We start from the raw sequence: 70,359 nt of genomic DNA on the forward strand, positions 1-70,359 counted from the left end.
CCTGTCCAAGACTTTCATTGAGGTCAGATGAGTATGATTCAGTGAGAATCTTGGCCTTGTGAAGGACTGAAGCATTGGACTCTGTATCCAAAGAGAAAAGGACACTGAACAAATTGTTCAGATGTTTGTAGGCCTCCAGACGGTGATTAAGGCTTGAACTCAGTTGATCAATAGAGGCAATAAATGTCTCTATTTGAAACAGTTGCCTTCCCTCAAGCACAACATCTGGGGATGCTGATTCATCAGCATACTTTTTACGTTTCTTCGTCCGTTCAGCCCTGTAAGATGGGGTGCCACCCAACATGTTTAAGGCTTTGTGCTCAGAATGATCAAATAGATCTCTTTGGGAGAGAACAAAGGTGCGCAGAGATTCCAGCAATCTAACTGCTGTACCAAGGTCCATGTCTGCTTTTTCAAGTTGCAGACTTGTGGCCTGAAATCTGGGCAGAACAGTGTCCCCAAAAGCTGCCATGAAGGCCATCTCAAGTGAATCCAGCTTCCGCACTAGACTGTCAGCTTCAGTTTGTGTCTCGTTTCTCTGTGTCATCAGTGGAAATACCCTGTAGTGCTGCTCTTATTTTACTGTAGTTCTGCCACAGTGCTTTGGTAGATTCTGCACGGCAACTCCAACGCGTGTTGGATAAAGCTTTAAGTGTGAGATCTATGTTGGAATTGCCAAATACCCTGTCCCCATCGGTGTGTGGATGCAGTTGTGAAGTTGTAAATAGACTGAATCAAGTCAAAATACCTTAGAGACTTCATTTCCACATCTGTCAATGCTGTTGACTCCCACCAAATTCAAAGAGTGAGCTGCACATGGAATATAGTGTATTAATGGATTGCTTTTCTTTAAGTGAGCCTGCAACCCATTATACCTCCCTGACATGTTGCTGGGCATTATCATAAGCCTGCCCCCTGCAATTTGACAGCTCTAACCCTAGATTTTCCAACACAGACATGACACAGTTAGCCAAACTTTCACCTGTATGGCTAGTAATGGGCTCAAAACCCACAAAGCGTTCAACAACACTGCCCTCTTTGCTAACAAACGGAATATGAATGTCAATTGGTCCACATGAGATAAATCTGGGGTTGAATCCACAATGATAGAGTAGTATTTGCTTGCTTGCAGTTCATCTGCTATAGCCTGTTTGGTTTTTGCACCCATCAATTCAATGAATTCCTCACAAATGGTGGAGGACAGATATGAGGTATTACCTCGACCCATCTGCCCAAACTTTCTGATGTGATCCTTTAGAAAGGGATCAAATTCAGCCAGGACCTCCAGAATACCAAGGTAGTTCCCATGAGAGGAGACCCTAACGATTCATTTTTACCCCTAAATGCAAGGCCCCTTTCTGCAAGGAATTTAATGACTGCAACAACTCTTTGTAACACCTGCATCCAATAGCTGCTCTCTGCCTGAAACTGTTTGAACAGGTCTGCATCAACTGTGGCACCTGTGGCGCGGTTCAAGACTGCTTGCATGCAGGTTATGTGCTCAGCACTTCGCTCATGTTCACCAAATCTGTCTGAGTGTTTCCAATCACAATAGCCTGTCACAAATGAATGCGGTTTTGGGGGACACCAGTTTGCATGCAAAGCAGTAAACATTACCAGTAGAGGGAGAGTACATCATCCACTCTCTTTGTACTCGTTGTCCATTGGGCAGGTGTGAAGTAAAATGTTCATTGTTTAGGCATCGGGTTTTGCCTCCTAGCCCACTGTTCCTCACAGAAGCTGGATAATGGCTGTGACGGTTGTGAAATGATTTTGCACCTCTTTGAATAAGAACTTCCTTCATTGACTCAGTGAGGGTATCAGCCCATTTAGCGGGATCACTAGGTAGAGTTGTCACTGTAGATGGTGTTGAAGAAAGATTCAACTCATTTCTATGCTGTCCAGAGGTGCAGTGACCTCACATTCATCCGAGCAACTGGCTACTGCTGAGTTGGTTGAATCATTAGCATCCGAAGCATTTGGTTCAGTGCGTACACTTGAGTGGTCTCAGGATCTTGGAGCTACATGCTAGCTCAGGTGCATTGCTAACCTTAGCTGAATTTGCAGTAGCATTTATAGAATTGCTTTCAGCAGATGTCTTTGTACTGAAGAAGCTGGAGATATTTGGAACACTCTCAAGTAAAACTGATTCCTTTTTTTTTCTTTTTCTTGCTGAATTTTTTTTCTAGCTCCTCCACTTAGACGTTTATGATCCATATTTCCTTCTTTCTGTGCACATTGGCTCTTTGCCTATCACAACAGCTTAACCAACTGTGTGTGTGTGTGTGTGTGTGTGTGTGTGTGTGTGTGAGTGTGTGTGTGTGTGTGTGGTGTGTGTGTGTGGTGTGTGTGTGTGTGTGTGTGTGTGAGTGATGCAATTTTCAAAACTAGCAATCTAGCATTAACAGTCAAAAGCAGAAATCAGCTGATTTCTATAAGAACTGATAACAGATTTCCAATCAATGCTAAACTCAGACAGCGAAAGTCACTAGATGACGTTTTGAGTCGCCAGTCATGTATGGCCAAAAGTCTCTAAATCGAATGCCAACGTTGCTTAATCGCCAACACACTGGACTCACTGAAGGACTGACAGTGAATAAAAAAAGATGATTAAGATAATTGTGTACTTTTCTCTTCTGATATTTTCACTAAGGACCCCAAGCTATCTGCATGCAGCAACAATGTCTGACAGACAGGAGAGCGGAGTGGTCAGTGATGAATGGGCAAGGGAACAGACTGATTTGTACTGAGGAGAAAGAGAGAGCCAATTACAGTGAAATAAATTCCAAAAGAGCCAAGTGACTAGCTGAAGGCAGGGACAAATGCCTTGGAGTGACCAACAAGAGTGCAAAGTACCAAATGGCAAAATGTGGGAAGACCAACAGGCAGATCTGCTTTTACCACTTATCTTCACAACCAAAAAGACGCTAAATTATGTTTTCAGTCGCTAGCCAGGTATGGCCAAAAGACGCGAAATCTAGCGGTAAAGTCGCTCAATCACACTGACAGTGAAACAAATAATTTTAAAAAGATAGTAATCGTACAATGTCTTGTACTTTGCCTTCTTTCTTAATATTTCTCAAAGGACACCAAAATGTCGCTATCTGCAGGCAGCTTGCTAGCTATGATGGCAGCAACAATGTACCTTAGAGTGACTGACCAACAAGAGCTCAAAGTACCTAATGGCAAAATGTGGAGAGACAGACACAATAAATTGCATTAAGATGAAGAGAACTGTTGCTATTATTAATTTTAACAACAACCAGAAAGTCGCTAAATGTCACCAGCCAGGTATGGCCAAAAGTCGCTTAATGGCCACACACAGTACAGAGAAACAAACAAACAAAAAAAAAGATCATAAAGATAATAGTTGTACAACTTTGTGTACTTTTGTCTACTTTCTAAATATTTTCACAAAGGACACCAAATGTTGCTATCTGCAGGCAGCTTGCTGGCTATGATGGCAGCAACGATGTCTGCCAGACAGGGAGAGAGTGGTCAGTGACGATCGAATCGAGAAAATGACAAAATGGTCAAAGACCAAAAAGTTATTAACCGACAGCAGTGACAAATGTCAGACTGTAAACTTTTTTGAAAGAAAAGGGACAAAATGGGAAGATGCTGATAATAACAGCAAAATGGAAAATATAAGAATTTCCAAGTAATGCTCAACTCAAGTGTGTGTGTGTCGTGTGTGTGTGCACGTTAAACTTCTTGTGGAATGATTTCAAATTATCTCTGAGTCTGAACTGAGGGAAAGGAAACCAAATTTTGAGCAGTCACTCACGAGTTCAAAGTACCAAATGAGGAGATTCTAAAAGAACAGACCGGTTTATGAAAGACTCGATGGGGGAGGGGCACAGCTAAGAATACTTGAGTGAGATTCTGTGATCCAAATTCGAGATAGAGCTTTTTGATAATGATAATTTGTCAGAGTAAGGTTGTGTAATCAAAATTTGAGAATGAGCTTTGCCAATCAATCAAGAATATTTGCATTAAGTTCTGCGATCAAAATTCAGAAACAACCTTTAATAATTGATAAAGAATATGTGAGTGAGGTTGTGTGATCCAATTTGAGAATTAGCTTTGATAATAATGATTGAGAGCCTCTGGCCCTCTGTGGATCGTGGCCGCGGGGCCAAGTTGGCCTGGCCCCTTGGGGCCTCTGACCCTCTATGGATCGGGGCCAAGTTGGCATGACCCCTCGGGGCCTCTGGCCCTCTATGGATCGTGGCCGCGGGGCCAAGTTGACCTGGCCCCTTGGGGCCTCTGGCCTTCTGTGGGTCGCAGCCGCGGGGCCAAGTTGGCCTGGCCCTTTGGGGCCTATGACCCTCTGTGGGTCGTGGCCGCGGGGCCAAGTTGACCTGGCCCCTTGGGGCCTCTGACCGTCTGTGGATCATGGCCGCGGGGCCATGTTGGCCTGGCCCTTGGGGCCTCTGGCCCTCTGTGGGTCGCGGCCGCGGGGTCAAGTTGACCTGGCCCCTTGGGGCCTCTGACCCTCTATGGATCATGGCCGCGGGGCCAAGTTGGCCTGGCCCCTTGGGGCCTAAGATTATTATTTTTGCAAAAGAAGTTTTGCATGCGTCGCGGCCGCGGGGGCCAAGTTGGCCTGGCCCCTTGGGGCCTCTGGCCCCCTGGGCCTGGGCCCGGTAGGCCCCGTTCATTAATCCACCTATGGTTACACATTGCGTATTTAGTTATAATAGTAGTGTTCCTCAAGGTGCTATTCCAGGTCCTCTCTTTTTCATCATATGGGCTCAACTGCTGCATGAGAGTTCAGTTCGAAAAACTTGTGTGAGACTCACATTTTTGCAGTGGATTCTTAAAAACTCAAGATTCACACTGATTCTGATAGAGATCATCTTTGACAATAGCTTTTTCTTGAGTTCTCCAAATAAACATAAGAAAACTATTAGAGAAGGGAGAAGTACGAACCCTCAGCGAGGAAGTGTCCTTATCTTTCTGAAAATGTGCCCAAAATATCTTTGTCATAAGTGATAGATGACAATCATTGATACATCATTACAAAAGCAAAAATCAAGGCCATCATTATATTAGATTTATGATGAGATAATTGTAATCAAAAAATAATATGTACCTTTCTGAGGTGCCACCTTATTGTGGTAGAGGAGTTTGCGTGTCCCAATGATCCTAGGAGCTATGCTGTCCGGGGGCTTCTATGCCACCTGGTAGGGTTTTCCAAGACAAACAGGTCCTAGGTGAGGGATCAGACAAAAAGCAGCTCAAAGACCTTTATGATAAAGAACAAACAAGGACTTAGATTTACCTTGCCCGGATACGGGTCACCGGGGCCCCCCCTTTGGAGCCAGGCCCGGAGGTGGGGCACCATGGCGAGCGCCTGGTGCTCGGGGCTGTGCCCGGCCGGGCCCCGTGGGCACAGGAGAGGCGACGTGGGCCCCCCCTCCAATGGGCTCACCACTCATAGGGGGGTCATAGAGGTCGGGTGCAGTGTGAGCTGGGCGGCAGCGAAGGCAGGGCACTTGGCGGTCCGGTCTTTGGCAACACAAGCTAGCTCTTGGGATGTGGAACGTCACCTCGCTGGGGGGGTAAGAAGCCACAGCTGGTGCGTGAGGTGGAGAAGTTCCGGCTAGATATAGTTGGACTCACTTCGACGCACAGCAAGGGCTCTAGAACAAGTTCTCTCGAGAGGGGCTGGACTCTCTTCCACTCTGAGAGGCGAACTTTGAACATGTCACGAGGGAGACGCTGGATATTGCGTCTGAGTATACCATGTTCCGTTCTTCTATTGCCGAGGCGGCCGATTGGAGCTGTGGCTGCAAGGTGGTTGGTGCCTGTCGTGGAGGTAATCCCAGAACCAGCAGTGAGGGATGCCGTCAAGCTGAAGAAAGAGTCCTATCAGATCCTTTCGGCTCATGGAACTCCGGAGGTAGTGGACAGGAACCGACAGGCCAAGCGGTGTGTGGCTTCGGTGGTCGCAAAAACTCGGACGTGGGAGGAGTTTGGGTAAGCAATGGAAAACGACTTCTGGACAGATACGAGGCGATTCTGGACCACCATCCGCCGCCTCAGGAAGGGGAAGCAGTGCACTGTCAACACCGTGTATGGTGAGGATGGTGTGCTGCTGACCTTCACTGCGGATGTTGTGGATTGGTGGAGGGAATACTTTGAAGACCTCCTCAATCCCACCAAAACTTTTTCCTATGAAGAAGCAGTGCCTGGGGAATCTGTGGTGGGCTCTCCTATTTCCGGGACTGAGATTGCCGAGGTAGTTAAAAAGCTCCTTGTGGCAAGGCCTCGGGGGTGGATGAGATCCGCCCGGAATTTCTTAAGGCTCTGTATGCTGTGGGGCTGTCTTGGTTGACAAGACTGCAATATTGCGTGCACATTGGGGGCGGTACCTCTGAATTGACAGACCGGGATGGTGGTTCCTCTTTTTAAGAAGGTGAACCGGAAGGGTTGTTGCAACTATTGTTACCTAAACAAATGTGTAATTCAGTTTAAAAATAATATTGTGTATTTTAGTGTGGGTTTAATTTGTTTTTGTGTACTTTTTAGTGATTTATTGCATGGGTAATGATGCCAAAGGCATCAGGAGCTGCCAGCCAGCAAATTGGTGCTGTGGGAACCAACACATGGGCATCGGTCAAGAGGACGTCCCACACTAACATACGTGGACATACTCAAGAAGGATGCAGGAGCTCAGAGTACCAAGGAACTGGCCAAATGTATGGAGAATCGGGATGACTGGAAGCAATGATGGAAGGCTCGTCTGAGGACGACCTAGAGAGATGATGACAATAACATATGGAAACCCAAACATATTCAAAATCCTTACAAAAACAAGGCATTTATTAGATTTCTGTTGAGACAATTGTAGTAATTAAAAGTTTTAAAACACATTAACTACTAAAATGGTCAGAAAATTCAATGAGCAAAAATTAATAAATTCTTAAAACTTGATATTCAATTTAAAAAAAAAAATTTTGTGTGGATTTTATCTGTTATTGTGTACTTTTTTATTGATTTTAAATGATGCTTACTTGATAAATACTGTATCATTATATCATAAATAATACACTGGGGTAGATAGAGTATGATCAAGCATTGTGTGATGCATGCCCTGGGTAACAAAACTAGAAGACAAAGGAGTCACATTGCTTGTTGTACAGTAAAGCAGCAATAAATTGCAATGACATAGCCCAACAGTTTTGATTCTAGATTCCTTAAATTCTGTATTATTTTCTGTCCAGCACTCTTAGTTTTGTTTCCACTTCCTGTTTGCCTCCGCCATTCTCGTCTGAGCGCTGGCTCCCTCATCTGTCCTTGATTGGCAATCAGGTGACACCTGTACCTCCATGCTGCCATATCTTTACCTGTGCACTTCCCTGTTGCATTTTTGTTTTTGTCTATAAATACATTTTTACTTGCACTTCGCCTGTCGCTTCTGCATTTTGGGGTCATGACCAACAGTGAGACAATAAGTAACAATAAATCACATTTAAGAACATAAGTTGGTAAAAATTCAAAGACTTCAGCGTCGAGCTCACACGTGCAATCGCAAAAATATGTTTTATTTCAAACAAACATCACATAACACAAACACACATAAAAATTATTAAATACACATTTGCCTCTCAGCTGAGGGACACACAAAACATGTTTATTGTGCCGGAAAGTTGCATTTGTCTGCTACTGTTTAGTATTTAAATGGCTGTAAAACCTATTGAAGTATTTTAGCATAAAAACATAGCACCTTGTCCCAGCCACTGTGTGTGCGTGTGTGGTGGGCATGAAGTCATACATTGATGATGATGATGATACAAGTCAGTGCAAAGTCAGACAGCATCAATAAAATGCATGTTGTCAGCCTATTTGCCGTTCATCATATTGTACATGATGTTACACACACACACCCACACAGGGACAGTATGGTGCAATAGCCGCTGTAAATAAATCCTACATGAGTCGTTAACACTAAGGCACTGCTCATAATAGCAGGAGAACACCAGCAGTGCAGCTGGTATAAAACGCACAAGCTGTGACCGCAAAAATAATGTGATGCAACCTCACCTGGTTGATGATAGAAAAAGATGATATAGCTTTCATATTTATATATATGTACAAACATGTAGAGGTTGTAGTGGTGGCTCAGGGGCAGTGTCCCTTTGAGACTCCACCCCCTTTCTGAGCTGCAAATGTGCTGTATATTATGTACATGTAAATACATATTTATATGTGTCAGTGCAAAATACTGAAATTTTAGCATTGTTGAGCATTTTTTCCTTCCACAGACACAAAGAGGTCTACATGTTCTTAATGGGTTATAATTTTAAAACAGTAATAAAATAAAAGCCATAAAGCAATATATAGTGCACAGTCCACATCAACCGGGTAATATTTATTTTATTGATCTGTATGTGTCAAGCCAGTTTGTGGCTCTAAATAAAGAGCTTATACTTAAGGATATTATATTTCCTCATTCCCTAAATCCAAAGGCCATGTATATTTGCTCATATTTCCTGGTGAGCCTCACACAGCCCAACCGACATTTCACACTACCTCCCAACCATATTTAAGAAGCACTGTACTGTTCTAACATTATTTTATTGTCTTTTGGCAAGCTACTCATGTATGTATGTATAAGTGTATATGTACTGTATGTATGTACAGTGTATGTAGGGCTGCAGCTGTCCACTATTTGAATCATCGAGTAATCTACCAGCTAGTTTGTTCGATTTGAGTAATCGGATAAAACACATTATAGCTTCAAAGTATATTTTAGGGTAAATATTTGAAATAAACACATTTTCTGCTTGCATTAACCTTCATTATTGTTCCCTAATGAATGCACATCATCGACATTGAAATTGTACTTTTACCATGTGTGCATTAATGATAAAAAAAAAAAAAAATCTCACAAATCTCTCTGATCACAGCACACACACTATTATGTGCGCTCTATTACAGTGGCCGTGCAAAAACTATGTATGCGTATTTAAAGTTCCAGGCACTCCATGCGGTCTGGATTTAATCAATTTTGATTAGTTACACTCATTAAACGAGGCAGCAGAATATAAATCAAAGCTTTTTTTAATCAAATTAATCGACCAATCGTTGCAGCCCAATGTAAATGTGTACATAGAATGTGTGTGTATATAATGTGTGTATAAACACACATTATATACACACACATCTGCATACATATACACACCTTGTAGAATTAAGTTATTTCAAATAAATAATAATCAAAACTATTAAATATCAGGGGAGGAGGTAATAAATACATCTAAAACTAACTATGCTTGAGCGGCTCCCTCTTTTCACACTCTTGTAAGGGAAAAGCGATTAAAGTATTCTGTAGAAGTTCGAGCAACTTGAATTTCTTGTAATAAAACAGAGATCCCGCACAATTGTTTGCCAATGCTTTTGACACAGAACTCTTCAAAGCAGGACCTTGCATTGAAGATATGTGTGCTTTCACACAGCAAATTAGATAATTAGATGCATGTGGTGTGTGAGAAAATATGTGTTGGACAGCGACGATTGCGTTCAACACAACAGGGGAGGTGTCAACCTCATCACCCTGACCTCAACGTTAGGGAATACTCCCTTCACACAGGTACTATTCCACTTCTGACACCACAAAGAAAGGTGGTAAGTTGTTTGGTTTGCTTTTATCTCCATACTTAGAGAGCAATGTTTTTATAGGCTGTGTGAAAGGGGCTTATAATGGTGAGTATTTAATAAAAATGAGGATGGTCGTAGGGAGTTTTTTTATTGTCGTCTATTGAAAGATTTGAATAAAGCTATAAATAAACCACGCTCCCCTAATGTTGAAAAGTGATCCAATTTCCACTTTTCCAATGAGAAGTTTCCATATATCGGACCAGAAATGCATTCCTACTTATAAACAAACCAAGCATGTTTGAAAAATATTTTCCTAATGATCAGGTCTTGGATCAGTGTTTGACTGAAGATCTACAGATTTAACAGGAAGTGAACGCTTGTTGTGTAAAAGTTGCAAGTAGTGGTGCCTCGGTTTTCATACGTCCCACTTTTCCTATGATTCGGGTTATATTTTTTACATGTAAAAAACTATTCCGTGTAATCCCAGTGTCCAAACAAAGTCTCTGCGAAGAATGACTATTGGTTCTTTTGGGGGGGCATACTTTGTGATGACTTGTCGGACTAAGTCGTCCTTTAATCAACTTTTAGTGGGTGAGTGGTTTACTTGTTCTAACAGAACACCCACAGAACGACGGGCAATTTCGTGTCTCTCTACGTTTTATCGTGACAGAGTAGTGTCCATCAAGCACTGTGCTTTGTGATATGTAATGAGGCGTTCAAGTGCGTAACTGGGTGCTAGGTGAATAGGCTTGAGGGCAGTATGTTTTTTTTCATTGCATATAACTGCTAAATAATCCACATGGGGCCAAAGAAAGTTGTGAGTGCTAGCACTTTGATAAAGAAGATAAGAAACACTATTGAATTGTTTAAAGAACTTACAAAGGTGGCCTCTGTGTGGCTCCTCTCTCCACATATCGCCCGTCCTTCCCAACTTTCTTTATTGATATGTATTTCACTATGGATGTGAATCTTACAACAACTCCTGATTTGATTCTTATTCTTGGAGTGATGACTAAATTCAGACATTATTCTGGAAACAAATCAATTCTCTCAATATATTATTTGGTTATTAACAATTATGATAAAACCTTTTTAAAGCAGGTTACGAAAGCTCCTCTTGCCTACTGTTGTCTAACATATACGCACAGAGTGAGTGTGAAGACGGCCTAAAAAATTTATTTTTGAAATAATGAATTGATTTAGAATCAACATAAATGAGAATCACTATTTGGATGTGAATAGTTTTTTTTTTACTGTAATTATTCTCTATAAAATGTGTGTTATGTATATATCCATGTGCCTGGAATGGATACATTGGGTTTACATGATATCTTATGGGAAAAAATTGTTTCAGTTTTCAGATGATTCGGTCATCATCAATTTGTTTTTTCCTGTCATAAAATGTGTACCAGGTCCTGACATATTTCTAAAAGAATCATGATACAAAAAGCTTGAGAGACAATAATACTGAAACAAATCTGTGGTGTAAACACAGGCAGCAGCATCAAAATAATCCACGGAAACACGTTATTGTGCTCGGTGATGCCTTCTATAGTCAAGCTCAGGAGACCTGTTTGTCAGATTTAGATGTAACAATGTGGACTTTTCAAGTGTCTACACTGAAAACGACCATTGTTCAAAAAGCAGTAAAGCAGTGGATAGACTCTGTGACATAGTAGACGGTCGCTGTGCTGTGCAGTGCATGGTAGCGCACAGAGCTACCAGCAGAGGTCAGCAGGAGCCTTTGGCGTTTCCATCAGTGGTCTTATTAAACACAATGACAAAAGTCACCATGTGTGATGTAAAAAAAATAAAAAATAGAAAAAAAAAGAAAATATATGCTTCCCTGATGTGCGAAGAAGAAGAGAATAGTGGGTACTTCGTGTTCCAGAGAGGCCCTTAAAAGGTCCGTGCTAGAACTCTCCATGAAGATCTTCTAAGGCCACCGTGTTCACAGGAGAAAAGTCAAATGTAAACACTGGAAAGAAACAGGAAAAAAGCATTCAAGTATATGAAAAATACATGGCTGGCTCTGCTGCTTTCCAGAAAAGAAGAGAGAAAGTCAAGAATTACATGTGCACAAAATTAAAATTTTAAGCATTTCTTATACTATTAATATCACAATGTAATATAATAAATATCCATCCATCTATCCATCTTCTTCCGCTTATCCGAGGTTGGGTCTCGGGGGCAGCAGCCTAAGCAGGGAAGCCCAGACTTCCCTCTCCCCAGCCACTTCGTCCAGCTCCTACCGGGGGATCCCGAGGCGTTCCCTGGCCAGCCGGGAGAGATAGTCTTCCCAACGTGTCCTGGGTCTTCCCTGTGGCCTCCTACCGGTCGGACGCGCCCGAAACACCTCCCTAAGGAGGTGTTCGGGTGGCATCCTGACCAGATGCCCTAACCAGCTCATCTGGCTCCTCTCGATGTGGAGGAGCAGCGGCTTTAGTTTGAGCTCCTCCCTGATGACAGAGCTTTTCACCCTATGTCTAAGGGAGAGCCCCTCTGCTGCCTCCGGTGTCCTTTGAGCCAAAAGAACCCAATAGGACTCCTTCTTCAGCTTGACGGCATCCCTGTCCACCAGCGGGTTCTAGGATTACCGCCACGTCAGGCACCAACCACCTTGCGGCCACAGCTCCAATCGACCGCCCCGACAATAGAGGTACGGAACATCGTCCACTCGGACTCAATGTCCAGCGCCTCCCTCGTGACATGTTCAAAGTTCTTCTGGAGGCGGGAATTGAAACTCTCTCTGACAGGAGACTCTGCTAGGCATTCCCAACTCACCACCAGGTGGTGATCGGTAGAAAGTTATTATAAAAATATAATAAATATTGTATTGGAAATCAGTGTGTAGATACGTCACTACAGATTCAGTCTGCATTGTGTAAAATGATAAACATTTGACAAAACACTAAAAAACTAAATTTAGAAAAATAGTTGAATTCATTAAATAATTATTTAAATGTGTTATCAATTAATTAGAATTGGAATTACATACATATACCGGTATGTGTTATTAAATGTGTCATTCATTTATACAATCTAAAATTACAATTAATTATTGATTTCACTATTGAATGATTTAATTAGGTATTTTACAATTTCTTAGTTTATCTATTCATTTAAAACTTGTCCCATTTGGGCCTTGTCAGCGTTTGATGAATTTATTTTACATGTCAAACTCAGCTGTCAAGAGAAGCTGTGTCGCACTGGTCGATATGTTGGTCGGAAAGTGCGGAAATAACTTCCACAACTTCAATCAATTCCTCTACTTTAACTGCAACACGCTCAGGGGTTCAGCAGGTGTCGTTTGTACATACACAGCAAGGTTTTAAATATCTACCACCGGCTCCTGAAAAAGTATGTGTTTATCCTCCTCAGCCGCCAAAAGACTTTCAAAGTTCCAGACTTCAGACAAAGGTAATGATTGGACTAGATTTGTGTTAGCCCCACCCACTATTTATTACAGCTGAGTTTGACAGATAAAATACATTCATGAAGTGCTGACAAGAGTCAAATGGGACAAATTTAAATAAATAAATACATCTTTAAATAATTACGGTACCTAAATGTGTTATTATTAAATCATTAAATAAATCTTAAAAATAATGACATCAATAATCAGTTACGTAATTACGTGTGATTTAATATTGAATAAAATAATGGCACATTAATGTATTTAAGTGTAATTATTATTATTGTTGACACATTTAAGTATTCATTTAAAGATGTATTTATTTTGTCCCATTTGGCTCTCCATACTAAAAACATTAGCCTCCTCTGTAATTTATTGTTTTGATCAGCCATGTTGACGCTGCACTGCCAGGCTTTGAGGTGAGATGTTTTAGATGCTAAACTTGACACTTCTTTAATGATGAACAACCTTTCTTAATGATTTTTAACACCATTAAATCATCACAGTGATCATTACGCATTAGGTTTTGCACTAAGCTACACGGTTAAAAATAGATAGCACACCTTATGTCATAAGGCACTTCAGTGAGGTGTCCCAGTGGCCTGTTTTGGAGTGGATCCGCTGTTAATCTCCTGTTCACCTACGTCCTCCTCTTCTTCTTCTTGCCAACCACCAAGTTGCACAGGGGTGGCTGAAGACGAAGTGGAATAAACATGGGCTGGGAAAACTTTGAAAAAAAAAGAAAAGAGTCTAAGTGATACAAATGCAGCACAATACAGAACATAATTACATAATTTTTGTTTACATTACATTTGTGGTACCTCCTGTGAGTTCTTAGTGTTTCCCCATACTTTAATTTACTTGTGGTGGCACACCCCAAGTAAAGTTAGGGCTGCCACAAGTAAAACAACAACAAAATGTTTCTAAATTTTGCGAAACAGGATGGTAACGCTTCACCTTCCAGGTGATACACATGAATCATGTTCCACAAATGATGGGCCTGATTTACTAAAGGTTTGCGTGCACTAAAACATGTGCAAATCTGATAGCACATGCAAAGCTGTTCCACTAAATGTGCGCAAAGTGGATTGCTAAGTGAGCAGAATCAGGTGTGTCATCCATTTTGCGTCTCTGCCTTCGTTAACATGCTAAATATATGCTAATCATCAAAACACCCACAATACTGGGAGGAGTAAATGCAAATATAATTATTTAGCACGCGCTATGCAATTTATCAACACTCATCACCGTTTTGTGACCACTATTTTACATTTTATTTAGCACGTGTCAGAAGGACGTGCAACCTGACAGTTCTACACATGGTTGCAGGATCAGTGCTCAAGCTGCACAGACGATGGACGGAGAATCCTCTGTCCTACGTGTGTGTGTCTCATAGGTGATGCAGCAGCAGCTCAGTATGTCAATAGCAGCATAAGTTACCACTCAGTCATCAATACTCATTGTTACAAAAAGTCGTTTGTTTCCGTTAGCTCTTGTAATAACAATGTCACTAATACTTGGTTAATATGAAGGTCACGGCATGTAAATGGAGTATTGTTGGCATTTAAAAAAAATGTTTTTTAGAGGTTTTTATGAGCGGAATAGATGACTCACATTAGCTACATTGTTAACTACATCTTGCTAGCATTTTTTTGCGATGAGCCATTTTTTGCAAAAGAAAGAGAAAAACACACGTGTGCTTGTCCCACATAAGGATTGCAAATTGTAGGCATTTTCTTTTTAAAAAGTGCAGTTCCACTTTAAATGTTTGTACTAAACGTCACAGTGATTTGGTGAAAGACCATTAAATTACAGTAAGTGTTTTTTTTTGTGAGTTGTGTGAAAAATTTCAAGTATAACACTATGTTGAGTGTTTGTCAGAAAACTAAAAGCCCAGGCAACATAGTAGGGAGTGCATTTTGGACGAATGTTCACCTTTTTTGTGCAACAGTTCAGAAGAGGTGTTCTAATATCCATTCCACATCACTTTTCATTTGAAATAAAAATTAGATACCAGTGCTGCATTCCTGCAACATGTGAGTGATGCTAAATTTACCTGTGTTGCTGTGGAGCTCCGTCATCGGCATCGGGTTGTGTTGCCAATGCCCGGAACTTCTCTGCGGATGAGAAGTCTGCTGGTGCAGCTGAAAAGACGGTAGGTGTGTCAAAGCAATATTTAGTCTACGTATTAAAACAAAAAAAACTTGTCTATATAATAAATTACCTCATGCATGTAAATGGCGTGAAGGCTCATCTCTGCTGAGGCAAACTCTGAGTGAAGGGTATTGCTCCGCAAGCGGCTGTCACTGATCGACATACTGGGAAAAACATAGTCAAACATATAGAATGTTAATTAAAGCTGATGAGAATTATTATTTCATTAGTCTGAGGTTTTGTTAGGACCTGTCAAAGACAGTGCGATCGCTGCAGTACATGGTGCTCTCTGGATGGGCAGAAGAGGTTTGATGGCGCAGTGGGCGGCCACGATGGCTGCCGTGTGGAAATTGGGAGGTGGACAAAGAGGCCAGGACGCTGGCGGCGGCCGACGCTGCAGTGCTTGGCGGGATAAAGCAATGATCTCTGCCTTGTAGTCCCGACGCCGTTAGTACGGGGTGCGCCAGGACGCTTGCTAACAAATTATCAGGCTGGAAACGACAAAGAAAGTGAATTTATGAGTCCCACACAGCGATGTTGCGAAGGGTTCCTTACCCCTGTTCCTGACTCGTTGGACTGCAGCGATGTGCAGAGAGGAGCCTCAGAGAGGAGAAGCTGCGTAGACGGACCACCTTGTGCGTCGTGATGCACCTTCTCCTTTAGGTGGCTGATGAACACAGAGCTCTCCAGCGGTGGCTGCCAGTGCGGGTTCTTAATGGTGAAGTGCATGAGGGACAACTCTGTCTTGCCGTTCTCAGCTTGTTGGTACACAGACGCCTCCGTCTGGCCCTCGGACATCCACTGTGATGTCATCAAACATGTTTATATATACAGTGTAATGATGTATTGTCTCATTAGGGTAACAAACTCTCAGCAAGGCGTGCTTACAGTTGGGTTTCCGTGGCGTCTGATGTCCATCTGTGCAAAGGAGCAGATGTCTCCCACTCCGACCACCTCCACCGTGAAGTTTCGGAAGAAGTCGATGATCTCCAGAGACTTGTTCCTCAGCAGGAAAATGAGAATGAAGGGCGTGACGATGGGACTCAGCAACTCTTCCAGGATGAACACCTGATAATGAGTGTTTTGAAATTGGAAAAATTACTACAATGTATCCCGCCCAGCAGCTTTTTAATTTTTTAAGTACATTACAATATGAAAGTGAATGAATGCCTGATGAGAGTGCACACTATAATTGCGATGGTAGTCTGAGTAAACAGCAACGACAGAAAATGGGAGAAGTCTGCATTGACCAGGTCATTTTACAGCTTGTAACATAGGCACAGTGTTTCCCACAAGAGTACGGTAGTATTTATCTGTGGTGTTGGGCTGTACAAAGCACATGCAACAATTCTACCAAACAACTATCAAAACAGATTTGTAAAAAGAGAAAATAATTATAATCTGAAAGAAACTGAGAATTGTAATAAATCTAGATTATAATGGAAAGAAGTATTTCAATCAGAAGTGTTAATTTATTGAACAAACTTGACAGTGGAATAAAACAATTTAAATCTCTTGCTGTATTAAAAAATTTTAAAAATCATGATGATGAAAAGATATGACTGAGTAGAATTATTTCTTCATTATTGGTTTAATCGTTGTAAAATGAAAATATGGCTTTGTAGTCGCCAACATTGAAAAACAATTGTTGTATTTGCGAAAATAGGGGGCAGATAAAAGTTTTTAACTTCTTTCTGCTCCTTTTCATTCATATTTTACTTTAATGGTATGTTTATTTTATTCCTTTGTTTGATTTTTTATAAATGAAATGAATAAATAAACTAAAATTGAACTGAATGTACACATCATTGCACAGCTGTTGTACTGATGAACAGATGTGTTATAATGTTGGACTAAAAGCTAAAATATGCTCTCACGTCACGTAGCTTGCATGCCCCTCTGACAGCATCCTTGATTTGTGTATAGCTTTTCAACGGGGCTGATGCATGACTTGCAATCCGACAACTCTTGTTGACTATCTATTAGCTTGTAGTTGTGGTTGTAAACAAAGGCGACCGACGCGACATCCACATTGTTGTTTGAGCTGAAACTAATCATTTTGAAACATTATTCTGTACATTCATTGTACATATTGCTACAAAAACCGAAGAACATGGTTGCCAAGTTGGGCTGTGCGTACCCTGAAAAAGAAAAGCCAAAGGACGGTCTGAAAGGAAAACCCAGAAATTATGTTGTAAAAAAGCCAATCTATCACCGTTCTGTGTTGCCGCTGATGCGAAGCAAGGTTTTTTTGGGGGTGCACGTAAAGGTCCGCCGTCGGCTTCGGGGGGGGAGGAGCCTCCGGCGTTAGTCACGCAAGCTATGTGATGCGCATAGACGTAATTTGGGTGGGGGGACATGTCCCCTGCACTTTGTAAGGTCCAAAAATAATGTTATGCCTATTGAATGGAGACAAGTCAAACGTTAGCGCCAGGCGGAAAACAGCTGCTCAGTTTGAAGCGTGTCTCTTTAGACCGCCCACAAGCTCATTGACTGGCTTCCTGGGACTGCCTTCTTGCAAACTTGACAATGATTGACAGCACACTGCAGCTAACCGATCAGCAGTAATATGAATCACCAACAATTAAGACAAACGGAAAATTCAAACAACAGGAGTTGAGTGCTCCACTCAACATAGTTATGTTATTGACTGCGCTGAGGGAAAAATATAGCTAATTGCAGCTGAAGTCTGTGATTACTGGTAGTGTAATAGTTTAAGTAGCAGAGTTTTCTTCCAGGGGACATGGTTGGATTCCCAGCCAGGACATACAAGGTTAACATAAACTAAATCAGAATAGAATCTTGAAAAAACTAATTAAAGTCATTTATATCATTCTGTTAATTTTAAACAAAAAATGTATTATTGAACAATTTGTTTCCCATTCATTGTACTCCAAACACGCATCTACCGGTAATCCTTTCTGCTCGTTTTAAGCCACACTCCCTGTGCGCAAGCCAGTCTCCTCCCAATTTCTGCAATCCAAATTTCATCCCTAGTGACGCGAGAGCATATTTCAGCTATAAGTCAGCTGTGGAATGTGCGTATGAAGTGCGTTGAGGAGAGTTATGATGCCATACTTACTCTAAGGAGCTAGACACAGACAGGCCTTATTATGAAGAGGTTGCGAGAGAGGAATTTCTGTGTGGGTCCAAATGTAATTGTGTCGCGCCACAACAAATAAATAAAGTATGTGGGGGAGGAGGTACTATGTCTATTTATATACTGTTAGGTAAGGCTGGACGATTATGGCAAAAATAATAATCCCGATTATTTTTATTGATATTGTAATCAAAATTAATAAGACAATTATTTATTAATTTGAAAACATGAGTATTTATTGTCACCCCAAAACACAACTTTAAATAATGTTTTCAAAAAAATAAACAGATAGAAAATAGTAACAAATAGGTCACAAGAAGTGAAATAATAGTAATAACAATAAATGTAAATAACAATAGCAATATAAAAAAAATAAAACATTTAGTTTTTCCACTTCAATTGTTTTTCATTTCATTTCTTTACCTTTTACACTTGTGTCACCACCTTGTAGTGTGTGCTTTCTGTGTCAAATACAATGTTATAAAATATTTGTTAATTAAATGCAAATAAAATCCCACACATTTATGGTGCAATACATCTTTGGACAATTTTGACCAGTATTTTAAGTCAAAGTGTAATAATTGTGTAAATGGATCAATAGGTGCTTTAAGTGCATTATGGTTGTGTAATGTACTTTTTTGAAACCTTTAATTTGATAGCACAGTCAAACCGGATGTGGCGCACCACGTTATTATTGTAAATGGAGGAGGATGTGCTCTGCTGTTCTCGGCTTGACGTGTGGAGACGACTTGAGGCTGTTTAAAAAAAAAAAAATTGAGAGCAGAGCGCCTCTGAAGTTGCAACTGCTGTTGTGTTTGTACAAACCCCGTTTCCAAATGAGTTGGGAAATTGTGTTGGATATAAATATAAACGGAATACAATGATTTGCAAATCCTTTTCAACCCATATTCAATTGAATGCACTACAAAGACAAGATATTTGATGCTCAAACTCATAAACTTTATTTTATTTTTGCAAATAATAATTAACTTAGAATTTCATGGCTGCAACACGTGCCAAAGTAGTTGGGAAAGGGAATGTTCACCACTGTGTTACATGGCCTTTCCTTTTAACAACACTCAGTAAACGTTTGGGAACTGAGGAGACACATTTTTTAAGCTTCTCAGGTGGAATTCTTTCCCATTCTTGCTTGATGTACAGCTTAAGTTGTTCAACAGTCCGGGGGTCTCCGTTGTGGTATTTTAGGCTTTATAATGCGCCACACATTTTCAATGGGAGACAGGTCTGTACTACAGGCAGGCCAGTCTAGTACCCGCACTCTTTTACTATGAAGCCCCGTTGATGTAACACGTGGCTTGGCATTGTCTTGCTGAAATTAGCAGGGGCATCCATGGTAATGTTGATTGGATGGCAACATATGTTGCTCCAAAACCTGTATGTACCTTTCAGCATTAATGGTGGCTTCACAGATGTGTAAGTTACCCATGTCTTGGGCACTAATACACCCCCATACCATCACAGATGCTGGCTTTTCAACCTTGCGCCTGTAACAATCCGGATGGTTCTTTTCCTCTTTGGTCCGGAGGACACGACGTCCACAGTTTCCAAAAACAATTTGAAATGTGGACTCGTCTTTTAAATTTTTCCTGAGGGAACTCTCCTGAAGGAATCAATAAAGTACTATCTATCTATCTATCTATCTATCTATCTATCGTCAGACCACAGAACACTTTTCCACTTTGTATCAGTCCATCTTAGATGAGCTCAGGCCCAGCGAAGCCGACAGCGTTTCTGGGTGTTGTTGATAAATGGTTTTCGCCTTGCATAGGAGAGTTTTAACTTGCACTTACAGATGTAGCGACCAACTGTAGTTACTGACAGTGGGTTTCTGAAGTGTTCCTGAGCCCATGTGGTGATATCCTTTACACACTGATGTCGCTTGTTGATGCAGTACAGCCTGAGGGATCGAAGGTCACGGGCTTAGCTGCTTATGTGCAGTGATTTCTCCAGATTCTCTGAACACTTTGATGATATTATGGACTGTAGATGGTGAAATACCTAAATTCCTTGCAATAGCTGGTTGAGAAAGGTTTTTCTTAAACTGTTCAACAATTTGCTCATGCATTTGTTGACAAAGTGGTGACCCTTGCCCCATCCTTGTTTGTGAATGACTGAGCATTTCATGGAATCTACTTTTATACCCAATCATTGCACCCACCTGTTACCAATTTGCCTTCCAAATAAGTTTTTGATGAGCATTCCTCAACTTTATCAGTATTTATTGCCACCTTTCCCAACTTCTTTGTCACGTGTTGCTGGCATCAAATTCTAAAGTTAATGATTATTTGAAAAAAATAAATAATTATCAGTTTGAACAGCAAATATGCTGTCTTTGTAGCATATTCAACTGAATATGGGTTGAAAATGATTTGCAAATCATTGTATTCCGTTTATATTTACATCTAACACAATTTCCCAACTCATATGGAAGCGGGGTTTGTACATTGATCTTCACAGCGCATTCCTTTTTATTGGCCAATTGACACTGCCCGTAGTTCCGTCAACGCGGAAATCCTTTTTTTTGTTGTTGAGTTTAGTGATTACCGATTAGGCATAAAAATCAAATAAAGAGTAGCAACCATGGTGAAATCCCACACTTTGAAGTACACATGCTCTTTTTTCACTAATTTGCTCCTCATCCCTTCCACCGTTACATCCATTCATCCATCCAGTTTCGACCGCTTATTCCCTTCGGGGTGATGGGGGGTGCAGGAACCTATCTCAGCTGCATTTGGACGGAAGGAGGGGTACACCCTGGACAAGTCGCCACCTCATTGCAGGGCCAACACAGATAGACAGACAACATTCACACTCACATTCACACACTAGGGCCAATTTAGTGTTAACAATCAACCTATTCCCAGGTGCATGTCTTTGGAGGTGGGAGGAAGCCGGAGTACCCGGAGGGAACCCACGCAGTCACGGGGAGGACATGCAAACCCTACACAGAAAGATCCCGAGCGCAGGATCGAACCCAGGACCTTCGTATTGTGAGGCAGACGCACTAACCCCTCTGCAATCTCTGAAATTTACATGCACTTTGCATGGCCCATTAATTGTTTTTCTTTTTTCATTTTATCACATTTTCATGGTCGTGAAAAGCCATAATCGAAATCAAAATGTTATTAATTGTCCAGCCCTACTGTAAAGCTCATTCCACAAAATGCTCCAGATTAAATTCTACAGTATGGCTAATCCACTTCCCAGTGTGACAAGACAAGGTTTGCACTCACCGCTTTGTACTGGAACAGCTGCGCCACCTCATCGCGGGTTTCGCTCTTGTTAGCAGTGCCCCTCCAGTGGTCTGGCATGTAGTGGATGTGGGCCAGCATGCACTGTAGCAGCTGCTCTGGACACCACACCATATGCTCGTCTGGGATAAAGGACCTGGTGTAGGACAAATAAGAAATTACGAATGCATTTGTTGTTGAAAATTTCGAGGATAGTCATTTCTGTGTTTTTATAAACTAGTTATCAAATGACGCACGTGACCCACCTGGTGATAGTGATGATCACTCCTAGCACAGTGATGACAGTCAGAATGTGCTGCACTGTCAGAACGTCTTCATCGTAGACGGTGAGTGCGATGAGCACCGCCAACACCGAGCCAGAGAAGAAGGCAATGTTTTTAGCAAGCACGGTGAACAGCGGCGATGTGAAGGAGTTCATGTATTTGGACGTGGGCTTGTAGCCTCGGCCTAAGCGTCCGTGCAGCTCGTGGTTGAGCTCGTTGAAGTGACGCAAATACAATCGACCGTAGAGGGACCAGCGGCGTGCACCCAGACTCCCGGGCTCGCGGCGAATTATTTCAGTGTAGCTGAAGAAGGCGTAGAGGATTTGCCACACCAAAATGAAGGGACAAAGCAGCAGGTTGGCCACGCCCATTAGCAGTATGACTCTGCTAAGCTGCTGCGCTAGTTCCAGGCGGTTACCACTGCGCTTGTACTTGGAGTGCAGGTTCCACTTGTTCTGGAACAGCGATCCGGGCCCCCAGAAAAGGATGAGTTCAAAGTTGTACTTTAAGCCCTGTGTGAGAAAGACCACATTTCCCAGCAGGGGGAGCTGCAGCTGCACAGGCAGCAGGGATTTGTTGATCATGGCCACCATGTAGTTCTTGAAGCGCAGGATGCGGTGATAGATGTCGAGTTCTGTCAGCTCTTTCTTGTGGATGCACATTTGCTGCTCTCGCTGCAGGCTGATGAGGCGGTCCTGGACTTCCTGCCACGTGAAGTTGCATAGTTCATCCTGAGACAATGAGACAGTAGTGAGTCACGTTCACACACTTGGATGGATACATTCATCTATATAACTCAAGCAATGTAGCATGACGCTCTGTGAAATTAACTATGCAAAGAAAAGAAATAATGGCTAAGTACTGTGTTGTAATCAATGTCTGATTTCTGACATGTACCATTCGGATCTTCAGCGCTTTGATGTAGAACTGGCGGATCTCCCAGTAGCTCAGGACATTGCAAAAGACCTTGATGAGGCGATATATCCAGAAGACGGCCGCCATGATGAGCAGGAATATGATCCAGCTGTTGTCTTGGATCCTAAAGGTGGATGGAGACATGACCCAAAACAAGCAACATTACTAATAAAGATCACAAAATGTAATTGTATCTAGAATTCTCCAAGTAGTAAGATTATTTATGAATTTAGAACAGTGGAATTTATCTTAATTTAATGGAAAAAAAACTTCGGCTCAGTGAGCATCTAAAGTATTAGCTACATAAGTGTGTGTTGCTTTTTCTTTAGCTCTTTTGCAATATCACTCACAAACGTATTAGTGAAGCAACCAGAAAAATGTGATGATAACTAGGTGTTTCCGGATCCGATATAGATATCGGTCAGATATCAGGAAAAAAACCTCATTGGATGATATCGACTTGCAACTAAGCTCTGGTACAAGAAGTCTTGCAGAGTGTTTAGGCAGAATGAGACAACATACACAAAAACATTAAAACATTAAAAAATACAAGCAATCATCAGTACAAGCACACTATCCATCCATCCATCCATCTACTACCGCTTGTCCCTTTTGGGGATGGCGGGGGGTGCTGGAGCCTATCTCGGCTGCATTCGGGCGGAAGGCGGGGTACACCCTGGACAAGTCGCCACCTCATCGCAGGGCCAACACAGATAGACAGACAACATTCACACTCACATTCACACACTAGGGCCAATTAAGTGTTGCCAATCAACCTATCCCCAGTTGCATGTTTTTGGAGGTGGGAGGAAGCCCACACAGTCACGGGGAGAACATGCAAACTCCACAAAGAAAGATCCCGAGCCCGGGATTGAACTCAGGACTAGTCAGGACCTTCATATTGTGAGGCACATGCACTAACCTAGTAACCCCTGTTTCACCGTGCTGCCCACAAGCACACTATGGAACAGTAAAATACATATTCTATTGAACCAATAAAAGAATTGTGATAAAGTGCTATGAGACAATAAATCCTCCAATAAGCACACAAAGTTGGTCCGAGGTCGGGTCGCGGGGGCAGAAGCCCAGACTTCCCTCTCCCCAGCCACTTTGTCCAGCTCCTCCCGGGGATCTCGAGACGTTCCCAGGCCAGCTGGGAGAGATAGTCTTCCCAACGTGTCCTGGGTCTTCCCCGTGGCCTCCTACCGGTCGGACGTGCCCTAAAAACCTCCCTAGAGAGGCGTTCAGGTGGCATCCTGACCAGATGCCCGAACCACCTCAAATGGCTCCTCTCGATGTGGAGGAGCAGTGGCTTTACTTTGAGCTCCTCCCGGATGACAAAGCTTCTCACCCTATCTCTAAAGGGAGAGCCCCGCCACCCGGCGGAGGTCGCTCATTTTGGCCGCTTGTACCCGGATCTTGTCCTTTCGGTCATAACCCAAAGCTCATGATCGTAGGTGAGGATGGGAACTTAGATCGACCGGTAAATTGAGAGCTTTGCCTTCCGGCTCAGCTCCTTCTTCATCACAACGGATCAATACAGCATCCGCATTACTGAAGACGCCGCACCGATCCGCCTGTCGATCTCACGATACACTCTTCCCTCACTCGTGAACAAGACTCCGAGGTACTTGAACTCCTCCACTTGGGGAAGATCTCCTCCCCAACCCGGAGATGGCACTCCACCCTTTTCCGGGCGAGAACCATGGACTCGGACTTGGAGGTGCTGATTCCCATCCCAGTCGCTTCACACTCGGCTGCGAACCGATCCAGCGAGAGCTTAAGATCTTGGCCAGATGAAGCCATCAGGACCCCATCATCTGCAAAAAGCAGAGACCTCATCCTGCAGCCACCAAACCAAGATACCCTCAACGCCCTGTCTGCGCTTAGAAATTCTGTCCATAAAAGTTATGAACAGAATCGGTGACAAAGGGCAGCCTTGGCGGAGTCCAACCCTCACCGGAAACGTGTCCGACTTACTGCCGGCAATGCGAACCAAGCTCTGACACTGATCATACAGGGAGCGGACCGCCACAATCAGACAGTCCGTTACCCCATACTCCCTGAGCACTCCCCACAGGACTTCCCGGGGTACACGGTCCAATGCCTTCTTCAAGTCCACAAAGCACATGCAGACTGGTTGGGCAAACTCCCATGCACCCTCAAGGACCCTGCCGAGAGTATAGAACTGGTCCACAGTTACACGACCAGGACGAAAATCACACTGTTCCTCCTGAATCCGAGGTTCGACTATCTCCAGTACTCCTGAATAGACCTTACCGGGAAGGCTGAGGTCTTCTCTTGTATTTAAGTGAAGTCATTTACAAAAGGTAAACATGGTAGGTCATATGTAGGCTGTAGGTCTTAGCAGCTACACAACAGCTAAAGACAACAAGTAGATGTACTGTATGTAGTAATAAGTGTCCTTAATTGAATAATATTGCAGTCTAAAATAAGTAATAAGTGTCCTTAATTGAATAATATTGCAGTCTAAAACATTTGTCAATATAAACGTCATGCATCAAAAAATATAGTAGCATATAGGAGGGTTGCAATCACGTGACCTAGAGTAGAGGAACATTCGGGCACTTCCGGGTTTCAGGCGATGGTCGGAGCCCCATTAGGCTACTGATTATTTACCTAAATCAGTGCATATTTGGGCGTAATTTGAAAGTTTTAGAGGCAAATATAAAAGCAATCATGAAAAAATATTTTAAATGGGATTGAGTGGATTTTTACACTCTTGAGAAAAATATATTTTTTAAATATTTAAACAATTTATCATGACCAAGAGGTTACTGCTACCTGACTTCACTTGACACTCACAGGTATTTAGACAAGAAAAGATTGGAGTCACACACGTCTTTACGTCTGAGGGGTCAACAAATTAAACATTAATCGGTGAAAGACAAAGTTGGATTTATTTGTACATCGCTAAGTAACGTATATATCATAACGAGTGCCGTGCTGCTGCGATCGCAATGCTAATGAGAAAAAGGATAAGTTTGTTTGCAGTTGATTTCCTGCTACTAATATTACTCTCGTATATAATTCCTGTCTGCAGTTGTTCTTATGGTGTGAAGTTCATATTTTGTCTCATTATTTAGCTGTATATGTCCCTGTTGTTCAGCAATGTTTGCTACCAATATCAGGATTCAGTATATGCTGTTGAGCCTACCATAGATGTATTCATCTACTTTATAAACACTATTAATTATATGTTCTTGATGCTAACAAATATCACCAAAGACGCTATAATGTGGTCATTCATGTCGAATAAAGCACTTGGCATTCCTGCACAACAACAACTAAGCTTTTAGTTTCTTTTATTAAATTGGAAATTGAAAATATGGTGGATTGGACAAAAAAATTACAATAGTTATTACTAGAACTTAACATGTTAACTTGTTTATTTGAACAAGCAGGTCTTCATAGTTATATTTAGGCATAGCAACCACAAAAGAACACAAACTAATGCGATCTCTTGGCCTTTCTTTACATTTAGTTCTGCTCTCAAACACTATTAATATAGTAGAGAATAAACTGGATTGTCTGGAGACACAAGCGGTTCGATTGTATTCCACAAGATGATGAAAGTGGTATCTTTAAGAGCCATTTCTGTCAACTCAGTTTCGTTTTTTCCCTGACTTTAATATCTTTATGTGCCACTTCCTTCGGGACTCTATGAAAGCTATTTCCTATCTCTCTATTTGAACCACTGGAAGACCCAAGAACAGCAATATGACATTTTCTGATCAAATGCTACACTCACTCTCACTTGTTTTAATGCTACGCTCAAGCTGCTTGACCATCGTGTCAATTAAGACGCAAATAAGAAAAACGGATGTGACTTCTTATGCAATCCTCCTATTACTGACACAAAGTTTCAAAATCTCTGGATCATTTAATGTCTTGTGTCATGCCCTTCATTCTATGTATTATTAAGGCCATTGGATGTCACCAAAACTAAAATAAACTAACCACTGCATTAATCTGTCAAAAGGTTTGTGTTTTCATACCTATCATTTTTTTGAGTAGTTTAACTTGATCAAACCTTTTCAAACATTCCACACTACAAAGTAATACAAGTCTGTACTATGATTCCTGCTGATATTGTATTATATTAACATCAGTATCAGAAAATGCTGAAAGCTCCAATATCGGTATTACCGCGACAGTCCGAATAACTATAGAACCGGAAATTGAGCCTACTGCAGCAAAGGAAAAGCTCTGGCTTCTTAGCATAATTCATGAAATATAAATTGCATTGACGTTATTGCTCCCATTGTGGTACCTCAGTTTTCATAAGTAAACCGTTCCAAAAGAACAAACTGATTGAAATCGAAGTGTACAAAGAAACATCATTTTTTCCTAAGAAATCATTTAAATCCAATTATTCATTTCCAAACAACTAAACATATAAAAAAAAAGCATTTGAAAAAAACAAATATTATAGTTTTACATACTGCAAACAATGTGAAACATATATAAATGACGAATCACTTTTATTGAAGACTCTTGGCAGCAAAGACGGTAAGGAAGGACACCACCTTTGTACTTTACTACGCATTATTTCTTAAGACTCAATACGGTTTCTTACCTTTTTTATTTAAGTACAGGGCAACTCCTTTTGGCCCCATTGTGAATTATTTGGCAGTCGTATTCAATAAGAAAAGCACAGAAATGATGATATGCGTTTAAACAGACGTACGTTAAACAAGACTATTTGAAAACCAGATTTTGCTAAAACCGAATTATGCAAAACTAAAACCACACCATTTAAATAAAGCAATACCTATGAAACGCCACTAGGCCGCAGTATCGCCAAAAAGATAGTCATACTCCCTCTCCCTGATGAACCTTTTGGAGAGTGTGTAATTTGACTTTAATTTTGGCTTTATTTATACTCATTAAACTATGATTCACTGCTATTTTCACTATCTCCCTGTTACTGTATGAGAGCACTTTTCTGGACTTTTGCCTATCGTTCACAACTTTATTGAAGACAAGAAAGCATGTTTTTCTGTTTTTTATGCATTCTAAATAGTAAATCGGTGCAAGCAAAAGTCTGCTTACAATGAAGCCTATGGGAGTCACAATACTCTGCCTATTAAGCACTTAAAAAACATCAAAACACCTCCTTCAACGTTCTATATACACACTGAGTATATATGTAATGTAGTAAAATTCACGATACCATGTAATATTAACGTATTTTGATCATTTTAAGCATACAGCGGCGCATTAATTTCACAAACCCATTAAGACATTTGCTTTTTCCATCGACAACATTACTGATTATTACTGCAGACTTCATGAAGGCCAACATAATAATAGTGTCACTGGAATTGCGCCTGTTAGGATGTTGATATTATCCCGTTTTGATGAAGAATGACTTATAATCTTCGCAAAGAATAAGATGGGTGCAACCAAATGTCTTTTTGTGTCTTTCTCGCCATCTCCGGGTCTAAATTGGCTGTCAAAGTTGACCAACTTGTCGGATTACGGCCTCATCCTTCTACTATACAAGTGAGAGGCATTATTTATGATCTACAATTATCTTTCACGAGCTCCAAGGCGAGTAAGCAGCTCACCAACTGGTGATGTCAATATAGCAGCATAAGCTAGTTAGTCTCTGTGATCACGGTGCAGCTAAAAATAGTTTGTTTACGATAGCGCTTTTAGAAACAATATCGTTAATACTTCGTTAATATTTAGGCCACAAATTGTTAATGAAGTATTGTTGGCGGTTTTTGGATGTTTATTTAAAGAGCTTCATGGGCGAAATAGAGGACCTCCCAATGATTTCATTGTAAGCAGACTTTAATTCATGGTCATTTATGAGGTACAATGCTTTAAAAAAGACAAACATAGGTGTTCTTGTTTCTTATAGACTAAATTTACACTGCAGGCCAAAGTGGCCCAAATCGGAATTGTTCCAAATCTGATTTTTTCCAGCTGACTGTTTACACTGCAAGTAAAATTTGTTCTTTACTAGACTCCAATTTAAATGCACACAGGCCCCAATGTGGCCTCGATGTCAATTGCATGCGCAGTTCGATAAAGTGAAAACAAATGAAGTTCACCGAATTCCATAAATGAACAAGGAAGTCACTGCTAGTATTACAAAATAAAAGTTGCCACAGCTTAAAAATGATACCATTTTACATTAAACTAAATTAAAGTAATATAATGTACGAATGGAGATATATATATACCGGCAGTTTAATATACAGTACTTGGGAGGGTTCTAATCTTTTGATGGCTGTTAAGTAGAGGAAACACGGACATAACCATGAATCTACGGTAGCTTTATTTTTCAACTCAGTTACGTAAACAACGTATGCAATGTACGTAACATGTAAGCAAATACGCCAGAGCGTCAATTCTGGTCTTTCAACAATCGCAATTTTTTCAGAATCAAAATATATATTCATATAGCTTATTATTTGCGCACTATTGACTAGCAATGCACCGAAAATTCTTTGCTCACCAAAACTGGAAGTAGTGATGAATTACCACTTCCGCTGACGGGCTGCATCTTTCCCCGCGCGCACGAATGACGTAGCTCGCCCAAAGATGATGAAAAAGTCACATTGCCGTTTAGACCAGCGTCACATTTAAATAGATCATATTCCAATCGGATTTGGACTACATTCTGATGTGGCCTGAATCTGAGGCAATAAGATCAGATTTGAAGCGTTTAGACTAGCAAAACAATTCGATCTGTGTCAGTTGAGGATTAAAAAACTCATATTTGGTTGGTGTGCAGTCTAACGGGCCCATAAAGATTGTGAATATAGAAAAAAAACTTTTTAAAAATTGCAGTTCCCATTTAAAATATTGTCCGTAGTGTTAATAAAAGTTTAATGGATGGAACAAATTAACTAACCTGACAATATTTCCAATGGGAAATGTGGTTTCAGAATGGGAACAATTTGAAAAGTCGATCAGCTAAACATGACAACTCAGCTGCTGTTATGTTAAAAAGAGGTTTTGATTCAACAAAAAACAACCAACCACTTGTTTACACACCTTCTCCTGATAGTCGTCCAAATCTACAATTACGAAAGCTCCAGGAAGCCGCTACCCTTCATAAAGAAATTAGAGACGGCACATGGCACCAGGGTTACAAATTATGGAACGCCATGATCCCGTCCAAGTGGTTGCAAGTCATCTAATACTTAGCTTTACTGAGAAGGAGAAGGACACTGACAGAAGACCTATTACTCCAGCAGTGGAAAACAAGCACAGGCCAAGCAAGCTACTGTGGAAGGGAAAATATGATAACACTGGGTGGAGTGGGCGGGGACTGTTCCTCGCAGCTCTGCCAGTGAAGTGTCGTGTGGCTGACTGCTCGCTGTGGCCCAGCCAAAGTGTTTTAGCGTCTCAGTTGACCACGTTTATCTCACTGACACTGATCATTTACTGAACACTGGACACACAAACAAGTTTCTAGCGTCATCGACAGTTGAGTGTCGCAACAGGAAAGCTTATCACAAGGTGCAATAAAAGGAACAAACCTCCATCAACAAAATGTGATCTTCAGACAACCACAATGCATTCCACTGTTGTGTTCATATTTTATGTACTATAAAATTAAACGTTTGTATCAGTTAAAGGGAGAGTTACCTCTCAGTGCACTGCTGGCTGGGCAAGAGGGCATCGGTGATGGTTACTTTGCTCCTGTCCAAGGGGTTGTGTCCTGACCCCGTGTGATTGACAGCTCGATTGGCGAACAGGACGTCGTACTCCACGCAGTTAACCAGGAACGTCGTGAAAGTGACGACGAACAAAAACTGACTGTTAAGACAGAGAAAAACGCTAACACACTAAACAGAACACACAGAGAAATGTATTAAGTGTTGATAGCTGGGGCATTTATGGCCCGCAACTAATTTCTATTGCCACGTTAGCTCAGATTTATAGCATTAGCACACATAACTTAGAGTATTTTCCAAATATTTAGCACCCATTTCACCATCTTCAAATGTGATATTATTTAAGTAGGGTGTGAGTCTGAGACAACATATTATATTTTCTAGAGGTGGGAGGGTTAGAAAAGCGAGTTTGTTATATCGACTGATAAGGTCATGTGAATAAAACATCTTGCAGCTTGTTGATTTCTTCTAATGTGCAATATTCATGACACATGCTGACTTAATGACGTGTTCCAGAGCATCTATTGGTTCATGAGGCCCTGTATTAACGTAAGCCGTGGCCACATTCATACACCACCAGTTCAAGGCCTAAAAATAAAGATGCCCCCACCGGCAGTTGTCTCAAACAGCAGTAATTGAAAATGAATGGGGGAATGAGTCAACACTTTTCAGTTGAGCTTATATGAAACATTAAAGAACTATTGAATTGTGTTAAGTGCAAAAGTTCAATTGCTAAAGGACTGAATTTTTGGGGAAAATTATGACGGAAAACTATCATACTGTGCGTGGTTTCGGGAAATCTTGCAATAAATTAAGAGTTACACTTGAAAGCGCAGTGAACTAGCATCTAAGGATTGCATTCTTTCATCTTCTTTCTTTTATGTGAAGAGAAGAAAAACATCTGCCAACATCAGCTCTTAGCTAGCTGTCACATGTTATCAAAACGCAGATATTTTTTGTTATAAAACACGGCAATAGATAATAACTTCTTTTTACACTCGCAACCAGGGATGTTCCGATTAGGGTTTAATGCTGCCAATTTGGATCATTCATGAGTGAGATCGGCTGATACCAATACCGATCATTGTGCATTTAATGTTTTCAATGTATTTATGGTGAGTGCTATTGACAGTTTAACAATATAAACACAATTTAAAAACTAGCTCCTTATTATTTTTATTACATAGAGTTGTTTAAGCAAAATAAAATCCAAAACTACTATCTACTACTCATTTACTAACTCCCTTTTGTCCAAAAAGTGTGCCTCTGTCCACGGAATGTTTCCCTGAGTTTGACACGTTAACAAAAACAACAAACAAAGGATTTGGAGAAAATATTGCTATCCAAAAATTCCCTATATATTTACATATATCGACAACACCAATAAAAAAAATCACTCCACGGCAGTGCTGAAACACCAACATTTGTAATTATATTATTCTCTCTCTAGATTCTTATTCATATTTAATAGCTGCTTACTTTCTACTGCAACGCGGTTCCATCTACTCTTCTTTAACATTACTAGGCACTATCTTTTAAAATGTACTTGTGTTGTTTATAGCTATTTTCACAGTTAGCTTAGCTATTAGCATGAGTGCTTCTGGCCAGCTCTTGGTGTGTAATAGGTTCAGCCTCGTCCTCCAGTGATACTGACATTTGAGATACTAAGAAATGCAGTTCATTTGCCATAATGGAGGTGATTATTATTAGCTAAAGGGAGTTGCTCCACATGGTTTATGGAGACACATACCCTAATTATCAGCTAGCCGCTTGTTAGTCAGGCGACTAAAAATAAATATAGTGTCAGCCAGAGGGTTTATGATCGGAATTAATTGGCAATGGCGATACTTTTTCACGAAAATCGTCTAATACTGATCATCCATCCATCTATTTTCTACCGCTTGTCCCGTTCGGAGTCGCGGGGGGTGCTGGAGCCTATCTCTGCTGCTTCGGGCGGAAAGCGGGGTACACCCTGGACAAGTCGCCCCCTCATCGCAGGGCCAACACAGATAGACAGCATTCACACTCACATTCACACACTAGGGCCAATTTTAGTGTTGCCAATCAACCTATCCCCAGGTGCATGTCTTTGGAAGTGGGAGGAAGCCAGAGTACCTGGAGGGAACCCACGCAGTCACGGGGAGAACATGCAAACTCCACACAGAAAGATCCCGATCCCAGGACCTTCGTATTGTGAGGCACATGCACTAACCCCTATTCCACCGTGCTGCCTTAATTCTGATCGATCCGTAGTTACCGTATTTTTCGGACTATAAGTCGCAGTTTTTTTCATAGTTTGGCCGGGGCTGCGACTTATACTCAGGAGCGACTTATGTGTGAAATTATTAACACATTACCGTAAAATATCAAATAATATTATTTAGCTCATTCACGTAAGAGACTAGACGTATAAGATTTCATGGGATTTAGCGATTAGGAGTGACAGATTGTTTGGTAAACGTACAGCATGTTCTATATGTTATAGTTATTTGAATGACTCTTACCATAATGTTACGTTAACATACCAGGCACGTTCTCAGTTGGTAATTTATGTGTCATGTAACGTACACTTATTCAGCCTGTTGTTCACTATTCATTATTTATTTTTAAATTGCCTTTCAAATGTCTATTCTTAGTGTTGTGTTTTATCAAATAAATTTCCCCAAAAAATGCGACTTATAGCAATTATATATGTTGCGACTTATATATGTTTTTTCCTTATTTATTTTGCATTTTCGGCCTGTGCGACTTATATTCCGGAGCGATTTATACTCCGAAAAATACGGTAATAATGCTAGATGATGGCAACAGTTACGACTTTGAGACAGATTATTACTGGCGCAATTTGTTTTTGCGTACAATTGCAATTTATAGTACCGTAGTAAATACACCTTTGAATACTTACACAAGCTCAAAGAACTCTGACAGCATCATGCAGGCAAATCCATTCTTTTGATGGAAATGGTAGATGTGGATGTACAGGTTAAGGGAAAATGTAAAAACTGTCCTGGTAAAAATAAGTGTTAAGTTTGTGTACGAACATGTGTTGTTGTTACTTGAAAAGTACAACAGTCAATACACATTAATACATAGCTTACTGCTGGTAAATCAGCATTTGGATGGATCTGTATGCATGCAACAACCATGTAAACAAAGTCAATGTGAACAAAGGATATCCTCGTGAAGAAGTTATCCAAGTTTTTGATGTGGTGCCAAGAATCTGCAACAGATTAACATTAACATTGTTATGTGGTGTTGTTGTTATTTCTTCGTCATGACAGTGTTTACCTTTCAGGCCTTCGGGCACGTGTAGCAGCAGGTCCTCCTCTCCCGGCGGTGAGTCCTCCTCCAGGTCCTCGATCCTCTGGTACTCCCTGTAAGCTTCCAAGTTGGCCATGGTGCTTCACATTCCAAAGTCACTTATTGCCCAGGAACCACTCGGGGGTTAAAATAAAAATAAAAATCTCCTTCCGAAGCGAACGCAGACTATTCAACCTTGGCTACATCGTGCAAGCTAGCCACTCAGTGTGACTGGGGCTAAAGCTAAATTAGCATGATTGCTGGCTGGCTTGTGACGTAAACCTTCAACGGAACCAGGCAGATATTGGGTGGGTAAATAGCGATGGTTTAAATGCGTGTGAGAGTTTCAGTGTTTGGCTAGCGTGAGGGTGAATCAGCCATAAAGAGTGGTCACGTAGGGTGACAGGGTTTGTTTTGTTCCCCCGCAATTGCTGCGTCCATCCGACTCCTTTGCGTTCCTTTGACCTTTTTGACCAGCTTCGTATCCGCTGCCGTGGAGTCGACTTCAGTTAGTCCGCCAGTCTTGCAGTAGGTGCTTCCAAAAATACCATAACAGTGAACCGTGTGTTTGTTTGCTGACTGTTTTTGTCTCTCAAAAACAAACGTCACTACCGGTTTGGCCATGACCACTTCCGGTACACTGTTTTTTTTCTTTTTTTCTTTTTTTTATTGAACAAACATACTAGGGGCGTGGGGAAAAATCGATTCGAATTCGAATCGCGATTCTCACGTTGTGCGATTCAGAATCGATTCTCGTTTTTAAAAAATCTTTTTTTATTTATTTTTTTATTTTTTATTTATTTATTAATCAATCCAACAAAACAATACACAGCAATACCATAACAATGCAATCCAATTCCAAAACCAAACCTGACCCAGAGACACAAACACGACACAGAACAAACCAAAAGTAGTGAAACAAAAATGAATATTATCAACAACAGTATCAATATTAGTTACAGTTTCAACATAGCAGTGATTAAAAATCCCTCATTGACATCATTATTAGACATTTATAAAAAATTAAAAAAAGAACAATATTGTCACAGTGGCTTACACTTGCATCGCATCTCATAAGCTTGACAACACACTGTGTCCAATATTTTCACAAAGATAAAATAAGTCATATTTTTGGTTCATTTAATAGCTAAAACAAATTTACATTATTGCAATCAGTTGATAAAACATTGTCCTTTACAATTACAAAAGCTTTTTACAAAAATCTACTACTCTGCTTGCATGTCAGCAGACTGGGGTAGATCCTGCTGAAATCCTATGTATTGAATGAATAGAGAATCGTTTTAAATCGGGAAAAAAAATCGTTTTTGAATCGAGAATTGGGTTGAATTGAAAAAAAAATTGATTTTGAATCGAATCGTGACCCCAAGAATTGATATTGAATCGAACCGTGGGACACCCAAAGATTCACAGCCCTAAAACATACACTTATAATTCACACAAAAGTCAAGGCACTTTCAACATCAAGGAAATACAACAAAAGCAAATACAGATAGAGTATTAAATATTAATAAATAATAATAATAATAAATATGAAAAAAAAAGACAAAAGGGGCTACCTAAATAACTTTAATAATAATAATATAATAATAATAGTAATAGATTGTATTTGTAAAAAGCACTTTACATTGAGCAAACAACCTCAAAGTTCTACAGTGTCCATCCATCCATTTTCTACCGCTTGTTCCTTTTGGGGTCGCGGGGGGTGCTGGAGCCTATTTCAGCTGCATTCGGGCAGAAGGCGGGGTACACCATGGACAAGTCGCCACCTCATCGCAGGGCCAACACAGATAGACAGACAACATTCACACTCACATTCACACACTAGGGCCAATTTAGTGTTGCCAATCAACCTATCCCCAGGTGCTTGTTTTTGGAGGTGGGAGGAAGCCGGAGTACCTGGAGGGAACCCACGCAGTCACGGGGAGAACATGCAAACTCCACACAGAAAGATCCCGAGCCCAGGATTGAACTCAGGACTACTCAGTATTGTGAGGCACATGCACTAACCCCTGTGCGACCGTGCTGCCCGTTCTACAGTGTATTAAAAATAATTATAAAAAGATAATAAAAATAAAAAAAGATAAAAACTAGAACAGCCTAATAGCTAGAACTAATGTGCATATATCTAAAAAAGGGCTTTTTAAAAAGAAGGGTTTTTAAGCCTTTTTTAAAAGCATCCACAGTCTGTGGTGCCATCAGGTGGTCAGGGAGAGCGTTCCACAGACTGGGAGCGGCTGAGCAGAAAGCTTGGTCTCCCATTGTTCGTAGCTCTGTCCTCGGGGGTTGGAGGAGGTTAGCCTGTCCGAAGCGGAGGTGTCGTGTGGAGGATTTGTGGGTGAGTAGTTCTTTGAGGTAGGGGGGCATTTCCATGGAGGCACTGGTGTGTTAGTAGGGAGACTTTGTATTCAAACCTGATTGGAACAGGAAGCCAGTGAAGTTTAAATGTTTTTAACAGAGATATCAATTCAAGGGTTTTTGTACTCTTAATCATTCTCCCAGATTTGATTGATAATTGTAAACCATTAAGCCAATTAGAAAATGTAGGCCATACTTTCATAAATCGACATTTATGTAGAAAACATTTTGCCTGAAGCATAATAATGTTGACAAACATGTATATGTTACAGACGTTTAAAAAAATAGCAAATTTGATTTATTCTATAGTGAATGGGGTCACATCTCCACACCCTTGTCTCTCAGCCAAGCTCCGATCTCCTCCAAAAACACTTGTACACTCTCACATTCCACAAACAGATGATTGACATCCTCGACAGCTCCACATATACAACAGTCGTCAACCTCCATGTTAAATTTAAGTTTCAAAAAATCATTTGAAGGGTATATTCCATTTATAATTTTAAGTTGTATTTCTTTAATTTTGGGAAGAATTGGGTATGTAATATATCTTGTCCTTATTTTCCTTAGCTCAACTTTTGTAAACTCCTTCAGGATATATTGTCTATGAACTGTGCCCGGAAAATATTCTTCCACTAAAACTGCCCTCATATATTTGTTGGACTTCCGGTACACTGTTGTAGTTTTCACGAGCCGCTCATCTGTCACCTTGTTTTGGCAAAAAATAAATTAAATAACACAGTATTGTGTTTTATCGTCGTATGTGCAGCTTCTCTTTTTCTATAAACATGAAATAAATAAAAAATATATAAAAAAAATCCCGTTTGACACCGGAATTGCATTCTGGTTTAATCCAAAATGGCGCCGCACTAGTTTACTGTGGCTTACTAGTTATTTCTTTATTTTTGATGATAAAAAGGCAATTATCATGTTGTATTGCTGTAGACTAAATGTTGCTGTACCAGTCCGGTCATTCTCGTTGTATCTCCAATCCAATAAAACAGCAGGTTTACGGAAATATTCACGGTAGGCTGTGACCCACTAGCTTGTTTAGCTGTAATGACTTTAAGAAGTTAATAAGTTTAACTGGCACCTGCTCCTTCCATCCATCCATTTCCTACCGCTTGTCCCTTACGGGGGTCTTTAATTAAACCCCATTTCTTAGTTCATTAACAATAACACTTTTGTTTAGTTAATTTAGTGTTGTTTTTTTGTTTTTTGTTTTTTTTACCAGGTTTTAACATTTAAAAAGTTGGCATAAAGCAAATTTTGAGAAATTTTAAAAGCAGTAATTGCTAAGCGACAAAACAATCTGTCAATTGGACCCTTTCTCTAATTCTTATAATATAGGATTTTATATTAAACTTAAAAATACTAGTACTGTACTAATAGTATTAATAGTCCAAAATATCCCATTATTAGAGAGATTTTATTGAATTAATTTAAATGTATTATTTGTTAAGTAGTAGCAGCTCCTTGTAATAAAATACCTGTTAATTAATTATAACAAATCAAATACTATAATAAGGTACTTTAATAATATTTGACCTTTTATTTTGTGTTCAGATTGTATTCCTCCTCAGGACTCACTGGCTCAGGCGAGCATGGCAATGCTGTCAGCCGCTTGTGGAGCCTCACTCAGAGAGCTGTGCGACAGTCAACCACGCGAACCGCTTCTAAACGCTCTGGAAGAACTCTGAAAATCCTTCTGGCACCGGCAGTGCTTACGGTATCCGGGCGACTATTTTGCCACGCGGCTTACTGTGAGGCAGATGTAAACAACAACATCCCGTTAGAGACTGCGCGCAAACAACCAGAGTTTAAATGGCACATCTTATGGGAGTTTGTGAAGCCACAGCTGTTAGCGCTCACTTGTGCTGTACTGGTAAGCAAGTTCTTGTGAATAAAAAAAAACAAAAAAAACGCTGACGTATCATTAATGGCATCTGAATGGATACTTTTTCCTATTTAGCTTGCTTTTGGTGCAGCGATTTTAAACATTCAAATCCCGCTGATGCTGGGAGATCTGGTGAATGTTGTGGCACGCTACCTGAGGGAGCAAACCGGAAATTATGTCCGTGAGATACAAGGCCCTGCTTTCAAATTGATGGGACTGTACGGCATTCAAGTGAGTCACAAATGTTCAAAACACATCTAGCAACAGATAATGCAATACTGTGTATTTATACAGGGCCTGTTGACAAGTGGCTACATTGTCCTGCTATCGAGGGTGGGGGAAAGAGTGGCGGCGGACATGAGGAAAACCCTTTTTGCATCCTTACTGAGGTATTTCTTGTGCAAATACTTGTAGGTCTGAATGCTAACTCCTTTTTTTCTTTAGGCAAGACGTGGCTTTTTTTGACGCTACCAAAACTGGACAGCTGGTGAACCGTTTGACTGCCGATGTTCAAGAGTTCAAGTCATCCTTTAAATTGGTCATCTCTCAGGTACAAAAAAGTACAAAAATAACATATTTCCTCGTACAGTGGCTATTTATAAAGTTAACTGCACAGAGTACCAAGCATCCATTAGGGGCGGATGTAGAAATGTGTTTTAAACATCTTAAGTTTCTTAACATTTTACTAACTAATAATGTTGAAACAATTAGACATTTTCTAAACGTCAGCTTTACAGGTGCCACTTCTGTCCCAAATATCATTGCAAAGGCAAATAAATCCACTAGTAGCTATTCAAAATGTGGTCTTTACTGTACAATTAGCCGTATATTATTTTCTTGACGTCTAATTCTTGTATTTGTTGGGATGTTTTTAGGGTTTGCGGAGCATCACACAGACAGTGGGCTGCTTTGTCTCGCTTTACGTTATCTCCCCAAAACTCACAGGCTTGACGGTGGTGGTCCTTCCCTGTTTAGTGGGAGCAGGGGCTATTATCGGCTCTTTCCTTCGCAGACTTTCCCGTTTGGCTCAAGAACAGGTGAGACTTGTTTTGCCCACACACGAGTTGCACTTCTGTGGTCCACGTCAATAAAACTGGGAGCATTTTGTGTTTCCACCAAGGTCGGCAAGGCAACAGCAGTGGCGGATGAGGCTCTGGGAAATGTACGGACAGTGAAAGCCTTCGCCATGGAAGAACGGGAGCTACAGTAAGTGGAGATTGTGGCATGTTGCATTTCGATAAATTGAAAGATAAGATGGTTCAATTTCCACCAGGTTATATGCTTACGAAGTTGACAAGTCTTGTGAAATGAATGAAAATCTCGGGAATGGAATAGCAGTATTCCAGGGACTTTCAAACATCGCCCTGAACTGTGAGTCTATTTTACCATTCGAACCATAAACTATGCATTTATACGCTTAGTACGCAGGTGCCAAACTCAAGGCTGGCGCCCAGATTTGGGCCGCCACATAATTTTATGTGGCCCGTGAAAGCCTGGAAGTAATGTGCGTCAATAAAGCACTTCATATTTCTTACTAGATGTTTGTTCTTTAAATTTTACCAGAAAAATTGTATGTGCTGCCTCTTTTAACTTTAATATTACCGTATTTTTCGTGTATAAGTCACTCCGGAGTATAAATCGCACCGGCCGAAAATGCATAGTAAAGAAGGAAAAAAAAAACATATATAAGTCGCACTGGAGTATAAGTCGCATTTTTGGGGGAAATTTATTTGATAAAACCCAACACCAAGAATAGACATTTGAAAGGCAATTTAAAATAAATAAAGAATAGTGAACAACATGCTGAATAAGTGTACGTTATATGACGCATAAATAACCAACTGATAATGTGCCTGGTATGTTAACGTAACATATTATGGTAAGAGTCATTCAAATAACTATAACATATAGAACATGCTATACGTTTACCAAACAATCTGTCACTCCTAATCGCTAAATCCCATGAAATCTTATACGTCGAGTCTCTTACGTGAATGAGCTAAATAATATTATTTGATATTTTATGGTAATGTCTTAATAATTTCACACATAAGTCGCTCCTGAGTATAAGTCGCACCCCTGGCCAAACTATGAAAAATACTGCGACTTATAGTCCGAAAAATACGGTATCTAACCATGCAACAAACATGTATATTAACATATATTCCATCACACTTTTCCTTGTTTAAATAAAAATAGGTACCTAAATATCTGCCTGTCACCCTGACACATAATTTCAAAGCCAGTTATCCAAAAAGTATAATCAAATGCATAGGCCGGGGGTCTTCAACATTTTCATCCTATACATTCCTGCAACTTCATTTTACATACTGTGGCATTTTTAAGTCTTTTTTTTTTGGACATTTACCACAATAATATTGTACCATGGCCTTAATACTGTGATAATATCATACCGTGAGAGTTTGATATCGTTACATCCCTAATATTTACTGTAACAAGCGGCCCTCTGAGGGCGGCCATAAGTACGATGTGGACCTCAATGAGAATGAGTTTGACACCCCTGGTCTCGTATGTTGACTGTTTGTTTTATGTGTCTGCACAGGCATTGTTCTTGGAACTATTTTCGCAGGAGGTACTTTGATTTCCAGCAATGAAATGTCGCCTGGGGAACTCATGTCTTTCTTGGTGGCATCCCAGACAGTCCAGAGGTAAAAAAAAATAACACTTTATCCCATAATTATTATTTTATTTAACAATGTTTGTTTTATTGCAAGGTCTTTAGCCAGCATCTCTATCCTCTTTGGACAAGTGAGTATAAATCCTGCAGGATTGTTGTTAGGGATGTCCGATAATGACTTTTTGCCGATATCCGATATTCCGATATTGTCCAACTCTTTAATTACCGATACCGATATCAACCGATACCGATATCAACCGATATATGCAGTCGTGAAATTAACACATTATTATGCCTAATTTGGACAACCAGGTATGGTGAAGATAAGGTACTTTTTAAAAAACTTAATAAAATAAGATAAATAAAAAAATAAAAAAATCTTGAATAAAAAAAGAAAAAAACAACAATATAAAAACAGTTACATAGAAACTAGTAATTAATGAAAATTAGTAAAATTAACTGTTAAAGGTTAGTACTATTAGTGGACCAGCAGCACACACAATCATGTGTGCTTATGGACTGTATCCCTTGCAGACTGTATTGATATATATTGATATATAATGTAGGAACCAGAATATTAATAACAGAAAGAAACAACCCTTTTGTGTGGGGGAGGGAGGTTTTTTGAGTTGGTGCACTAATTGTAAGTGTATCTTGTGTTTTTTATGTTGATTTAATAAAAAAAACAAAAAAACGATACTGATAATAAAAACAACCGATACCGATAATTTCCGATATTACATTTTAACGCATTTATCGGCCGATATTATCGGACATCTCTAATTGTTGTTTGTTTGTCTTGATTCACACTCATTCGTTACAAATATTCTCTCTAGATGGTGAGAGGAATAAGCGCCGGGGCTCGTGTTTTTGAATATTTGGCATTGAAGCCCTCAATTCCTCTTTCCGGGGGGGGACGCATCCCATATCATTCCCTGACAGGAAGAGTGGATTTTCTCAACGTTTCATTCAGGTTAGAAGCTTAATTTAAACATGTACAAAACCCAAAACCAGTGAAGTTGGCACGTTGTGTAAATCGTAAATAAAAACAGAATACAATGATTTGCAAATCCTTTTCAACCTATATTCAATTGAAAGACAAGATACTTAACGGTTGAACTGGAAAACGTTATTATTATCTTTTGCAAATATTAGCTCATTTGGAATTGGATGCTTGCAACATGTTTCAAAAAAGCTGGCACATGTGGCAAAAAAGACTGAGAAAGTTGAGGAATGCTCATCAAACACTTATTTGGAACATCCCACAGGTGAACAGGCTAATTGGGAACAATTGTTTTTGGAAACTGTGGACGTCGTATCCTCCGGAACAAAGAGGAAAAGAACCATCCGGATTGTTATAGGCGCAAAGTTCAAAAGCCAGCATCTGTGATGGTATTGAGGTGTATTAGTGCCCAAGACATGGGTAACTTACACTTCTGTGAAAGCACCATTAATGCTGAAAGGTACATACAGGTTTTGGAGCAACATACTGTATGTTGCCATTCAAGTAACGTTATCATTGACGCCACTGCTTATTTCAGCAAGACAATGCCAAGCCACTTGTTAAAACAGCGTGGCTTCATAGTAAGAGTGCGGGTACTAGACTGGTGCCTGTAGTCCAGACTTGTCTCCCATTGAAAATGTGTGGCACAATATGAAGCCTAAAATACCACAACGAAGACCCCGGACTGTTGAACAACTTAAACTGTACATCAAGCAAGAATGGGAAATAATTCCACCTGAAAAGCTTCAAAAAGTGGTCTCTTCAGTTCCCAAACGTTTACTGAGTGTTGTTAAAAGGAAAGGCCATGTAACACAGTGGTAAAAATGCCCCTGTTTTTATTTACAATTTACACAACGTGCCAACTTCACTGGTTTTGGGTTTTGTACTATTTAAATTTGGAGTCGTTATTTTATGTTTTCTTGAACATTGTTTATATTTGTAGCTATCCAACAAGACTTGGCCATCAGGTCTTGGAGAAGTTCAACCTAACTTTGCCGCCATGCAAAACTATTGCGATTGTTGGTGAATCTGGAGGAGGTAACTTTGATATAAAGCGTGTAACTATACCTAAACAACAACATGTCCACAATGCGCTGTTTTTTTAAAATGTTTTTGTAGGAAAGTCTACAGTAGCGTCCTTATTGGAGCGTTTCTATGACCCAACCAGCGGCGTAGTCATGTTGGACGGACTCGACATTCGAACTCTTGACCTTTGCTGGCTAAGGGGACAAGTTATTGGATTTATCAATCAAGTAAGTAAATACATTTTGATATTTTATTGTGAAAAAAAATCCTCAAATAGTGGCCTCCGCACGCATACTGTGATTAAATGCTAAGATTATTGTCCGCTTGAATAAATAGACACTTTCAACTTGTGCTATGACGGATACCAAAATGTGTCGCTAAATGTCACAGCATGCAGAGCAAACATGGCATCTGTAAAGCTGACATTGAGGTATGCCGTTTAAAGACAGAAAAATCTGCTGTGTTGTGCAGAGCAATCCAAAAAACCTTCCTATAAATTAGAACTTTTTGACATGAAAAGAATAAAGTATTGGAAAACAGAACAACATGCCAGTTGTATAATAGGTTGAAACAATAATTTAAGTATTATTTATTTCCATCCATCCATTTTCTACCGCTTATTCCCTTTGGGGTCGCGGGGGGCGCTGGAGCCTATCTCAGCTACAATCTATTTGAACTTTCTTTTTGTTCTCTTCTGCAGGAGCCGGTGTTGTTCGGAGCTTCCATCGTAGAAAACATCCGCTTTGGGAAGCCCGAGGCCACCGACGCGGAGGTCATCGAGGCCGCCAAACAAGCCAACGCCCATGGATTTATTACAAGTTTTCCAGAAGGCTACAACACTGTCTTGGGTATGAGCTCTCAATAAGACCCCTGTTTGATTTCTGCATACTCATCGAAGTGCCGCCCTTTAGGTGCCGTAACACAACAACCAGGGTAGTGCTGGGCGATATATAAAGTTTGTAAGATATATCGATATATTTTTAAAGAAGATATGGATTAAGACAATATCTTAATATCGATATAATTTATTTCATGTTAAAATGACCAAACATCGCTTATTTGTTGTGTTTCTTGATTCTCCCCCACGCCTCACTCCCTCTCATGGCCTACTAAACCCCTCTTCTTTCTCCTTTCAAGACGTGCTTGCACGTATAAGAACATCCACGATTGGTTGGTTGTTTAATATGATGAGTCACGATTGGTTGAGATTAGGGCAAAACATTAGAGACAAGCCAATCAGAGGCAAGATAGGGCGGGTCATCGAACCAGGAAGGGAAATCACAACAGACATCCCAAATGATGATGAGAGAGTCGTAGAAGAGAAGAGGGAATATTCAAGTGGGCGATTTATATATTAAAAAACTAGTGGAAGATGGCAGAGCGATTCTCTTCTTTAGATTTTTCTTTTAGCGATGTAGGCGACATCCAGGAAACCCACAATGCGTCTGCTTGGCCACATTTGGACCAATATATGCGTCTAGATAAAACATTAATCTGAGTTGTTTACCTTGAAAGCCCACATCAAAACTGTTCTCGAGTTGCCAATTTCGCACGAGAAATGCTGCCAAAAATGTATGCTGAAGTGAGGAAGATCATAGCCGCACAATTAAGTAAAGTCACCTATTTGGTGCTGACCAGAACCGTACGTGTGTGACAGTCCATTACATCGTCGACTGGGAATTAAAAAATGCCTGCCTGCAAATTTATTTTTTATCTGAGTTTGATACATTTTGTATTATTTGCACAGCTATGTTATTTATTTTACGTAGAAAGAATATTTTTCTATTTTATTTATGTTATGTAATTATGTGCTACTTAAACAGTTTATTTTCTGTGCTGTTAATACCCATCTTGACTAACTGGGTTAATAAAAGTGCCACTGGCTGTTTACACTACAGTTGTCATTCACTTCAATTTTGGTGAATCTCGCTCAAAAATGTATATCTTTATATGTATACTTTCACCGGAAAATATATCTACATGTATATCTACTATTGAGTTTAAGTAAGAATATATCGAAATATACTTTTTCGTCCATATTGCCCAGCCCTAAACCAGGGTACCAAAAGTGACATGAACGGCTGACTTTCCAGGAAGTTAAGTACTGACGACAATTTGTGTGTTCATATCGCAGGCGAGCGAGGCGTGACGTTGTCAGGGGGCCAGAAGCAGCGTGTCGCAATCGCCAGGGCCCTCATCAAGAACCCGAGCATCCTGGTGCTAGATGAAGCCACCAGCGCTTTGGACGCGGAGTCGGAGCGCGTGGTGCAGGAAGCTCTGGACCGGGCCACCAGGGGGCGCACCGTGCTCATCATCGCCCACCGCCTGAGCACCATCCAGGGGGCGGACCTCATTTGTGTGATGAGCAATGGACGCATTGTAGAAGTGAGTAGGTGGAACATTCACAACAAAGCCTTATGTAGTTTTTGTACATAATTATGCTGTCTGACTTATTTTTTACTTCCCTTTCAGGCTGGAACTCACTTGCAACTCTTGGGCAAAGGCGGATTTTATTCCGACCTGATCCGAAGACAAAGAGCTGCCCAGGACCAGAAATGAACCATTTACTGTGCAGGGGTGTCAAACGTACGGCCCGAGGGCCGGATCAGGCCCGCGAATAGGTTTTATCCGGCCCGCGGGATGAGTTTGCTAAGTATAAAAATTAACCTGAAATTTTTGAAAGAAAACAGATGTGTCCACTGGATGTCGCAATAGCAATTCTTTGTATCTTTGTAGATGATGCTACATATGTACAAAATAAACCACATCAGTCGAGGAAAATGAGCAAAATACATAAAAAAACATCGTGTAAATTGATTTTGATATATTTGTTTTATCTTGATGGATTGAAAATGAACACCAATGAGTTGGCTGATGAACATTATCACATAATTTAGTCAGAAAATATAAATAATGACAAATAAAGATAGAATACTAGTAACCGCAACATGTAAGTGTAAAAAAAAACCAACAACATTATGATTTGTACATTTTCAGAATGTGCTTGTTCTATTTTTAAACAAAGAAAACAATCTGAAGTTGTCTTTATTTTTAAGTTATCGTGCCGTGATTTTACCAGTCCGGCCCACTTGGGAGTAGATTTTTCTCCATGTGGCCACCGATCTAAAATGAGTTTGACACCCCTGCTGTAGCGTTTATTTTTTTACACCAATACAGAACATTTGTTTTTAATTTATACGTGGACCAACTGGACATGCCAGTCAACAAAAAATATATTACTGTGACATCATTGCGTTAGTTAACCTTTATCCAAAGCTAAATTATAATAGAATAAAAAATGAACAATGTTTCAATGAGATTGTGCTGTTTTTTTAAGTTGTCAATTATATGTCTGCATGTCACACAATAACATGGGTGTAATACATGGTTTATCCTGTGGGGGGCGGGCAAATGTAACAATAGAGCAGCAAGTGCTAGCGTCAAGCTAACTGCTAACAACATAACCCCCCTCCCCCTGCACCGTTTGGGGCTTAGCTTTTGGGTGTCTGCGGGCTCAACAGGGTAAACATGCAGAAATATGAAAAGCTCGAAAAAATCGGAGAAGGTAAGTAAAATAGTCGCTAATATTAGCTTGCATGGTTTAGCCATATACAGCATCGGTGTTGGTGTGCGGCTAGCTGACGTTAGCTCCTGTATAAAATGACATGGATAACGTCATGTACCAGAGTATCAAACTGTAATAGCATATTTCATCATATAAAGATAACTTGGGATGTTATGCGCATGTGGCAGTAAATAATTTGTGCTGGTGTATATTTGACATTTTTAGAGAGATTATGTAGCTAGCTAGCATGCTAGTAGCTATGCCATTCAATCTCAGCTAAATATTCTGGAACAATTCCGCAGGTACATATGGGACCGTTTTCAAGGCTAAAAACAGAGAAACACATGAAATCGTGGCTCTAAAAAGAGTCCGTTTGGACGACGATGACGAGGTGTGTGTGTTGAATTAAAAGATCTGTGTCCGCATTTGCTAGAAGTTAGCATTGCTAATGACTGTCCCTGCAGGGCGTGCCAAGCTCTGCCCTGAGAGAAATATGTCTGCTCAAGGAGCTCAAACATAAAAACATTGTCAGGTCAGTTGGTTAGTATTACTATTAGTTTTATAGCGAGTCGTTAAAATACTTGGCTTTGCCCTTTGCAGACTACATGACGTTTTGCACAGTGACAAGAAGTTAACGTTGGTGTTTGAATATTGTGACCAGGTAAGACTATCTCATCACTTTCTGCATCACTTATGCATATTAAAGTTTATATTTACCTTTCCAAACAACAGGATTTGAAGAAATACTTTGACAGCTGCAATGGGGATTTAGACCCTGAAACAGTAAAGGTGAGAGATACAATTTTATATAGGTTTTACATTATGCAATTTATGAACAATTTAATAAGAGTTTCCACAATAGTGTACTGAAAGTATGCTGGAAATCGCCACTAGGATTTGTGCATTTTTGTGTGTCTGTAGCTTTAATGCTAATGAGCTGCGTCCCCCCGCCCTCCTTGACTGAGTGTGGCTCCAGACTAGTGTTTATAACTACATGCATTCCAACTTATTCCAAAATGTTTTAATCATATGTCCTATGTACAGAAAATACAGTAATAAAATACAAATATGATAAAATCTGTCTCGGTACTCACCAGCAAAGATATCTAAGGATGATGATGACGCTAAATTCACTATGCAGTTGATGACTGAAGTGTTGATATCAACCAAACCTAACCCCCGCCCTCCACATCCCACACCCCGGATTGTAAATAATGTAAATAATTCTATGTATATACTCTGATGATTATCTTGTGTGATGACTGTATTATGATGATAGTATATATCTGATAGTATATATCTGTAAACAAGTTGAAAAACTTATTCGGGTGTTACCATTTAGTGGTCAATTGTACGGAATATGTACTGCACTGTGCAATCTACTAATAAAAGTTTCAATCAATCAATCAAACCGATGAAGTAGGGAAGTGACAAATAATATTCTATCTGGGGCCTCATGTAAAGAGAGTTGTGTGGCTTTCCTACTAAAAATGGACGTACAATCAAATCCATAAAACAACTTGCGCTAGAAAAAATTGGGATGAATTAAAGTGTTTGCACGCACAAATCCAAGTACTTTTGTTTGTTACATCGCAATTAACTTGATATCCTCAGCAGGCATGTGAGTGGCACCTTTGTCACCGATTCTGTTCATAACTTTTATGGACAGAATTTCTAGGCGCAGTCAAGGCGTTGAGGGGATCCGGTTTGGTGGCTGCAGGATTAGGTCTCTGCTTTTTGCAGATGATGTGGTCCTGATGGCTTCATTTGGCCAGGATCTTCAGCTCTCGCTGGATCGGTTCGCAGCTGAGTGTGAAGCGACTGGGATGAGAATCAGCACCTCCAAGTCCGAGTCCATGGTTCTCGCCCGGAAAAGGGTGGAGTGCCATCTCCGGGTTGGGGAGGAGACCCTGCCCCAAGTGGAGGAGTTCAAGTACCTCGGAGTCTTGTTCACGAGTGAGGGAAGAGTGGATCGTGAGATCGACAGGCGGATCGGTGCGGCATCTTCAGTAATACGGACGCTGTATCGATCCGTTGTGGTGAAGAAGGAGCTGAGCCGGAAGGCAAAGCTCTCAATTTACCGGTCGATCTACGTTCCCATCCTCACCTATGGTCATGAGCTTTGGGTTATGACCGAAAGGACAAGATCACGGGTACAAGCACCCAAAATGAGTTTCCTCCGCCGGGTGGCAGGGCTCTCCCTTAGAGATAGGGTGAGAAGCTCTGTCATCCGCGGGGAGCTCAAAGTAAAGGCGCTGCTCCTCCACATCGAGAGGAGCCAGATGAGGTGGTTCGGGCATCTGGTCAGGATGCCACCCGATCGCCTCCCTCGGGAGGTGTTTAGGGCACGTCCGACCGGTAGGAGGCCACGGGGAAGACCCAGGACACGTTGGGAAGACTATGTCTCCCGGCTGGCCTGGGAACGCCTCGGGATCCCCCGGGAGGAGCTGGACGAAGTGGCTGGGGAGAGGGAAGTCTGGGCTTCCCTGCTTAGGCTGCTGCCCCCGCGACCCGACCTCGGATAAGCGGAAGAAGATGGATGGATGGATGGATGGCATGTGAGTGGCTTGGCACAACCAGGCCACGCCCCCTTATAAATTTGCAAATTATATGGAAAGTGGCCGTGTGCTTGAGCTCAGTGTTTCCGAGAACTGAACGTTTGCGGAAATAAAAAAATAAATGGTCGCGTCAGGAAGAAAGTGAAGAAGAAGATAGATGTGCGTGAGCAAAACTGACTCAGGGAAATTATAATCTTTTCAATATGAATGTATCTAAAGTTGCTAAAAAAAAGCCTTTTGTCTTCCTCTTTGCAGTCGTTCATGTCCCAGCTGTTGAAAGGACTCGCTTTCTGTCACAGTCGGAATGTTCTTCACAGAGATCTGAAGCCGCAGAATCTTCTCATCAACAGAGTGAGAATTGGGGAAAATATCATGATGGTATAACAGGGATGTAACGGTATGGAAAGGTGTGGTATTATCACGGTATTTAAGGAGAACTGCATTTTTTGGGGAATTTTGTTTATCGCTCACAATCATTAAGAGAGACATGATGACGGATGTTTTTTTTTTAATGCATTCTAAATATTAAATAAATGCGATCAAAGGTCCACTTACAATGAGCCTCTGGGAGCCGCTCTATTCTGCCTATGAAGCCCTTAAAAAACATCTGAAAACACCTTATACATGATGTAAGCATATATGTAATGTAGTAACAGGCACATTTATATTAACATTTATTATTTAGGTCACAGATTGTGCATAACGAACACCATGTTCAAACATAAGGGTGTCCATATGTGCACTTGGCACCAGGACACCCTAGGCCGCAGTTCCATGATCGACTTTGTAGTTGTGTCATCGGATTTGCGGCCTCATGTTTTGGACACTCGGGTGAAGAGAGGGGCGGAGCTTTCTACCGATCACCACCTGGTGGTGAGTTGGCTGCGATGGTGGGGGAGGATGCCGGACAGACCTGGCAGGCCCAAACGCATTGTGAGGGTTTGCTGGGAACGTCTGGCAGAGTCTCCTGTCAGAGAGAGTTTCAATTCCCACCTCCGGAAGAACTTTGAACATGTCACGAGGGAGGTGCTGGACATTGAGTCCGAATGGACCATGTTCCGCGCCTCTATTGTCGAGGCGGCTGATTGGAGCTGTGGCCGCAAGGTAGTTGGTGCTTGTCGTGGCGGTAATCCTAGAACCCGTTGGTGGACACCGGCGGTGAGGGATGCCGTCAAGCTGAAGAAGGAGTCCTATCGGGTTCTTTTGGCTCATAGGACTCCTGAGGCAGCGGACAAGTACCGACAGGCCAAGCGGTGTGCGGCTTCAGCGGTCGCAGAGGTAAAAACCCGGACATGGGAGGAGTTCGGTGAGGCCATGGAAAACGACTTCCGGACGGCTTCGAAGCAATTCTGGACCACCATCCGCCGCCTCAGGAAGGGGAAGCAGTGCACTATCAACACCGTGTATGGCGAGGATGGTGTTCTGCTGACCTCGACTGCGGATGTTGTGGATCGGTGGAGGGAATACTTCGAAGACCTCCTCAATCCCACCAACACGTCTTCCTTTAAGGAAGCAGTGCCTGGGGAGTCTGTGGTGGGTTCTCCTATTTCTGGGGCTGAGGTTGCTGAGGTAGTTAAAAAGCTCCTCGGTGGCAAGGCCCCGGGGGTAGATGAGATCCGCCCGGAGTTCCTTAAGGCTCTGGATGCTGTGGGGCTGTCTTGGTTGACAAGACTCTGCAGCATCGCGTGGACATCGGGGGCGGTGCCACTGGATTGGCAGACCGGGGTGGTGGTTCCTCTCTTTAAGAAGGGGAACCGGAGGGTGTGTTCTAACTATCGTGGGATCACACTCCTCAGCCTTCCCGGTAAGGTCTATTCAGGTGTACTGGAGAGGAGGCTACGCCGGATAGTCGAACCTCGGATTCAGGAGGAACAGTGTGGTTTTCGTCCTGGTCGTGGAACTGTGGACCAGCTCTATACTCTCCGCAGGGTCCTTGAGGGTGCATGGGAGTTTGCCCAACCAGTCTACATGTGTTTTGTAGACTTGGAGAAGGCATTCGACCGTGTCCCTCGGGAAGTCCTGTGGGGAGTGCTCAGAGAGTACGGGGTATCGGACTGTCTGATTGTGGCAGTCCGCTCCCTGTATGATCAGTGCCAGAGCCTGGTCCGCATTGCCGGTAGTAAGTCGGACATGTTTCCAGTGAGGGTTGGACTCCGCCATGGCTGCCCTTTGTCACCGATTCTGTTCATAACTTTTATGGACAGAATTTCTAGGCGCAGTCAAGGCGTTGAGGGGATCTGGTTTGGTGGCTGCAGGATTAGGTCTCTGCTTTTTGCAGATGATGTGGTCCTGATGGCTTCATCTGGCCAGGATCTTCAGCTCTCACTGGATCGGTTCGCAGCTGAGTGTGAAGCGACTGGGATGAGAATCAGCACCTCCAAGTCCGAGTCCATGGTTCTCGCCCGGAAAAGGGTGGAGTGCCATCTCCGGGTTGGGGAGGAGATCTTGCCCCAAGTGGAGGAGTTCAAGTACCTCGGAGTCTTGTTCACGAGTGAGGGAAGAGTGGATCGTGAGATCGACAGGCGGATTGGTGCGGCGTCTTCAGTAATGCGGACGCTGTATCGATCCGTTGTGGTGAAGAAGGAGCTGAGCCGGAAGGCAAAGCTCTCAATTTACCGGTCGATCTACGTTCCCATCCTCACCTATGGTCATGAGCTTTGGGTTATGACCGAAAGGACAAGATCACGGGTACAAGCGGCCGAAATGAGTTTCCTCCGCCGGGTGGCGGGGCTCTCCCTTAGAGATAGGGTGAGAAGCTCTGCCATCCGGGAGGAGCTCAAAGTAAAGCCGCTGCTCCTCCACATCGAGAGGAGCCAGATGAGGTGGTTCGGGCATCTGGTTAGGATGCCACCCGAACGCCTCCCTAGGGAGGTGTTTAGGGCACGTCCGACCGGTAGGAGGCCGCGGGGAAGACCCAGGACACGTTGGGAAGACTATGTCTCTCGGCTGGCCTGGGAACGCCTCGGGGTCCCACAGGAAGAGCTGGACGAAGTGGCTGGGGAGAGGGAAGTCTGGGCTTCCCTGCTTAGGCTGCTGCCCCCGCGACCCGACCTCGGATAAGCGGAAGAAGATGGATGGATGGATGGATGAGAATTTTAAGCATACTCCGCACATTAATTTAAAAAATGCATCACAATCAACGTTCCCGCTAAGGTGCGCGCCTGTGCAATTGCGCACTGCTCAAGCGTCCTCTGCACACGGCAAATCTATGCCACGCACAAAATCAAATAAAAAAATAAGCGCATAACAATTTTCGACACGACACGGACACGACAGAGAAAACAGTTTTCGTCATCATTGTTCAAATATTGTAACGTCTGTCGAGACGATTTGAGGACATGAATTCCATCGATCACTTTACTGAGCAAAACTCTTTATTGTCGGCCATAAACACATCACCAAAACATTAGTAAAAAAAAAAGGGACAAGCGGTAGAAAATGGATGGATGGATGGAGATTGAACTTGTTATTTAGTCAGGTTTGGGACAAGTGTACTGCTGGTGTAGCCACAGTGTGCACGTCTGATGTTGCTCACATGGGCTACATTCATATTCAAGTCACAAAATGTAAATGGAGTATTGTTGGCGCTTTTTGGATGGTTATTTATTGGATTTTATGGGCGAAATAGACGACCTCCCATTGGCTCCGCTTTAAGCCAACCTTTGATTGCATTTATTTAATATTTAGAATGCATTAAAAAAAATCTATCCGTAGTCAAGTCTTTCATGACTGTGAACCATAGGCAAAATTCCAAAAAATAGTGCATTTTTTTTTAAATATTCAGGGGTGCATTGTTTGTAAACATGGTGCTGTCTGCCATGTTGCTGTCAGTTGCAAACGAGAACCTTACTCTTGTATTACGTCGTCATAGAAGTCTCAGAAGATTACAGCGGCTATTTTTGTAGCAGAGCTCCAATCACCCAATTCATGACTTTCCAACCAGACATCGATTTATCCATACTAAATATAGATCGATTCAGAGGTTCGCCAAACAATTTATTCATATTTATATGTGTGTGTGTGTATGTGTATATGTGTGTGTATATATATATATGTTGAATCATCTTTTTTGTGTTGACAGAACGGCGAGCTGAAGCTGGCTGACTTTGGGTTAGCGCGAGCTTTTGGCATTCCTGTGAGGTGTTACTCTGCTGAGGTAAATGTGCAGCATGTACACGTCAATCACTAACCAACCAGCTCAAGTTTTAAAATGCGTCGCCCTTTGGAACCATTGAAGGATTTGAAATGTGCTGTTGTGATGAATTGAGTTATGGCATCCATCAGAAAGCCACTATTACCTGCCTTTTATTTCCGGCCTGAAGCTTCTGTTTTGGTGGCGCGGCTGACATGATGAAGAAATGGCAGGCCGGTTTTAAACATTGTCGTCCTGGTGGTTCAATGACCTCATGGGGCAGCAAGGCAGTCTCGTGAGATGATGATGATGATGGCGGTGGTGTTGGTGCTGGAGGGGCAGAACTTGACCCCGTGTCACACGAGCAATCGGAAGATGTAATATATAGAAAGTAAAAGGAAACAGTTTGAAAGGTTCAGGCAATGATGTCATTTTAAAAAGTTATATCATGATTATCCTACACTTGCAAATAATGAGGGATGTTCCCATCAGGGATTTATGCTGCCAATTCCAATACCAATCATCCATTAATGAGATCGGCCGATACCAATACTGATGACATGGATTATCTGTACATTTTTCAATGTAATTATGGTGAGTGCTATTGACAGTTGAACAATACCACCACAATCTTTTAAAGGGGCTGTTTGCAATATTTACACAGATGCCTAGAGGGCGCCAACTTTCCAATTTATTTTTACACAGTATATTCCGCCCTCTTACGGCTTCTCCTATGTAATGACGCAACTACATACACACATAACACATGCACGCACATTAGCTTTAGGTGTTGTTAGCTAATAATAGCAATTTGGATAGCTAGCTTTAGCTGTCATTGAGTGTATATTCTATGGTATAATAACAAAAACATGACTGCAAAGTGATCGTTGCTTCTCTTGGACTGCTTTTGTATGTGTGCACGTTCTCCCTGCGCATACGTGTTGAGGAGACCGGGTGAAGGACTGCCATATACCAATACATTTTATTCGGGCTGGTAAAAAATGTTATTACATAAACTTTGTAATCCTGAAAAATATAGACAGTTGTGTTCTGTTAAACCACTAATGGTAACATAAGCTAGTCGGTGGTGTTCTTGTTATATTTTTTGCTTTGAAAAATGTTTGTGTGAGGAAGTTGCAAACGGCACCTTAAAGTAGTTCCCTTATTCTATTTTATTACACACAATTGTTTGATCAAAACAAAGTCAATAGTACAGAATAACTAAACAAAATCCAAAAACTACCATCTACTACTCATTTAAGTCCTTTTTTGCCTTGAAAGTCCTCCTGTGTCTATTGATCTATTCCCCATGTGTGTAAACATTAACAAAAACAACAAAAGAAGATTTTGATCAAATAGAAATATCGATCAAATCGACCCAGTATTGATCATATACTGATACTCTCCTTGGTATCAACACCACCAATTTATGGATGGATCTGCCCTGCTCTTTTGTGTCCTGTACTGTCTTTGACAATGCTGACACACCAACAAGTTGTTATATTATGTTCTCTCTAAGCTATATTATTATTGTACTTGTTAATTTTCTGTTAGTTATTTTCCGCTGTAGCGTGGTTCCATCTACACTTCTTAAACTTTAGTCAGCACTTATTTCTACTGTTGTTTGTGCTTAGCTACCTGTCTGCCTGCTCCTGCTTGCTCTTGCTGTGTAATTTTCGCCTTGTTTAGCCTCGTCCTAATACTTCATAATGAAACTTGATAATGATACTTAAGATATTAAGAAATTATGTTTTTTTTTGCCGTAATGGCGGTGATTATTATTAACTTTGGGGAGCAGCTCCAAACCGTGTATAGAGCTTCAGAGTTAGCTGCTCGCTCGTCAGCCGGGGGACTAAAAATAAATACCATATTTTCCCGACTATAAAGCGCACCGGTATGTAAGCATCACCCACTAAATTTTGAAAGAAAAAAATAGGTTTACATATATTTTCCGCACCGGACTATAAGCCGCAGATATATATGTTGTCAAATGAGTTATTTACACAAAAATATTTTGTAAATGATTATTTACATACATGAATTGTTTCCAAACGGTGCTTGTAACACGGCAGTAAACGGCTGATCAAACAAAGCAGGCGTCATCGTCATAGACCCACGAGCTGCGGAAGCTAACTCTCCAATCAGCTAAACAAACTTAATAACTCCATGATGATGTCTTGGTGAATTTACTGAGGAATTTGTGAAACTGGAACAATACAAAAATAATGCCATTTTAAGTTAATAACACTAACACAGACACTCAAAAAATGTGTTAGCATATTAGCAAATGCTAACGACGCTTACTTCATTACATTATAGTAGCACGTACAAATATGCATGAAAACATTCCTACAGAAATCACACATGGGACGGATTATTAAGTATGAATTGTTTTAGTTATATTGTAACATTTACAAACGTTGCTTGGAGTGATAATTGAATAATCCATACGAGTAGAAACGCTATAGACAATTAGAAGACGGAACGGCACTTGTACTTCTGGTTTAAAATTTTAAACAGCAGGAAACACTGTAGACGTTCGCCAAGCAGCACCGGCAGTGAACAAACTCCTCCAACAGATGGCATCATAGCACAAACATTCAATGTCTTTGCATGTGGTTTATGAAAACTATTTCCGTTATGTCCTTCAGGGAAGAAAAATCCATAAATTAGCCCCACCGTTTTTTAAGCCGGGGTCAAAGCGTAGGAAAAAAGTAGTTGCTTATGGTCCAGAATTTATGATACAGTATTAGCCAGAGAGGATCAGCATTGAAAGGCATTAATGGGCAATGGCAATCACAAACTTTTACCGATTGGTGGTCAATCGATTGACACATCCTTACTATTGGCTTACATTTGTAATTCAAGCAAAAAGCATCAATTGTATCCATCTATTTTATACCGCTTGTCCCTTATTTCAATGTAAAACATATTTACACAAAAACGCATTGATAAAAGCACGTATCGTACATTTTTTTTAATAAAAAATATATCGGAAAACATTTTTATTTTTCAGGTTAAAAAAAGTTATCTTTTATTAAAAATAACTGTTTTTTCTTTTATAAAATGAGGAGATTCCTTATTTTACCCAGCAAAGCAACACATCTCTCAACAGCCTCTACTCGGCGTTAATTCTAGCCAATCAGAAGCCTGAAGAAAGTAATTTCCGTAAAAGACACGATAACAGCAGTAATCGACAAGACCTTTGAATATAAATTTAAATTGAACACGTCAAGACACATACTGTATGTTAGTTTGGGCACAATTTTCTTTCACCTCATTCAACAAAAATGTTGACTGTTCCAATAATAATTTGTAATATTTGTTTTGCCAACCAAAATATTGGTGCTCAAAAAAATTTATTCACATCTGAATCGCGATTATTTATTTCAATCCTAAATCAATTCATAATTTTAAAAAATCTTTAAATTAATAATTTAGTTTTTTTTAATAGATTTTATAAAAGACGTTTGTCAGACCATCTGTGCGCATATGCCAGCAGCCAAGAGGAACTTTTGTAACCTGTTTTGAAAAGGTTTTTTAGTTGTTTTTATACCAAATAATATATTGCGAGCAGCAGTTTGAATCAAGAATCGTGTTGAATCAATTCTGAATTGAATAGTCACCCCAAGAATTAAATGGAATCAGGTGTTCCATTTCTACTGTATGTTTAGATTTTATTTAATATGTTTGTAAATGAAGAACTCTCTTGTTGTCCCATGTTTCGCTGTTTGAAAAGCAAAACTTTCAAGCTCCTTTTACTGGCTGTGAAAATGAAAGCTTTTTTTGCACTTGAGCACACTTGCTGTCAGTGAAATGTCAAAGCCTCTCCACCTGACTGCAGGCGGTTGTAATGAGCGGCACTTGATGCTCATGGCTGTACTGCTGCTGCATGCGTAAAAGGAGAGACTCCACTGGAACCTAGTTCGTATGATTGATCTGATTTCAAACAAAAGCAACATGGTAGTATTTTTGCATGATCTATGCAGGTGGTGACATTGTGGTACCGACCCCCAGATGTGCTCTTTGGTGCTAAACTCTATTCTACCTCTATTGACATGTGGTCTGCCGGATGCATTTTTGCAGGTAGGCTTCTCATTACAGAAACACTTGCTGTACTCACTGCAATACAAGAGCTGTATGCAATCCTGCCTTTACAGCACTACAAATGCTCAATTTGGATTGACACTAATCAGAGATGTGAATTTACCACTTTATTAGGCTCACGTAATTTGTGTTTAGAACAGTACAAATGAACACATTTATGAACATTTTCCATTAAACTTCTGTGCCAACATGGGTAGAAATGCAGATAATGATGACCATTGGGTTACACTGTGGTTGTCTACAGCCCTGCATTTCCCAGCAGTGGTTTAGACAAGATATTGTTAAATGCGTGTCAATCAAAACGGAGCATTATTCTTATGAAAAAGATGCCATTCTTGATTGTGTTTCTATTCAGAGCTGGCAAATGCTGGAAGGCCTTTATTTCCTGGTAACGACGTGGATGACCAGTTAAAAAGAATCTTCAGATATCCTTTGTGTGTGCGCGTGCGTGCGTTGAAAGACTGTCATATCAGTGATAATACAAAACCCAAAACCAGCGAAGTTGGCACGTTGTGTAATTCGTAAAAAAAAACAGAATACAATGATTTGCAAATCCTTTTCAACGTATATTCAATTGAATGGACTGCAAATACAAGATATTTAATGTTCTAACTGAGAAACTTAATTTTTTTTTGCAAATAATCATTAACTTAGAATTTAATAGCAGCAACACATTGCAAAAAAGTTGGCTCAGGGGCATTTTTACCACTGTGTTACATGACCTTTCCTTTTAACAACGCTCAGTAAATGTTAGGGAACCAAGGAGACCAATTTTTGAAGCTTTTCAGGTGGAATTCTTTCCCATTCTTGCTTGATGTACAGCTTAAGTTGTTCAAGAGTCCAGGGTCTCTTTTGTGGTATTTTAGGCTTCATATATCGCCACACATTTTCAATGGGAGACAGGTCTGGACTACAGGCAGGCCAGTCTAGTACCCGCACTCTTTTACTATGAAGCCACGCTGTTGTAACACGTGGCTTGGCATTGTCTTGCTGAAATAAGCAGGGGCGTCCATGATAACGTTGCTTGAATGGCAACATATGTTGCTCCAAAACCTGTATGTACCTTTCAGCATTAATGGTGCCTTCACAGATGTGTAAGTTACCCATGCCTTGGGCACTAATACACCCCCATACCATCACAGATGCTGGCTTTTGAACTTTCCACCTAGACACAATCCGGATCCTTGTTTGTGAATGACTGAGCATTTCATGGAAGCTGCTTTTATACCCAATCATGGCACCCTTCTGTTCCCAATTAGCCTGTTCACCTGTGGGATGTTCCAAATAAGTGTTTGATGAGCATTCCTCAACTTTATCAGTCTGTTTTACCACTTGAGCCATCTTTTTTGAAACATTTTGCAAGCATCAAATTCCAAATGAGCTAATATTTGCAAAAAATAAAGTTTTCCAGTATCTTGTCTTTGCAGTCTATTCAATTGAATATAGGTTGAAAAGGATTTGCAAATCATTGTATTCTGTTTTTATTTACAATTTACACAATGTGCCAACTTCACTGGTTTTGGGTTTTGTAGTTTGGCTAGGTTGTAATCTTTAACTGGCTGCCACGTTGTTGGGAACGCCGACAGAAGAACAGTGGCAGACGATGACCAAGCTCCCAGATTACAAGGTCAAATATTGACGTTTGTGTTTTTATTGTGTGGGGACTTACTTCCTATTTTTGCAGCCATATCCTTTGTATCCGGCTACCACCTCACTGGTCAACGTGGTGCCCAAGCTGAGTAGTACAGGTCGAGATCTCCTCCAGGTATGCTCACCTTTTATGACTAACATTAAGAGGCATCTTCTTACTTAAACATCTTTGTTTTGCAGAACCTTCTGAAATGTAACCCGGTCCAGAGGATCTCTGCAGAAGAAGCCTTGCAGCACCCTTACTTTCCAGACTTCTGCCCTCCCTAAATCCCTGGCAGCCCTTCCCGCTCGACCGCCACAATCAATTCTCCCGTCACATGAGCAGGTCATCAGAAGCAAGCCAAGCCCTCTTTGCTCAAGTAAAAACACGTCTCATTGAGTCCAAAGCTGCTTTTTCCACTGCACGGTACTGACTCGACTCTTCCACGCTGAAGATGAGCTTATAAACAAACTAAAACTTCAGAACCGTAATTACGTTTTAGCGCGCTAGGTAGCACAGCAACAGCTGCTCATTTTCTATTTCCTAGTCATGCTTGTTTGTTGCCAGGCAGCATTTGTCATTGTCTCTTGAAACCCAATTAAAAATGCTCATTAGTCTATTTCCTTGGAAACTTAGGGAAGAGAAAGGACAGTGAGGGTCGGCTAATTAATTAACATGACAGAACAATATTACATCGGTGTATAATAATTTAGTGTTTTTACTGTATTTCCTCATATAGTGGTCAGGGCACTTATTTACTCACCTGCAGAGAGTAGCAGGCATCTTTTAGTGGTAAATGTTTGATAAGAGGGAGGCCTATATTTGCACAAAAGCATTTTTATAATAAAAATAATTTTCCCCACACACATACATTAAATATTGTATATAGTGTTATGGCCTCTGTCGCACAAATGTATTTTCATTACAATGAATAATACGATTTTGATTTAATAATACATTGTAAATATTACAATACACGTTAGAATACTAATTGGCCATGATGCAAAATTTTGTGATTATATGTGGGCGGTTAAATCTGAGAGTATTTTTTTCATAAGAAATGTGCAACATTATCTCAGGTTGTTAAACCGTTTTAAGCAACAGCAAAATAAGTTATTGACTTACAGGTGTTTCATTTTGTGCAGCGCACGGCCGATTATGGAAAAAAATTAAATAAAAAATTCATGATTTCCCGGGCGTCATGCAAGTGTACACTGATTTTAAAAATGCTATGAGTGATATAGCACTATATTGATGAACATATGCCTCATAATGCACGACCAAGTCCGCTGTGGGAAGGACCATATTCTCCCATGTGCTTAAGTGAAAACAGCTGTGCGATTGTGTGGATTCTCCCTCTCGACCTCAGTCAAAGATGCGCACTCAGGCTGGAGCAAGCCTTAATTGTGGGCGTTCCCGTGTCAAATCTGGCCTTCCGCGTAGTCCCTCGATGATTTCAATACCTTCGTTCTTACGTGGGCAGCACAGTGGTGCAGTGGTTAAAACTATACTCAGAGTGAGAAGGTCGGGGCATGGATTCTTTCTGTGTTAAGTTTGCTCGTTCTCTGCGGGTCGTCAAATGGCATCAAAACTATGAATGAACACATGTGGAGTTATGTACTTAACAAAAAAAGGTGAATTAACTGAAAACATGTTTTATATTCTAGTTTTTTCAAAATAGCCACCCTTTGCTCTGATTACTGCTTTGCACACTCTTGGCATTCTCTCGATGAGCTTCAAGAGGTAGTCACCTGAAATGGTTTTCACTTCACAGGTGTGCTTGAATCTCATTGAGAGAATGCCAAGAGTGTACAAAGCAGTAATCTGAGCAAAGGGTGACTATTTTGAAGAAACTAGAATATAAAACATGTTTTCAGTTATTTCACCTTTTTTTGTTAAATACATAACTCCACATGTGTTCATACATAACTCCACATGTGTTCATTCATAGTTTTGATGCCTTCAGTGACAATCTACAATGTAAATAGTCATGAAAATAAAGAAAACTCAATGATTGAGAAGGTGTGTTGGGGCTATTTAACAGAAAATACATTAATGAAGTCGTGTCTATCAATTAATTTGATATTTTTGACAGTTAATATCAAACTCACACTGCTTGCGCGCGCACACACACAAAAACACACAAAGAGCTGTATAAGCCCATCTTGGCGCTTCACAAACAGTTCAATTCTTAAAATCACAATTAACATCTGGCTGGTTATGTGATAACAAGTACACAAAGTTACATCAAGTCGGAAGAAGACGCTGTTGTAGCGTGCATACACACTACATCACCATGGTGACACACGTATGCGTCTGAATTGCTTGGTTTGATACGGCCTTGTCATATTTAAAGTGTTTTGATGACATTTACAAGTGTTAAGTAGAACTCCACGTTTCTCACACAACCGAGCAAAATATGGAAAGTGTAATGAGCCCGCCTATATTCACAACTCGGGCCTCACTTCAGCCTGCGGATATGCAGGCTGTAGTGAGGATACGAAAACGAGAAGCGTGCGTAATATTAGCACACAAAACAGGAGAAGAAGGACCCTATGTGGGCATGAGATGTGTAAGTTAGAACAAAAAGCTGCACAGACGATCTAGAGCAGGGGTGTCAAACTCACTCTAGGTCAGGGGCCACATGGAAGAAAATCCATTCCCAAGTGGGCCGGACTGGTAAATTCATGGCATAAGAACCTAAAAATAAAGACAACTTCAGATTGTTTTCTTTGTTTTACTTTGGCCAAAAATAGAACAAGCACATTGTGAAAAAGTACAATTCCCAAATAATCTTCTTGACAAAACACTTCAAGTTAGCTGAAAATTGTGAGGCAAAAATTGGTGCAGTTTCAAAAACACCATGAAGAACACAGTGACCTTAGACTGTCTCAGTGTATCTACAAAGACTTTAAGTCACAGCCTATTTGGGATTGAACCAAATAAATAATAGATACAAAGTCTTCTAATGTAGGTCTCAAATACCTCATTTGTTAATTCCACATATTAATACTGTACTAACTCAACAAACCATACTAATGGAGGTAGAAACTATTCAGAGACTTGAGTTACTCTTTGTGTTCACTTTTCTCAATTTTGACAAAAGACATTTTAAAGTTAAAGTTAAAAGTACCAATGATTGTCACACACACACTAGGTGTGGTGAAATTATCCTCTGCATTTGACCCATCACCCTTGATCACACCCTGGGAGGTGAGGGCAGCAGTGAGCAGCAGCGGTGGCCGCGCCCGGGGATAATTTTTGTGATTTAGCAGGTGACGTTTCATTTGGGTCAAGGGGGAGGAGCCGTAGCCACGTTTTACCGTGTACCTCTTGCTTGGCCCCGGTATAAACAGTTTACTTGCCTAACAGAATTGCTATTGTGACATCTAGTGGACACATTTAGAAAATCAGTTTCTTTCATTAAAAAAGTTCAGCTCATTTGTATACTCCGCAAACACAACTCGCGGGCCGGATAAAACCTGTTTGCGGGCCTGATCGTACGTTTGACACCCTTGATCTAGATCATGCCAAATCTACGGGTAAACAATAAAAAGACACCAATTTTTTCTGTGGCGAGCTACCACAAATAAATGAAAGTATGGGAAAGTGGTGGTTGTGAAAGTGAGGTATATTTCTTGATAAAGTGAATGACCCTACCTGCTGGTTGAGGTCACTATTTGAGGAAATGCAGTATGTCAGCTATCAGCGAAGTTGGTACCTTGGGCAGGAAAAAGAGCAGCAGGTTTAATTAGTCACTTAAGTATTAGTTTCTTTCAGCTAAAACTTTTGTCTGTTTTCAATCTTTGATCAAGGCTGAGCTTGATGCCCTTCCGTCTGTGCTGATGAAATCCAGTGAAAGCTTTTTTTGTAATGGAGGGCGAGCGGCTATGTTGAAGGAATGCAACAGCTGTCAAATCAGGTCGAGATAGTGACAATATTAATACTTACGTGTGTTCTTGGGTGGTGAGGGAGCTAATGTCATGAACATGTCAGCTTAACCTAAACAGCATTGATCATTTGGAGGGAAAACAAGCAGAAAAACACTGGGAATACACACGTTGTGTTCCAACTTCTCTTATATAGCAATACAATTCAACAAACTTGTATTTTCGTCCCGCTCGCCAGCCTGTGTTGAAGATGGTAAAAAAAGATATTGACAATGGCACGATAAGCTATTTTATTGGATTGTTTCCCCCACATTCTTTGCACACTTTTTACCTGACAGTCAGACATCATGACGTGTGTGAAGTTTAACACCTGAGATTATCACAGCTGGTTTTCCACAAACGGGCCAATACTTTATGAATAAAACTGTGGACCACGGTGATACTTCTTAGAGAAGAAATGGGACATCTTTCATTTGCACCGATTATTAGTGCTTCTACTTCTTCTCCCACGAAGGCCTACAAAAGGTATTTGGCGCAGCTATCTTCCATTTTGTTTTTTTAGTTTTGCAGAAATGGTTGCATGTATTTATTATTATTATTGCTGGAATGTGAAGCATCTTTCATACTACTGTTAGCAGGCTGTGTGTAGATATTTTGATGTGTGTGGATTAAGTTATAATGAAAAACAAAACCCAACAAAAATGTGTTTTTGTGGAGTTTCAGACAAAAAGACTGCTGTAGACTTCTTTGATACAGTTTCTGTTTGTCATTTTCAACTTTTTTTTTCTTTTTTGCACTTTTTGTTAGAACATTTGTTTGCTTCTGTTGGCAGAAGCCGGGACAGTTTTTGTTATCACGGACATTTTTGTTTCTGTACATTTCAGCCAATAAGATTCAGTGTTCAGTAAAGTGGACGTAAATATGTTTCCTCGTTTTCTTTATTCTGAATTCCTTATTTAAAGGAAACATTTGTCTTCTTTTTATTTAATTGTAAATTTCAGCTTTACAGATGTCATCTCTGACCAGCAAGTGAAATATGTTGTGGTAGTACCAACCATGTACAGTACAGGCCAAAAGTTTGGACACACATTCTCATTTCAATGCATTTTCTTTATTTTCATGACTATTTACATTGTAGATTGTCACTGAAGGCATCAAAACTATGACACCTATGAAGGGAAAACCCTTTCAGGTGACTACCCCGTGAAGCTCATCGAGATGCCAAGAGTGTGCAAAGCAGTAATCAGAGCAAAGGGTGGCTATTTTGAAGAAACTAGAATATAAAACATGTTTTCAGTTATTTCACCTTTTTTGTTAAGGACATAACTCCACATGTGTTCATTCAGTTTTAATGCCTTCAGTGACAATCTACAATGGTCATGAAAATAAAGAAAACACATTGAATGAGGTGTCAAAACTTTTGGTCAGTACTGTATATACTATACAAATATATTTTTTTAAAACATTGCAATTTTGTGTGAATTAACAAGAAAAGAATAAAACAATCAACTTTAAAACTTTTTATGAATATAAAATTGTAATTTGCAAGAAAAAGTTTTCAAAAAATCATACTTTTACGAGAAATAATTTGAGTTCTATTAAAAAATTCTTACTCTCTTTAAAACTTGATGGTCAACTACAGCTTTAAAATGCCACATCTGAACAAGAAAAACGTTGCACTTTTTACAAAACCATCTGAATACGCCCAATCTTTTTACGACTGTAAAGTTGCGATCTTAGATGAATATTTCAAATAATATTTAGAAAGTCTATATTACAGGAAGAATATCACAGTGATAGATAGTAAGTCAGCGTTTTACGGGAAAAAACTATTTTGTCGACACATAGCTCCAAGAAAAAATGTATTTGACAAGAAATCTAACATCAGATTTACAGTCTGCAAATCAAGCAAATTGTTGTGCAAGGATTCATGTTGGTGTCAGTAAAAGGGGAGAAAAGGAGGCTTTTATTTGAGGTAAGGTGTTTATTTAATTGGATACGCCTAGTGTTATTGGCGCAGAATGTCTATTGAACAAATATGTAAATAACTGTAAAAACTTCAGACTTTTTTGCTATATTACTACAATTTTTATTTTCAAATTATATTGTTGATAAAACCCAGCTATGATATTGCACAATAACTATGCATGTACTGCTTACAGCCACTAGAGGGCGTATTGGTGTCTTTTTAGTATAAAACAGGGGTGTCCAAACTTTCCACCAAGGGCGACAAAATGAAAAGTCAATACATTTGTTAAATAAAAAAAATAATGAGAAACAAACATACTGTATATTTAAGGACAAAAATGTGTCTCCGTTTTTTTTGTAGGTGACAGTGTGTTATTATCAGTTATTGGCATTAAAATGTTTTCTTAATGCTGTTTTATTTTTCCAAACGTTTTTGGGACAATGGGTTGCGGGCCAACAAATGGCCCGCAACCCAAAGGTAGTTTGGATACCCCTGGTATAAGGTGTGTCTTACCTGTGAGAAATGTGCCGACTCTCTCCCTGCTGACCAAACATGGAATTTGTTGTCATCAACAGCTTCCAGAATGAAACAAAAAACATCCTCATAATTAAATTCCCTGCTTCAATTTCAAGCAAATTTCCTTCTTGACAAGATCACTTTTTTTTTTTTTTTTTTTATTTGCTGGCAAATGGCTTTAAAAATGTCCACATTCAGTTTATTTATTGAATACATGGAGTATTACAGTATATAATACAGTTGATTTGGCTTGAAAACACAGATGCACCTAACAAAGTGAATGAAATATACTGGCTGATGATGATAAGAATACATAAAGAGAGTGAAAGAATGGTCCCTACCTTAGGTCAGACCTGGGCAAATTAAGGCCACATGCGGGCCGTTAAGCTTTTCAATCTGGCTTGCCGGACATTCCCAAATATATATTTTTTAGATCTTTAAGATGGAAACTGTAGCTGCCATTATGATGTGCAGTGATGTTTTTGAAATGACCGTAAGTCTTGAACTATTCAAAGTGTTTCAATGGTTGGAATCTGTGCTTTTGCATGATATACTAGTTACTATTGTAATGTAATTAGTTACTATGGTCATGTAAGTCACAGCAGCTCAGACGAGGCACCAAGCAGTGTGGGTGGGGAGCGTTTCCACAGAGTGTTTCCAGAGTGGCCAGCCTGAAATGTGGGTGTCAGGGACAGACGCGGAAGGAAATTTTTACAACAAAGCTTAGTGATATATCAGCAGTGTTGGGACTAACGCGTTACAAAGTAACGCCGTTACTATCGGCGGTAACTAGTAATCTAACGCGTTATTTTTTATATTCAGTAACTCCGTTACCGTTACTACATGATGCGTTACTGCGTTATTTTGCGTTATTTTTTTATGTAGTATCGGCTAGAAACTGAGAAGATCTGAGTGTTGCAGCGCTGCTGAAGAGGCGACAAAAAAGAGGCGCGCCGCGCGCTGTCTGTGTGTACGTGTGTGTGTGTGTGTGTGTGAGTGTGTGTGTGTGGGAGGGGGCGTGTCTGTGTCTACTATCAAGACGTCATGGCGAACCCCGAAGCCGAGTTTCTTAAAATGGAGATATTTTCAGTACGTTTCTTTTATCGACCACAAAGAAAAGAACATTTTAGTTTAATGTAAGTTTCAAATATGCTGAAACAGCGACAAAAACAACATGCTTCGACGAAGCTAGTAAAGAGACACACACTTCACCTCCACCTCCAACAGCGGCTGGATTTTAATGAGGCACTGCACACTGAAGGTACACACACTCTGTCAATTCTCTTATATACTCTTTCATTTTAGACTTTTAGAGTGTTTGATTATCACATCACTCTAAATGTTTAGACTATAAAGTTCACAAACCTAAAGAGGGATGCTAGTGGGCCAGGCTAATATTTCCTTTTCTCTAAACTAAGTGGGGAAATGTGTAGAGTGTTCTGGGCTTCAGACATGAAGAATTCCTTGAGAAAACGCCTGGTTAGGCTTTATGTATGTAGTGTGTGCCTTTCTTGTTTTACAGCTATGTTGTTATTATGCTGTTTGTTACTTATGTATGTTATGTTGCAGCTATTTAAAATAGTTTTGTCAATTTGTTCTGGTCTGAAACAAATTGGCCCTTTAAAACATATCTTTGTCTTTGTGTGTTGTATGTAGAGCACATTGCTTAGCAGAGTTCAGTGATGCAAATGCATGTCAAGTTGATCAACAGATTGTATTATTCTCCAGTGCAATAACAGTACTAAAATGAAGGCTAAAAGGGCATTAAATGGGGCCTTAAAAAAATTAAAAAATATATATAAGTAACTAGTTACTTTTCACAGTAACGCATTACTTTTTGGTTTAAGTAACTGAGTTAGTAACTGAGTTACTTTTGAAATAAAGTAACTAGTAACGTAACTAGTTACTGGTTTTCAGTAACTAACCCAACACTGTATATCAGATATATCAGATTGTAGTTTTTTTTTTTTTTTTACCCTTCGCGTTCATATTTCGCTGTGTTTGTTGCATTTTGCTTGATTGTAAAATATGTTGATGGAGAGGGGGTGTAACGTTCATATGTTGTCAATATTCAGTGTTTTATCATTCATAGTTAATATTGTAAATCCCACATTCTTTATTTTCATGTACATTCTGGGTGTCTCATTCAGTAAAAAATATACAATTCCATTCCGTTTAAGGCGGTCTGTCATAAAAGTGTTCAGCATTCAATCAGACATTATTGAGAGGTTCTGTATTAGTGTTCCTAAAAATAGATGTACAGGCCCCTAGACACATTTTTTTCCCCTAAATTTGGCCCCGCGAGGCAAAATAATTGCCCAGGCCTGCCTTAGGTCGTGTCATTGATGACAACTACTTTACTTTTTACCCACTATTGTTGGTTAAGTGATGGCTCATCCCCAAGGGTTTGTGCTTTATAATAATACAAACATTATTTACACCACTTCCATTTCATTGAATGCCTTAAAATGGTGAACCGACAAGAAGATAAGACATTTTTCTACGTTGTTGAATAGGATGAGTAAATATCGTCTTTATTATACTCATACAATTGTTATACATTGTTATTATAATCATTGTTACATCACAAAGTGTTTTTTGTGACTATTTGTTAAATGTTCTGGAATATTGAGTAGAATAAGAAGAAGAAGAAGATTACAATGGTGGGATTGTACAATGCCTGTGAGTTGTTGTAAGTGACAAATATGGAGTGAAGGAGGTACCTAATAGTCATTATCAGTCAAGACACTTACGGTCTACAGTCAAAAGTCCACATTCCTTCTGCTAGTTCAAGGACACACACATAGAAGCACTCTATAGATCTATACATCCATGGGACAAATGAGCAGTACACAATTTGGTCATGGCTTTTTGATGGTGCTTACTGTACTGTACTGTATATACAAAGTTCACATAGGAAATGTCACCAACAAGCTGTTTATAGACAATAGATTACTATCACATGGCATTGTGCTGATGGAGTACTTCTCCATTCCAACGTGTGTTACACCCAAACACACTTTGAGGTATTACAAGAATAAAGTTGTTATTGTCATAACTTACAGGAATAAAGTTACTGCGTTATACAAGGAGAGAAGTCAAAAAGTCGAGAAAAACTACCAATAGTTGAATTGTAATTACATGAGAAAAAAATTGTCCTTTTAGGGAAATAAGTGTGAATATTACAAAAAATACAACCTACTTTTTACAGAAATAAAGTTGGCGTATTACAATACTTAAAAAAAAAAAAAAAAAAGGGAATAAAGTTGGAATATTACAAGAAAAACATTTTTATGGAAATAAAGTTAGAATTTTAGAAAGAAGAACATACTTTTATGCATGTGAAGTTGAAATATACTGCAAAAAAAGACCGTACTTTCACAGAAATAAAGATGGAATATTACGAACAAAATACACTTTTTACAGAAAAAAACGTTTTTTTACGGAAATAAAGTTGGAATATTACAAGAAAAGCATTTTTATGGAAATAAAGTTGGAATATTACAATACTTTCTTTTTTTAATGGAAATAAAGTTGGGATTTTACAAGAAAAATAACATACTTTTTATGGAAATAAAGTTGAAATTTTACAAGAAAAATAATATACTTTTTATAGAAATAAAGTTGGGATTTTAGAAAGAAGAACATACTTTTATGCATATGAAGTTGAAATATACTGCAAAAAAAAGACCATACTTTTACGGAAATTAAGATGGAATATTACGAACAAAATAAACTTTTTACGGAAAAATAAACATTTTTACAGAAATAAAGTTGGAATATTACAAAAATAATAACATACATTTTTACAGAAATAAAGTTGGGCTAAAAATAAATATAATGTAAATATATAAACAAAATAAAAAATGTAATTAATAAATAAATAAAATAAAAAATATAAATAAAAAGACTTAATAAATACAGTAATAAAGTTAGAAGATTACAATATAAATTGACCTTTTACGGAAATAAAGTTGGAATATTACATGAAAAAAAACTATTCATCCATCCATCCATCCATTTTCTACCGCTTGTCCCTTTTGGGGTTGCGGGGGGTGCTGGAGCCTATCTCAGCTGCATTCGGGCGGAAGGCGGTGTACACCCTGGACAAGCCTCATCGCAGGGCCAACACAGATAGACAGACAACATTCACACTCACATTCACACACTAGGGCCAATTTAGTGTTGCCAATCAACCTATCCCCAGGTGCATGTCTTTGGAGGTGGGAGGAAGCCGGAGTACCCGGAGGGAACCCACGCAGTCACGGGGAGAACATGCAAACTCCACACAGAAAGATCGAAGGATTGAACTCAGGACTACTCAGGACTTTCGTATTGTGAGGCACATGCACTAACCCTTAAACTAGTTTTATGAAAATAAAGATGAAATGTCAAGATGAAAATAAAAATTAGAATATTAGAGAAAAAAACATACTTTTACAGAAATAAAGTTGGAATATTACAAGAATAGAAATGGTCCTTTTATGGAAATAAAGTTGGAATATTATATGAAAAACCCTACTTTTACGAGAATAAAGATGGAATATTACATGCAAAAAACATACTGGAATTTTAGAAAGGAGAACATTTGTGCATATGAAGTTGAAATATACTGCAAAAAATACTGTAATATTCCATCTTTATTTCCATAAATGTACAGTCCTTTTTTTGCAGTATATTTGAACTTCATATGCATAAAAGTACGTTCTTCTTTCTAAAATCCCAACTTTATTTCCATAGAAATGTTTTTCTTGTAATATTCCAACTTTAAATGTTTATTATAGGAGGAGTCTCTCACATGAAGTGTTTTCCCCTTCCAGATGCAACTCTGATGGGATTTGAAGCCACAACCTTCGCCAATGTGTACTAATGCACCACCATGAATTTTTACCAAAAAAAATTATGTATGAAAACAAAGTAATACGTAATATTACAAAAAATAAAAATGTAATGTAATGTAACATAATATAAATACAATAAATATATAATTAAAAAGTCAAATTTTATGAAAATAAAAATTGTATTTGCAAGAAAAAAAGGACAAGGTAAACATGCATTTTATTTAACTTAAACCATAACATTAAAATAAAAAAATCATAGTATTATACTTTTTTCCATGTTAAGATAAAAGGTAATTTGGCAATAACGTTGCCACTCGTATTTAATTCAATAAAAAAACACACAAATTATACATTTTTATTTTAATAACTATTGTAATAATAAAAAAAAAAATGTTGTCGAAAAAACTATATAATATAAGTCCAAAAAAAAATGATATCATATATAAGTATATTCTTGTAAAATCACTAAATTATTCCTGTAAATGTACAACTTTTTTTCTCAAAAAAAAAAAGTGTATTTAT

General features: G+C 40.1%; 3 protein-coding genes across 6 annotated transcripts; 2 read left to right on the top strand and 1 right to left on the bottom strand.

Annotated features, from left to right (window-relative positions):
- Positions 1-7,260: 7,260 nt before the first annotated feature.
- On the bottom strand, positions 7,261-34,281 carry atg9b (autophagy related 9B). Of its 2 annotated transcripts, XM_072915203.1 has the most exons (14): positions 33,678-34,281; positions 33,564-33,609; positions 33,295-33,357; positions 30,361-30,531; positions 22,711-22,852; positions 21,796-22,544; positions 21,533-21,686; positions 16,067-16,246; positions 15,734-15,979; positions 15,428-15,669; positions 15,249-15,342; positions 15,081-15,168; positions 13,588-13,751; positions 7,261-11,587 (listed from the first exon to the last, which is right to left on the bottom strand). In XM_072915203.1, exons 1-13 carry the CDS (start codon positions 33,784-33,786, stop codon positions 13,606-13,608), a joined length of 2,430 nt encoding a protein of 809 aa, XP_072771304.1. In that variant the 5' UTR covers positions 33,787-34,281; the 3' UTR covers positions 7,261-11,587; positions 13,588-13,605. The 2 variants fall into 2 exon arrangements, with proteins under 2 accessions (XP_072771304.1, XP_061835363.1); XM_061979379.2 differs by lacking the exons at positions 30,361-30,531; positions 33,295-33,357; positions 33,564-33,609; positions 33,678-34,281 and adding an exon at positions 29,764-29,843.
- Positions 34,282-36,924: 2,643 nt separating this feature from the next.
- abcb8 (ATP-binding cassette, sub-family B (MDR/TAP), member 8) lies at positions 36,925-45,939 on the top strand. Of its 2 annotated transcripts, XM_061979374.2 has the most exons (16): positions 36,925-37,091; positions 37,632-37,950; positions 38,038-38,193; positions 38,257-38,351; positions 38,407-38,512; positions 38,838-38,999; positions 39,083-39,168; positions 39,236-39,333; positions 40,526-40,631; positions 40,698-40,731; positions 41,437-41,573; positions 42,547-42,641; positions 42,723-42,856; positions 43,330-43,477; positions 44,764-45,014; positions 45,102-45,939. In XM_061979374.2, exons 1-16 carry the CDS (start codon positions 36,994-36,996, stop codon positions 45,186-45,188), a joined length of 2,112 nt encoding a protein of 703 aa, XP_061835358.1. In that variant the 5' UTR covers positions 36,925-36,993; the 3' UTR covers positions 45,189-45,939. The 2 variants fall into 2 exon arrangements, with proteins under 2 accessions (XP_061835358.1, XP_061835359.1); XM_061979375.2 differs by lacking the exons at positions 36,925-37,091; positions 37,632-37,950; positions 38,038-38,193; ... (2 more) ...; positions 38,838-38,999; positions 39,236-39,333 and having other exon boundaries at positions 39,081-39,168.
- Positions 45,940-46,037: 98 nt separating this feature from the next.
- cdk5 (cyclin dependent kinase 5) lies at positions 46,038-60,297 on the top strand. 2 transcript variants are annotated; one of them, XM_061979376.2, is made up of 12 exons: positions 46,038-46,194; positions 46,497-46,585; positions 46,659-46,726; positions 46,795-46,855; positions 46,927-46,983; positions 49,008-49,103; positions 52,834-52,908; positions 56,874-56,970; positions 57,347-57,416; positions 58,558-58,618; positions 58,676-58,756; positions 58,822-60,297. In XM_061979376.2, the coding sequence occupies exons 1-12, from the start codon at positions 46,158-46,160 to the stop codon at positions 58,906-58,908; spliced, it is 879 nt and encodes a 292-aa protein (XP_061835360.1). In that variant the 5' UTR covers positions 46,038-46,157; the 3' UTR covers positions 58,909-60,297. The 2 variants fall into 2 exon arrangements, with proteins under 2 accessions (XP_061835360.1, XP_061835361.1); XM_061979377.2 differs by lacking the exon at positions 49,008-49,103.
- The last annotated feature ends 10,062 nt before the right edge of the window (positions 60,298-70,359 follow it).

This window comes from Nerophis lumbriciformis, linkage group LG19 (genome assembly GCF_033978685.3).
Source record: "Nerophis lumbriciformis linkage group LG19, RoL_Nlum_v2.1, whole genome shotgun sequence".
NCBI lineage: Eukaryota > Metazoa > Chordata > Actinopteri > Syngnathiformes > Syngnathidae > Nerophis > Nerophis lumbriciformis.

Bases quoted from the DNA above. Each gene is read 5' to 3' on its own strand.
- abcb8 (XM_061979374.2), top strand. From the start codon at position 36,994: ATGTTGTATTGCTGTAGACTAAATGTTGCTGTACCAGTCCGGTCATTC. The intron at 37,951-38,037 runs GTAAGCAAGTTC...TTTCCTATTTAG, and splicing joins CGCTCACTTGTGCTGTACTG to CTTGCTTTTGGTGCAGCGAT. The intron at 40,632-40,697 runs GTAAAAAAAAAT...TTTTATTGCAAG, and splicing joins GCATCCCAGACAGTCCAGAG to GTCTTTAGCCAGCATCTCTA.
- cdk5 (XM_061979376.2), top strand. From the start codon at position 46,158: ATGCAGAAATATGAAAAGCTCGAAAAAATCGGAGAAG. The intron at 57,417-58,557 runs ATATCCTTTGTG...ACTGGCTGCCAC, and splicing joins CAGTTAAAAAGAATCTTCAG to GTTGTTGGGAACGCCGACAG. The intron at 58,757-58,821 runs GTATGCTCACCT...TTTGTTTTGCAG, and splicing joins CAGGTCGAGATCTCCTCCAG to AACCTTCTGAAATGTAACCC.
- atg9b (XM_072915203.1), bottom strand. From the start codon at position 33,786: ATGGCCAACTTGGAAGCTTACAGGGAGTACCAGAGGATCGAGGACCTG. The intron at 33,610-33,677 runs GTAAACACTGTC...AATCTGTTGCAG, and splicing joins CGTGCCCGAAGGCCTGAAAG to ATTCTTGGCACCACATCAAA. The intron at 22,545-22,710 runs GTACATGTCAGA...TCATTGTCTCAG, and splicing joins AAGCGCTGAAGATCCGAATG to GATGAACTATGCAACTTCAC.